General features: G+C 50.4%; 1 protein-coding gene across 5 annotated transcripts; it reads left to right on the top strand.

The window, feature by feature from the left end:
- Nucleotides 1–6,653: 6,653 nt before the first annotated feature.
- On the top strand, nt 6,654–53,971 carry WSCD1 (WSC domain sialate O sulfotransferase 1). 5 transcript variants are annotated; one of them, XM_019659868.1, is made up of 9 exons: nt 6,654–6,711; nt 17,127–17,828; nt 24,104–24,218; nt 25,868–26,052; nt 30,126–30,247; nt 43,615–43,774; nt 44,824–44,988; nt 47,725–47,925; nt 49,303–53,971. In XM_019659868.1, the coding sequence occupies exons 2-9, from the start codon at nt 17,402–17,404 to the stop codon at nt 49,653–49,655; spliced, it is 1,728 nt and encodes a 575-aa protein (XP_019515413.1). In that variant the 5' UTR covers nt 6,654–6,711; nt 17,127–17,401; the 3' UTR covers nt 49,656–53,971. The 5 variants fall into 5 exon arrangements, with proteins under 5 accessions (XP_019515413.1, XP_019515410.1, XP_019515411.1 ...); XM_019659865.1 differs by lacking the exon at nt 6,654–6,711 and adding an exon at nt 7,829–8,101; XM_019659866.1 differs by lacking the exon at nt 6,654–6,711 and adding an exon at nt 8,315–8,591.
- The last annotated feature ends 16,948 nt before the right edge of the window (nt 53,972–70,919 follow it).

Raw genomic sequence — 70,919 nt, forward strand, 5'->3', positions numbered from 1 at the left:
CATTCATTCAGCTGCAAGGCAATGACTTCTGCCAACAATCCTGATGAACTTGGAAGCAAACTCTTCCCCAGCTGAGCCTCCAGATGAGAACACAGCCCACCTGGTGATTGCAGCTTAATGAGACCCTGAGTTGTGCCCAGAATCCTGATGTACAGAAACTGTGAGGTAATAGATGGGTGTTGTTCTAAGTGGCTAAGATTGAGGTCATTTCTTATGCAGCAACAGAAAACTAATACAACACCCTTCCATTCACCCACAAATCCACCTACCCATGCCCTACACATTTGACTATTTACCCCCTAATCCACTCACCCATCCACACTTCCACCTTTTTAACTATAAACCCAACCACCATTAATTCAATCAACAAATATATGTATTGGTTCTCCACTGCCTGCCAGATTCCCTTCTCAGCTCTGGAATAACAGCAGTAACTGTGAAGACAGATGAGCTCCCTGCTGTCATGGAGCTTACAGTCTATGCGTTCAAGCCTTTCTACTTAGGACCCACCACCCATCTGTCCACAATTTCTTACGCCCATCCGCACAACCTCCAGCTCTTTCACTTACCTCCTACTCATCGAATTGCTTGTACACCCAACAAAAGATTCAAACTATAAAAGCATGACTTTTAAAGTGTTCCACTCAGTTGGTTAGCAGATATTTATTAGAACTTCACTGATTCTATCTGAGTATTGGAGACTCACAGTTTTGGGGAAAGAAACCAACAAAAAGCACATAAGTGAGCAGGATTCTTTTGTTTCTAGTCACATAGATCTTATTTTTCCATAGGGAAGGGGTCGTCCATTGATACAGCGGCTCAGGGGTGCCACCGAGAACCCAGGCTTCTTTCTTTGTGCCCTGTCCCTCTGACAGGGTTGGCTTGTCACCTCACGGTCTCAAATGGCCACTTCACTTCAGACACAAAGAAGAGCAGCCTAGCTGTGCTGAAGGTGCACTAATAGAAGCCCCTACAAAGGGGAGGGAGAGGCAAAGGATTGGCAAGAACTAAAAATGATTCTCTTAAAAATATTTCCAAACAAAGGATTAATTGCCCTTGACAAAGATGTGTATGGAGCATTTATTGTGCCCATTGCCATCACTGTCCTGTTTTCTCTCAGGCTGAGGGGCGGAGAGGTGGCCAGCTGTAAGTGGATGAGTCAGGGGTCCCACGCAGGGTGGGCGGCAGGGGCAGGGCTGGAGTGGAGGCTGGGGTTAGGGGGGCAGCTCTCCCTCTCCAGTGACCCTTCCTGTATGTCCAGGACACCTGGGATGCGCAGGGCACAGGGAATGAACAGGCCTGGCGTACCAGGTGTGCTCCTGGATATTGGCCAGTAGGACATTTGCAACTTGACATTGTGTTTTCTCCAGAATTTCATTTCAGCCACTAGCCATCTGCCAGCCCCTATGCTGTGGTATTTCGTCTATGGTGGCCTCTCCTTCTCCCCTTTCCTCAGGATGCTGACTCAGTCTCTCTTAATGGAGCTTTGCCAATAGTCCTCAGGCACAGAGATGGCGTCAATAGTCTCATAACGCCACCAGCTTCCAAAACTTCTCTAATCTGAGACATCTAGTTATTTTAAATGAGCCCACTGGACATTCTACAGGATACCTGGCCAGTACTTCTCAAAGCTGTCATGGTGACAAAAGGCAAAGAAAGAAGGACAAAGTGCCACAGAGCAGAAGAGACAGAGAAGTGACAACTAAATGCAATGTGGTACCCTGGATTGGGTCCTGGGACAGAAAGAGGACAGTCATAAAAAAACTGGAGAAATCCAAATAAAGTCTGGCATTTGGTTGATAGCAACATGCCAATGTGAGTTTCTCAGCTTTGACAAAGGTACCCTAGTAATATGAGATGCTCCCAATGGGGAAAACTGAGGGAGGGGTGCACGAGAACGCTCTGCTATCTTTGCAACTTGACTGTAAATGTAAAATTATTACAAAATAAGTTTGTTAAAATGCACCCACCTCCTGTTTTATCAATGCTATAAGCTTGAGGTGCTCCAGCAGTTTAACTTAGAAGACGACTTACATGTTCAAGGCCCTTTGATGACTGACTTCCAGGGAATTTCATAAAAATGAAACGAAGATGAGGTGCTTCCCCTGGTAAGCACATATGTGTGCCCACTGGTGCACATAGGCAGGCAGGAGGAACAGGGCAGGGGGTCCACCCTGCTACCCTCTTGCTCGATGGCCTACTTGCCACCCCAGCATCCTAACACCTTCCAGCTGATGACTGATCCCATAAGCTCTGAATCGAACCCAACTTTGGTGGGGGTCCTTCAGTGCTTTTTGTTCCTCAGCCCTACCCGGTTCCTGCCTCTGTGCCGGTAGGAGGGGTGGTGGGGTCAAGGCAGTTATAAACCCAATCCAACAAACCTTATTCTAGCGCCTGCCACATCAGAGCCCACCGCAGGGCCAGTTAGAGTTATCAGCACAACTACCGCCAGTGGGAAGCATCATCCTAGCCATTACTGATTGAATATAGACCCTATTCCAGAACTGCGCACTTCAACACGTTCTCCATTTTGCACATTAAAAAACTACATCGGGGAGACACGATTTAATTTGCCCAACTAGAGAAGCAGAACTGACCCTAAAACACTCTCACTTTATTCCCTTGTCTTACTTAAAGAAGGGCCCTTCAATATCAACGGAGAAACCTGCCCATTCTACAGGAAGGCAAACCAGGACGCAGGAAGGTAAGTTCTACATGAGGCCACACAGCCTATTCAGGTCTAGCCAGGAAAGGTCTTAGGCTCCCTCCTCTAAGCCCAGTGCTCTCTCTGCTGCCTCTGAATGCCTGAAACTTTCAGGGCATCTCTGACCTGGCATAGGGTAGGGAGTCCAGCTGCTCCCAGTCCAGACCAGTCCTCTGAGGGCTCCTCTCTTTCCAGGCAGGTACAGATTGCTGTCCTCCCTCCCCCGTCGGCCCCTCCCAGTGTCTGCAGGCACAGCTCAGCAGGGGGTACAATTACCATCTGTGTCCCTGGCATCTTTTCAGAGGCATATTTAAGTTGCTGCAGCACTCACAGGAGAGACAAGTAAATAGGCAGCCCAGCAAAGTGTTGAACCCAGCCTCAGGTCTGAGCACATGGAGAGGGCACCAAATAGTTCACAGCACTACTGAAGTGAAGGAAGAAAGAAGACCCGCATCCCTCCATCCCCCTTTTGAGATGTTGCCAAAAGTTCTTGGTCGCTGAACAATGCTTTTCCAATGATGCAGGGCTTCACAGGAGCGAAAGGCAACCTTTACAGGCTATTTTGGGATGGTCAAGCTCCGTCACACTGCAGGCCAGGGTGCTGATTGAGCAGCAGCTAAGAGCTATGTGGTCAAAGGAGGAGGGTGCCCAGGTGTTGGGGCACCTGCTTCCTCATCCCACCACAGGCCCCTGGCAACGGGACGGAGCACAGGGAGCCATCCACACTCCCCCTCGAGTCTCCCTGATGGCCAGTTGAACCTGATGGACAATTATTGTAAAATGGCTGGACACAAACAGGGATCAGCCTGTGACCTGAGCAGGAAGGCACAGTCTCTGAATTCTTGGGAAGAACCATGGCGACCACTGGGGACTTGCTTGGGTTCATTAAAATATGTCATGCTAGACACATTGCATTTTTAAAAACCAGTTAATTATTATTTAATAAATATTTAGTGAGCATGCCTACGTGTCAAGAATTAAGAATTCTTGCTACCCACTAAGGATATAGCTGTGAATGAGACAGAAAGTTTCCTGGCTTTGTGGGGGCTAAAATTCTAGCTGTGGGGGCTGTGAAGGTTGGGAGGAGAAGACAGGCAGTAAACATAAATGCACAAGGTAATGACGGGGTAGTGTGTTTTCTGCAGCCAGGTGGCTGCTTTAGTTGGGATGTCAGGGCAGGCCTTTCTTGGGAGGTGGCATTTGGAGGACAAGAAAGCACCACAGCCTGGTAGATCGAGACAGCATCACATTGCGGCATTTCTAAATTGTAGCAAAGCCTTGGGAGAAAGCTCTTTCTATAATATATACTAAAACGTGTTATGTGCTTATTCTGTGGCAGATGCCGTGCTACAAACTCAGGAGGCATTTTATTGGATCCTCACAAGAACCCAACAAAGAGTGCATTTTCTCTTATTTGCAGATGAAGATTTTGAGGCTCAGAGAGATTGTGACTTGCTCAAGGTGAGAAAGAGGTATGGAGTGGGGACTGGATATCCCGCCTGGGCTTGTCATTCTGATGCCTATGACTACTCAGGCCACCTTTGACAACATGATGCAGAAATGTGGGGTTGACAATTAGTAACTTGTTAAATGACTATTTTCAAAGACTGATGACTAAGCAAGCACCCTCGGGAGAGAGATCACTGTGGTGGAGGCACAGGTTTGATCTACAACCCTGCCATGTCCATTGGTGTCAATGATCTTAACGAGAGCTCAAGTGGCCACAGTCCAGCCTCCTCTCCAACTACCCCTGACCTTGCACCAGCTATGTCAAGTTACTGGCAATTCCCCAAATACACCATGTGTTTCAAGCTTTCCTGCCTTTACATAGGATACCTCCCTTGTCTGGAATGACCCCCGCTCCTTATGACTGAGATGATGCCTACTTCTCCTTTAAGAATCAGTTGAAATGTCACCTCCTCCATGAAGTCTTCCCTGAATTCCTCCAAACTGATGTTGCAGATCTTTTAGTTTCCAATACACCATGCACACATATGGCACACACAGCTGTTGCCTTCTCAACAGCCATCACACGCTTGTTCTTCGCTAATAGAGGAACAATTTGATCAAGTGGCCATGTGCTTGAAGCTGCAAGCATCCTGACTGATATAGCTGAGCTCCGCCTTCGTGGGACATTATCACTTTGGGTCTGTTTCCTTGTCCCGTTCTCCACTATGGAAACCCCTCGAGGGCACTCGCTCTTCTTTGCAAAGGGTCTCCAATGTTGAACACAAAATCTATGGGTGCCTTGCTCAGTGAATCAATGAAAGAATGGATGGAATGAAGGAAGAAAGGAAGGAAGGAAGGAAGGAAGGAAGGAAGGGAGGAAGGAAGGAAGGAAGGATGGAAGGAAGGAAGGAAGGAAGGAAGAAAGAATAAGCCAGTATGTGACATGAAGTTAGGAAGCAATGTAAATAATTGGGAGCCACAGAGAAAGGAGCAGTTGGGGTCAAAAGCCGAAAACAGAGATGGAATTGAAGTGGGGTCAGACTGTTCTGATCCCTACCTAGTTCCAGACTTGCAGGGGAGGTAGGAGGGAGTGCACACCTCAGCAGTAACTGGGCATGTGTCAGCACCATCATGGAATCACCATGAAAGACACCGTAATATTAGGCTATCTTCTCACAATGTCTTCTGGGATATAGACAGAGACAATATGCAAATGCCTATCAAACAGTCTCAGCTATGTAGAGAGAAGAGCTGTGAGGCAGAGTTGGACTGGGGTTGGGGGTGACTGTTATCAGGCCTAGTTCAGGGGGCCTTCTCATACCTTATTATCTGTCACCATTGCTACAGAGGAGGGCCTCGTCCCGACTCAAATACTCCTGGCCACTCGAACACTGCAGGCCCCAGCTGCCTGTCCCAAGTCCTTCTCAACTACTTCCTGGATTCCTTTATATGCCTTCTTTCTCAACATCTCTCCCCAGAGTCAGCACGTGCTCCTATCTGTCTCCACTCAGAAGCCGTGTGCTGTACCCCTGGAGGGCTTTGCAAAGCAGGTGCAGTGTGGCATCAGGCACAGAAATGGCACAGATGCCCTGCAGCCTTTTCTTCTCTTTCCTCAAGACAACTCTCCTCCCTGGTGGCAGCTACTTCAACTCCTCGATTGGAGTCCTCTGTACCAAGTGGCAGCTGCAGAGCAGTGCCAGTCCTCCCAGAGGAGCTGGTCTTGAGTCCCCCTGGGCGCTACTTGCTGTGAGCCTGAGGCATTCATCCACTTTTGGGCCTCAAGAGCTTCATCTGTAAAATGGGCCCATGAAGGCACCCACTACCTATTGTGAGTTTGAAGTGAGGCAGTGGGCATGAGAGCCAGGACCAGCTTCATTGGCATGAGACCTGTGCAAGGCACAGGGCCCTGTGTTCAGAAGGGCTCTACACTTGGTTTAATGTTCTGCTCTTGTCTCTTGCAATTCTTAATAATTCTTGAAGAAGGGGTCCACGTTTTCATTTTGCACTGGGCTCTGCAAGTTGTGTAGCTGGTCCTGAGGGCTTTGAAAATCCAAATGCGCTGTAAAAATTAGCAGTAAATTATTGTTGTTGATAATAATAATAGAATACATACATTCACATTCTGAGAAGGACGAGTAATGGGGGATTTTCTGCAAGCCAGGAATGCTGGGACAGCACAGGATGTGTTTCTGACTCCCTGTGCCCTCTAATTCCAGAGCTCCAAACCTTCATCCCAAGGGAGTTGACTGATCTCATTTTCGTGCTTGGCCTGACTAGCTGTGCGCACGAAAGCAAGTCCCTTTCCTCTCTGGGTGCCACTTGACTGACCTTCGTAAACCTGAACTCGGACTGGTCCCTAGGCTAATCCTCTCCTTGCCAACCCGCACCTGTTGAAAGACTCATCTGAGCTTTGCCAAGCAGCTCTGCCCCTAGTGGGAATCAGAGGCATGAAACTCCTTTTTCAGGAAGACAGGGTTAGAGCCACGCCACCACCACCTGTTTCTGCAGCCTCTCTGCTGGTCCTCAACCTCCAGAAGCGTCTTCGTAGCCAGCCTTGGGTGAGGACAGGTCCCACTGAAGCACCTGGCAGGACAGGGATGACACTGTGACTTGGGAATTTCTGAGGAGCAGGGCTGGGGCGTGGAGGGGGTGTCCTTAGGGCTGGATCCATCTTTAAAGAAAGGGATTGTGTATAGCGGTGTGGTTGTATGCCTGTGTGTCTTGTATCAGCACTTGTCTGCCTTAGTGTGTGTGTGTGTGTGTGTGTGTGTGTGCGCGTGCGCGCGCGCGCGTTTGTGCATGTGTGTTTGCAAGTGCACATGCACCCATGCCTGTGGGCCATGCCCAGTATGACTCTCTATATGAGTCTGTCTGTTAGTGGACTCTGATATGTGACACTGCTTCTGTGGGCGACTATATCGAGGCATGGGTCTGTCACTGTGTGTTGGTGCAGAGGAGTGTAGTAGCTGGTGGCAGAGCCCTGAGTGTGTAGGCGTGGGAGCCAGTGTCACCGTCTTTGTTTGTGGGGTAGTGATACCATGTGTGACTATCTCAGAAGTGTGTGTGTGTATAAGGACATAGGTGTCAGTGTCTAGCTCTGCACGGGACAGTAATCCAAGTGTGTTTGACTTTGCGTGTTGGTATCAGAGTGCTACAAACTGTGTGGCAGTGTGCATATGTGTGCCTGTCACAGTGTCCCAGGTTGTTTCTGAGTGAGGGGGACAGAGCCCAGTGTGTGCAAGAGTGTGGGCGTCGGTGTGTCTGTGAAGCAGCGACTCAGTGTGTTTGTATCAGACAGTGTGAGTCTGTCCCTGAGTGAGTGTGGTGGTGTGCTCCCCTGTGTGTCAATGCCCAGTGTTTGTGTCTACATGTGTCTGGGTGTGAGCACCCATGCATTCTCCTGGTGTGTATTACAGCTAGTGAGGCTGTGAGTGTGCGCGTATGAGTGTGTGTATGAGAGTGGATGTCAGCGTCCTTGCCCGGCGGCGAGTGACTGCACGCAGTGCGCTGGTCTGGAGGGCCAGGGCAGGGTGTGGGTCCCCGCTCCGCAAGCCGTGACCCCTCCCTCGGGCGGCGGCCGGGCGGCGGCGCGGGCGCCTTTAGGACCCGGCGGCGGCCGGCCGCTGTCCTCGGGCCGCGCGAGTGAGCATGTGCAGAGCCCGGCGCCCGCTCGCCCGCCCGCCCGCCCGCTGCCGGCCGCCCGCTCTGCACCCGCTCTGCGCCCGCTCGCTCTGCTGCCTCGGCTCAGCCCGGACGTCCGCAGCTCCGGGGAGCCCGGCGGCGGCGTTCTGTGCCCGGGCCGCGTCGGGCCGCTCTCCGCGGGCCGCCCAGGGGCGTGAGGGCGCCAGGGGCGCTCAGCTCCGGGCACTGCGGGGCTGCGGGCTTGGCGCCCGGGGGAGGCGGGCGCGTGGCCGCCGGAGCGGGCGCCCCAGCCGGCCGTCATCGCAGGTGAGTCCTGCCCCCCAGGTACCTCAACCGGGACCTGCGCGCGGGCTGCGGGCAGGGTTTTCCCCGGCCGGCCGCGGGCAAACAAGTTTGTGTAGACGCGGCCGGGAGTGCCGCGGGGCTGCACCTGCCCTGGCTTCCGGGCGGGCTGGCGGGGGGCGCCTTTTAGGGGTGCAAGGAGTGTGAGTGTGTGCGCGTGGCGGGGAGCGCTCTGGAATGGTTGGGCTGGGGCGCGGTGCGCAAGGCAGTTGCCGAAGCTGAATCCCACTCCAGGAATCCTGAGAGACCGTCCGTTTCCCCAGAGGGAGCCGCGGATCGGGTCCCGGGGATGGGGGCGAGAATACGATTTGGGGTGCGCACTGCCTCTCCTAGGAGGAGACGTTTACCCAGCAGCAGTGCCTTCTCGTTCCGCTACCAAGCCAGGCTTCCGGTCAGCGGAGGATTTCCCCCGGCTCTTGGTGAACTTGAACAGAGGCAGAGGCAAAACAGAAACGTATGTATTTTGTCTGGAAATCCACCCCGAGTAGAGCTTTGCATCTTCCCAGGTGTGGACGGAAGCTCAGGACTGGAGGCTGCTAATTGCGTTTTTCTTTTGTAGCGAGACGCCCCCGGGAGTCCCTGACTCTGGGTAACCTCGCGGTTGTCTTTTCCTGAGCATGTGTCCTCGGAAGATGCCTGCTCGGTTCTGGCTTGCTCCTGGGAAGGTGGGGACAGAAAGGGGACCTATGTTCCCTCGCTGAGCCTTGGGAAGGCTGGATGTAAGGGTTCCAGCCCCAGCAGCCCTGCCCTGGGATCCAGCTGCTGCCCACACGCACCCGGTCCCCAGCTGCTCCCAAGATGGACAAACTCGGAATTCCACTGCACTTTTCTAACATTAGATAGCATCGTCCCTCATGCGGTCCCTCTTGTCACTGGAAGCACTTGGGTCGTCCCAGGTTGGGACTCACTCCCGGGGCTGGGATCAGTAGATGGGGGCCTTTTCTTTTCTTCTCTGAATTGCCTAAGTTATCAAGCACAGGAAATAAGAGCTGGTGGCGAGTGGAACAGAAGTGATGGAAAGCTGGCTGGTCCTGCCCTGTCTGTGGCAGCCCCTGCCTGATGCTTGCAGGTGCTGGAGAGAGGACAAGGGGGAGACTCTCTCAAGTATGCCTCTCATGGACACTTAGCTTGGCCCTCAGAAGTCCTGGGGAGAAGATGCATCCATGGGCCACCAGAGCCCAAGGGTTCTATGAGGAGCAGCTGTGTTGGTCTCCAGGAGGGTGTGTTTGTCTCTCAAGCACACTCGCTCAAGGAAGCTTAGTGAGCAGGGTAGCTGGGCTGGTGTGCTGGTGCGCTGAACCTGGCAGCTTCATCTTCCCCAGAGGAACCCTCTGGTCCTTACCGGCGGCTGCATCCTCCTATCCTTAACAGGACCATTTCCACAGCTCCTCGGGAAGGAAGAATGACTTATTTGGGGTTTGCAGTGGGCGTTAGAGACCTGTGGGGTGCTGTTCTGTGACCTGCAGTGTGTCTGACTAGAAGTGAAAAGAAGCCTGGAGCAGGCAGGCCAGACCACCGTCCTTGGCCTCCTGTCTGCCTAACGAGGCAGAAGTGGATATTTTGGGCCACCAGTTGGTTGGCTGCTAAAGCCTGAGCCTCCAGCCGGGCCAGCTAAGGCCTAGCACTGGAGAGTGAGCTGCAGAGATGGTTCCCTGTAGAGTCGCCTGAGGAGGCTCCAGGCCAGATTAAATCATGTCTGAGCAGGGCATTTAGGGAAGGAGTGCTTCTCTGTAGGCACGCCCGGCTTGTACTCCCACCTGGCTCAGATTTGGTCAGCCTTGGTGAGACCAGCTCCCCTAACTCTCTGGAGCTACAGTGAGGTCAAGGCCAAGGACTTGGGGGCAACTCAGTGTTTAGGCCTTCAGGGTCTTTACGTATAAGATAATCAAACCCACCAGCAGGGGCAGAGCTGGTCTGGAGGCAGGCCCTGCTCCTCTGGGGCGGGAGTACATGAACATGGCCTTCGACTACCTTCTCCTTGGGTCTCAGTGTTGTTTTCACACTGTTTCTTCTAATCCCTCCTCATTGTGGCTTTAATAATCCATGTTGACATAGTGTCTGCAAACTCATCTGAAGTGTGCTGCTTTTGGAGAACGTCATTAGGGAGGAACTCTGCCTCCCGGTGTGGATGTGAGAAGTCTGGGGAAGAATGGGTTAGATTAATTTTGTGAGCTATAAAATGCAGTGCATCTATTGGAGGCGGTTAAGGCCTCTCCCCTCCACTTTGCTTCTCTTCTCTTGCTGCTGGAAACCGTTTGGGGATGTGAGCCCCCTTCTAGAGGGTGGCTGCCTTGGCATGAGGGGACCAAGAGGGTTCTGATGACAGGAATGCCAAAGGTGCCTTGGGTCACCTCCCGTAGCATGAGTCGCTCATCTCAGTGAATGCAGGCACAGCAGGCAGAGAGCCAGAGAAGGGCCGGGCTGACTTCTGCAGGGTAGTTCACTCTATTGCCCAGATTTATCCAAATCCTTCAGTGGGATCTGGACAGCCCTCAAGAATGCGCCACTGGCTGGTAGAAACATATGAACAAAATAGGGTTCTATAGAAGAGGTGGCCCAGAGATTGCCCAGAAGCGGTTGTGATCAGCTCTTTGAAAGGTGGGTTGGGCTCCATATCAACGGACCAAAAAGGGAAAACGCCAGCCCCCACAATGGGGTCCTGTCTTTCTTTGCAGGCCCCGCCCCTAGCACGGTACCTGGAAGAACCTACAGCTCTGGTGCTGAACAGATGAAGACCGTGTAACATGGTAGATGATACTACAGACTTGGAAACAGAAAACTTGACTTAAGTCTAGCAATAGCTGTTTGTCATTGGTCAAATTAATTGGCCCGCTTTTCAGTCTCAAATTTTGCACCTATAAAATGAGGATGATAGTGATTTTGACTTCACAAGTTTATGGGAAGATCACTCATTCCTTTGTCGATCTGTTCATTCATTCAACACACTTGATAGTGTGTGAAAGTACCTTGCAATCGCTAATGTTGCATAGGAAAATGTATTCTTATTTACATTAACTTCAGCAGTGGGTTTGATGGAGGAATCCCCCCCACCCACCCACCTTCCTTCGCATTGAATGGAGTTTTTACCTTGCTATCATGTTTTATACTTTTAGCAACATTTCTTACTTTGGACCTTTTCACTTAAGTTCTGAAGTTAGAAGAGCAAAGCTTTGCCTTTCAAAGTCAGGGACCCCCCCCACCCCATTCCTATTTTCCAGACCTTGTCCCACCCAAGGGCTCAGCAGATTTATATTTAGCGAGTCCTTTGCTCTCTTTCTAAGACCCAGAGGCCTGGAACCCCCAGAATGAGGGTGGCATGGCCCTGAGCACTGGAGGGTGGCCAGCAGGCACAGATTTTCTGGGTGCCTGTGGCTCACAAACCAGCAGGAGAAATAGGTAGCGTAGCAGGACCAGGACACAGTTCATCACCCAGGTGCAGTTCATAGAGCATCACACCGTCTAGCGCTGGGGAGCGACTGTGTTCCAGGGATCAGGAAGGCATCACGGAAGAAGTGGCATTAGAACTGATGCCACTCTGGTGATGGCCACAGAGCATTTCAGAGCCATGAGATGGGGCACAGGCATGAAAGAGCATGTGTGAGGGGACACAAAGCACCTCGTGGTGGCCAGGGGACACTGTGATTGGGAGACTGCATCCTGCAAGGAGGAGTGGAAGGAAGGGGCTGGGGGACTGAACCAAGAAGGGTTACCGAATGCCAGGCAGAGGAGTGTGAACTTGGCCGACTGAGAACCGGGGAGCCATTGCAGGCTGCAGCATTAGTTCTTAGTGTTGGAAAAATCACTTTCTTAGGCTACTGGGAGGGGCCAGCCTGTTTATTGGAGGCCGGAATCGCTCAGATGACAGGCACTGAGCCTGAGCAGGGCAGAGGCAGGCATTGCTGGGTGGGAAAAGATGGGGAGGGGTAACTCAGAGTGCCGAGCTCTGCTGGAGTTTCCCTCGTGTGGCCTTGCCGTGGTCACTACACGGAGACCCCCTTGGCTGCTAGTCCTGGAGGCTGGGGCTCTGAGTGCCCGTCACCCCGTCTAGGGAGTGACATGCTGGGCCCTGTTCCTTGGTCTTTATGGCTCCCACCCCAATAAGAGTTCCTGGCTGTAAATCTCCAGAGGGTCACAGACCCCACTGCAGTGGCCACAGTGGCTCAGATGCTTCTGGGGATGTCTGGAGTCATCCTCCCCTCACCTGCCACTGTTGATCCTCTCTGGCCAGGGGCTGCTGGGGAGGCAGAGTTATATGACTGAACACCAGTGGCCGCTGGTCAGGCCTCTGCGGGCTCTGAGCGCCTTTTCCAGCCCCCAGGATCCCCGGGACTGCCTTGTCTCCTCTCTTCTCCCTGCCGCTGCCACCCCTCACCTGCTCAGTCCCTTGTATCCCCCAGCCTAGCTGAGAGGCAAGTGCCATCTGCCCAGCTCCCCGCCCCTCCTTACTCATCATCTGCTGCTCTATGGGGCCCATATGACAACAAAGCAGCAGAAGAGGGCTCCTGTTGTCTGACCCCTCCCTTTGTCCCCCAGAAGCCCCTTTGTCCTATTATTCTCCTCATTCCTGAGAGGGACTGCAGGCTCTCCCTCCCTCAAGCCCTGCCATTCTCTGGGGTTACACTTGGGCCTCTAGAAGGCTGCTGGGCAGGACAGAGTTTGTCCCGCTTTGTCCAGCCTGAGACTCTGTATTCAGCCCTGACCATCCCCTCCCAACAAGGCCTGAGCCTCAGGCAGGGATGGAGCCCCGCCATGTTCCCCTGAAGCACTTTGCATGGCTTCCAGAAGCGAGGTGCCACATGGGACGCATGGCTTAGGGGGAAATGATCCGGGTTTCCAGAAGGGGAGGGCCCCTGGAGGCCGGAACACTTCCCCCATGCCAGTGTCTGGAAGGTTTGGCTCGGGGGTGCCCTTGTATAGCACCATCTCCGGGAGCTTTGGCCTGGCATGTTTTCAAAAAGATGCTGACGGAGGCACACTAAACTCCTTTCAAGAATAAATCTTGCCTTGTGTGAAGCCTGAGCTGGTGTGGGGTGGGAAGAGAGCCGGAAGGTGAGTGGGCATGGGGTGGGCTCTGGAGCAGGTGGCCTGGGTCTGAATGCAGGCCCTGGTGTGTGTGACCTTGGGCAATGCACTTCACCCAGCAGAGCTTTAGCGACCTCGACTCTCAAGTGGGGCTAGTCAGGGCACTTGCCTCTGTGGGATGCATGGAGTGAATGAGATGGTGCAGGTAAAGTACCCAACCCGGCCTAGCCTATCGATTAACACTGCAAGTGCTTCATACATGGAGGCATGGGAAAAGAAGGCAATTGCTAACAGCCATCTTAGCATGGGACCAGCTTCAAGTAGAGAATGGGATACTCGGCCCACCCCAGAGGGAGTGGGGGGCTAAGAGGAGGTGAGGGTAACTGGTTTCACCCATGGCACAGCCACTGCAGGCCTCTCCGCCAGTGTTTCCTTTTTTGCCTCTTTGCATTCATAATATATTTGCCAGTCTTTAGGTAACAGGAGTTTCATTCCCTGACTCGACCCCACAACGATGTCGATTTACCTTCATTTAGCAGATGAAGAGCCTGAGGCTGTACCCTGCGCAGCCATTTGCCCAAGGTGGATTTGGTTTAATGGAGGGCTCCAGGGGGCACAGCTGATGGGCTCCCAGGCCCAGTGCAGGCAGGCAGCGGCTAGATATCCCCCCCGGGTGTTGGCGAGTTCCCCGGTGCGACTGACCTCACGACTCGGCTGTGAGCCCTTGTGCAGACGCTCCCCATCACCCGGCCCACCCCCAGGCCTCTTTCAGGTTCTGTCACTCAACGAACAATTACCGTGACTGCCTCGCTGGCTGTGACTGGGACCTGGGGACATGGCAATAAATCGTATGTGATCTGTGCCCTGGAGGGGCTCCCAGCTGTGTGGAGAGGTGGGCATGACAGAGGCAGGGGGATGATTGGCAAACACAATATTGGTGGGGAAGTGTGTCAGTTCAGGGCAGCGGGGTGAGTTCCTAATGTTTGGGGCATGCAGCTCATGCAACTATTTTGGGCTGAGAATAGCTTTGTGATTTTAAAAGTTTGGGGTGACTGCCTGCTCTATAGGAGACCTGGATCATTGAACTCTGTCCTCTGCCTCCACGCCCAGTGCCCACCCCACCCAGACCAGGGGTGGCCCCTCTGGGAAGGCGGAGCTCCATAGAGGACTTTGGAAGGCCTTGGGGAACCTGGGCGTGATAGTAGAACCCTAATTCTAGCCCTGACAGTGCCCCGCTGACTGTGCCCCACCCTTACTTGTAGCACGTGTCCAAATCCTGTATATAAAATATGCGTGGGATCCAGACCTCATCTTGCCTTCAAAACTCAGAACTCTTAATCCATTGCCCACATTTCTGCTCTGTCTCATCAGAACCTTGTTTCTCCATAGCAGGAGTCCTTCCTTCTCCCCTTATATTTTAATTCGATAGGACCTTTTGCCGATCGAACCCCAGTCTTGTAACCAGAGCCCTTTGTGAGCAGACCTAGAAACCCCTCTTTGTGGAATTACCACAGAGACAGGATAACATATAAAGCCCAGGCACCTTGCTAACTTCCCTGTGCCTGAAAGCCCTCGGCTGAGTGTGTGTGAAGCTGCAGCCTTTCAGTGTGCTCATGCATTGCTGCCTGTCTTCCACGTTTCAGACTAAGCTCCCACAGCTCTGCTTAAGTGGAACTTGAGATTTCATTACCCTAAGGCCCCACAGGAACAGGATTCTGTTATAAGGCTATGCCTATCAATTTCTCTTCTCATTCGTTTAAAAAATGTATTCCGAAACAAAGACCTCTGAGCCCCTGCACGGCCATGCCTCATGCTGGGGGCAAGAGTCACCAAAATGAATAGGGTATGGCCGTTAGCCTTGAGTTGGTCATAGTCCTGTGATGATGATTGGCAGATAGATGGACAATTAAAATCATCCCAGGTCGTGAGTGCTGGGATAGGGGTCAGCACGGACTGAGGGCTGTGGGAAGACAGTGGAATCTATACCACTGTGTGGGGGGTGGTCAGGGAAAGCTACGAAAGAGGAAGTGACACCTGGGCTGAACCTTGGAGGAAGCACAGGAATTCACCAGGCAAAGAGGGATGAAAAGACATAAAAGGCAGTGCATGTAAAGGCACCAAGGCAGGTGTGCTGTGGTGGGTGTGCTGGACCATGGGGTGTGTGTGTGTGTGTGTGTGTGTGTGTGTGTGTGTGTGTGTGTGTACGTACACGTGTACGCACACATGCATCATGGGAAAGCCAAAGGAAAGGGCCTGGCAAGAGAGGAGCTGGATGGGCTGGATCATGAAAGGGCCTGTGTGTGATGTTAAGGAGCTTGGAGTTTATCCTGAAAGCCACCGGGAGCTACTGAAAGGGGTTTTAAGCAGGGGAGTGCTGTGATCAGATTTGTGTGCTAGGAGGATCACCCTGGCAGCCCTGTGGAGGATGGATTGGAGGGACCAAAGCTGAAGTCAGGGAGATCAGTCAGGATTTTTTGGGATTTTCTCTGTGGTTTTACAAACCTGACAAGGTTGGCTGGGGTGGGCCTGGCACCCACCAGCTTAGAGAGAAAAGAAAAGCTCTGGAGGCCCCTCTGAAATGGCTTCTGACTCAGAGTTTAATTCCCCCTCAATTTGCTGATTACTCAGCCTGCCACCCCCAACCCCCGCTGCACTCCGGCCTAAAGGACCAGCCGCCCCACACTCCCAGATGCCTGCCCTCTCCCAGAAGCCTCAGAACCTGGCAGCTCTCAGCATTGAATCAGAACGGGGCGTGCTGGCCTGGGCCCCTCTGGCTCTTCACCTCTGGAATGCCAGGGCACAAGAGCCCAAACATTGTCTTTCCTCTCACACCCCGCCGGTTGTCCCCAGCGCACAGAGCAGCCATTGAGGGGCTGTCCCGGGCCATGTTAGTTACGGGCCGCGGCTTAGTCACGCTCCTCACAGCCTTTCTTCTTGGGACAAGCCTGCCTTTGTGCTGAGGGCCTTCCTCATGCAGCAGCCCAGCTCGAGGCAGCTGCAGAGCCCTCTGCCAACCCCTAACTGCACACTTCAGAGGCACCGCCAGTGGAAACCAAAGCTCTGCATGAGAGCTGCGTCCTGTGGCGTGGAGGGCTGCTGGGAGAGCCCTCCTGCCCTCTCCACACAAGGTGCCCCAGCCTCCGTCTGCAGGTGCTGCAGGCGCAAGGCCCAGCGCTGCCCTGTTCCTTTGACCCGTAGGCTTCAGGAAGCCTGGAGAGGCTATGCAAGCCCTCTCCCTCCCCCACACCCTCTCCTGTGTGAAAGCCCACCAGCCTCTGCAGAAGCAATTTCCAAAACACAGCTTGCAGTCCCAGTGCACCCCTGGGAGTTAGCAGATCGCGTGCATGTATTGAGCACCTACTGTGTAAACCTGCCTTGGGCTCGGTGCACTTGTATGTATGTGGTGGGGTCTCATTGTAGGCTGGGCTGTGTAGTAGTTCAGAGTACAGCCTCTGAACACAGACTGCTCCAAACTGTGGCTTCTCTACTTACCAACTGTGTGACATTGGGAAAGTTGCTTGGCCTCCTTTTACCACACTTGCTGCATCTGTCAAATGGGGATATTACAGCATCTACCTCACTAGATTGGCGTGAGGATTAAATGAGATAATACATAAAGCGTTTAGCTGAGTGCCTAACACATAGTAGGGATTCAGTACATAGCTGCTGCTCCTCTTCCTCTCCTATGTTGCTGTTGTTATTGGATCTTTACTACTGCTCAGGGGACAGTGTTATTCCCATTGTATAGGTGAGGAAGCCGAGGCCCCGGAAAGTTAAATAACTTGCCTGATGTCACACAGCCAGCCAGTGCAGAGCTCAGATTTGAACCCAGCTCTGTCCAGTGTTGTTGTAACACAGCCGGCCCCTTTGGTAAATAGAGCCCAGCAGTGTGGGGCTCCTGACCCTGGAGCAGTGGGCATGGTGAACCCTCCTGTTGCATCTAAGCGCTCTTTTTCTGCTTTTCCAGATTTCTGAGCCTGGACATGAGGGTTGGTAGAGCTCAGGGATGGCAAAGGTTGTGACACTTGGGCAGAAGCTGCAGCTGCAGAGCTCGGTGGCTGGAAATAAGTGATGGTGCCATTTGAGCACCTGCCGGAAACGGGGCAGGAGGAACGGTAACTGCAGGGAGCACAGGCTGGTGCCAGGATGTGGAGATGACGCCTCCGGAGGCCCCGGCCTCCCTCCCGCCCAGGTGCTAGGAGCCGTCCCAGGCGCCAGCGAGGAGCCCTGCTGCTCAGGGGCATGGCCAAACCTTTCTTCCGACTCCAGAAGTTTCTCCGCCGAACACAGTTCCTGCTGCTCTTCCTCACGGCCGCCTACTTGATGACCGGCAGCCTGCTGCTGCTGCAGCGGGCCCGAGTGGCCCTGCCACAGGGTCCCCGGGCACCTGGCCCCCTGCAGGCCTTACCTGTGGCCGCCATGGCACTGGGCGTGGGCCTGCTGGACAGCAGAGCCCTGCAGGACCCCCATGTCAGCCCGGAGCTGCTGCTTGATGTGGACGTGCTGCGGAGCCCCCTGGCCCGGCCCCGGCCTGGACCCCACTGGCTCCGGAGCCGCAACTCGGAGCTGCGCCAGCTGCGGCGCCGCTGGTTCCACCACTTCATGGGGGACCCCCAGGGGCCACCTGTCCTGGGCCCCGAAGCCCCACGGCCAGCCGCCAGCAGCCGAGGTAGGTGCTCAGCCCTGGTTCCCCTGGCATGTGTGGGAGCTGCTCCCAGGAGCCCTGCTGGGGTCACAGGATCGGTGGCCCCTTTCTCTGGCCCTTGCGGCAGCCTGAGATGTAGGCACTGCAGGCCCATGGCCTTCCGATGGGTTCTTCCCTTCTGCTGTGCAGAACACAGAAAGGGCCTGCGATGGGAAGCCCTTCGGAGCTTTGCTCACTCACCAGCCAGACGTCCATATGACTCAAGGCCACAATGTGTGAGCAGGTCACTTAGAGCCTAGGCTTTGGGTTCAGACAGTCCTGGGCTTGACTCTTGGCTTAGCCACAAACTTGTTGGGTGACCTTGGACATGTCATTTAATTTCTCCGGGTCCCTCTGAAATGGAGGTAGGGATACCTACCCAAGGGTTACTGTGAGGATTAAATGTGATGATATAGAGCAGTGGTTCACAAAGCAGGGTCCTAGACCTGCGGCTTCAGCATTACCAGGGAGCTTGTTGTAAGTGCAGATTCCCAGGTCCTCTAAGACTGGTGATCCTGAGCTCTGGGGAAGGGGCCACAGTCTGTGCAAACACATTCTCCAGGTAAGTTTGATGCACACCTAAGCTGACACCTCCCGGGCTAGAGGACCGAGTGTATTACTTGGCATTCAGTAACTGGCAGCTATTATGATTTAATAAAAATAGCTAACTCATATAGCATTTACTAGGTAGCTGTAAATGTGCAATTTACAGGCACTATTATTATGTTCCAGTTTTCCAGATGAAGAAACTAAGGCATAGAGAAGTTAAGTAAATTCGCAGGATTATTCTCTTGGTTTGGGTTCCTAGAAGCAAACCCTGAAACCAGGATTCCTGTGCACGTGGTATATTGAGAATGCGATCCCAGGAGCACTGCTAGGGAGTGGGGAGTGAGACAGGGAAGAGAAGACAGCCCATGAAGGGTATGTGATAGAGCAGATGGGAACTTGGAGTGAGGGTACAGCACACATGTCAGGGTGTAGCCTGGAAGCAGGGCGGCCTGGGGGACATGGGCGGGGCACCAGCCAGACCCACCATAGTCACACTGCTGAGATCCCAACATCGGACAGCCTGGCTCCAGGGCGGGGCTCTTTGCATTGAGTGATACTGACTGTGCAGGGCCCAGTAACGGAGCCTGCTTGGGATGAGCACCCGGGAAGCTGTTGGGTAGTGCCTGAGCTCAGTAAGCATCTCAGCACACCTGTCACCACCCCTTTGGTCCTGTACCCTAAATCACAGGGGGACTTGCTCTCGTAACTACAAAAAGTGTGGTTGGAACATAGATAGAGCACTCAGTGGCAGGATATCAAAAGAGATGAGGCAAGAAGCTCATCTTAAAGCTTGGGCTTTGGGTTCAGACAGACCCTGGTTCGAATCTTAGCTCCGGCTTCGATCAGGGAAGGATATGAGGGCCGGGCCGAGGAATTTGGCTTTAGTCTGAGGATAATGAGGAGGTTCCAGAGAAAGGAGCCCAAGCTTCCCTCTCCCTAGGCAGGTGAGTCTAGTAGCCCAGTAAAATGTAAACCGAAGGACTGTGCATTCTTGGCTGCATAGAAGTTTCTTCTGAAATCATCTAGGTCAAAGCCCACGCTATGGGATTCCACAGCAAGGCTTTCATGTAAGAAATGAGGGAGCGAGGAGGAGCTGATTCTGCAGCCCTTTTTATGCAGGTGTGATTTCTGTAAACTCTCCTCAACACACTCAGAATCTGGGCCTCTATGTAGGTTGCAGCCATGCAACTCATTTAGACTAAAGTGTAAATGACTGAGATGGTCAACATGGATTTCTTAAGAAGAAGCCATAGAGAGAGAACAAGTTTTGAAAACAGACCTGCATTCTTCTCTTGGTATTGCCAGTTATTGCCTCTGTGAGCCTCAATTCTTTTCCTTATTGCTCGCAGTCCTTAATACTTACTGAGGATCCATGTCTGAGTCTCCATGTATGCTATTCACTGTGCACTTGAGGATGACAGTCTGGTGGCAGAAACAGACATGTACCCAAATGATTACCACACACCATGACTGAGGCATGATGGAGGTGCGTGCAAAGGACTTTGGGCTCGTTAGACAGACGTGACTAGTTCTTTATAACCTGACTTCAGGATGACTGGCCAGCAGAGAGGAGGGCTCAGGGTAACCTAATGATAGCCCTGTGCATGTAAAGTATGTATGTCCAGGAGAATCAGTGGGTACACCTTTATTTTAAGTCATCTCTGGTGACTTAAAAAAGTGATGCAAGGGGCTTCAGTGAAGGCTGAAGGACTGTGGTTAGATAAACAGGACTGAGGGCCAACCGTTATGCACCAGTATGATCTTATCATTTGTTAAAATACTGGAATAGTTACTGCTCTGAGACCTTGGGGTGCCCTCTACACTCTGGCTGCCCTCCTCGGTGACCCCCCCCAACCTCCCCATGACCCAGCAAGTGAATAGTTAACGCCCCCCTGTACAGCAGGCACATCAGGTTACAGGTCTAGTGATGAATGGTGGCAATTCTGAATGGTCAGTGCCCCCCATAGGCTATTAAATAGTTTAAATTTCAGGAAGAATTTGCACTCCGAGAGGCTACGGTGTCACATGGCTGGAGATCTTCAGAGAAAGAGAGGAGAGGTAGGGAACTGACCCGAAAATCCTCTCAGAGCCCCCTTTCCCTCTTGGGACTCGGCGGGCCCTGCACAGCCCGGCAGGCCTCCCCGGTGGAGAGTAGCTCACAGTCCAGCCCTCGGGACAGCTGCTGGGGCTGCAGACAAAGAGGGCGTCTCTTTGCGGCGCGGGCAGCCCGCCATCCCCCTGAAAGGGGGTTCTGCAAGCCGCGGGAGCTGCAGGAGGTTCCATCAATCACTGCGCATTTCATTATACCTTGGACAACATCCATAATGGAATAAAATGTCAGTAAGTTTACTAGGGGAAAAAATAGTAACTTCTCCATAGCCAGTTTGTTTTTTATTGATAGTAATTTCCAAAGACATTCCAATATCTCCAAAGCCATCATTAATAGTCTCACAGCATGTCCATTTTGATGTGCAAATGAACAGATGTGGAGTCACAGACAATAATGCATTGCCTCCATTTCAGCCGAAAGTGATAAATCCGCCTCGGAATGTGTCCCAGCCTATCCCGCGGAAGTCCTTTTCTTTCTGCACATTCTCGCCTCTGTCAGGGAGTTAGAAAAGCCATTCGTTAATTTTCCCAGAAGAAAGGGCTCACCTCCTCCTCACAGACAGAGAGGTGGGCCATCTGTGTCTCAGGCCCTTGCTGCAAACTGAGACGGGGCCAGCCAGGCGTGAGCTTCCCATCCAGACTGGTCACTGCAACAAATGGCCAGCTGCTAACTGGTTAGCCACTCATCGCTTTCTGAAGAACCCAAGCCTGACGGCTTAAAACCATTTCTTCCTCTCTCTCTCTCATTGTTAATTATTCAGCTGATATTTACTGATCCAGCCTCACACCAGATCCCAGGTTAGTAGAGTGTGGGGTCAGAATAACAATAGCTGTTACTTGTTTGAACATCCTGTTATGTGCCAAGCATTGTTCTGTGTAAATGTACATTTGCTATCTCATTTAATTTCAAATATTTGAGCCCCAGGGAAGTAAAGTAATTTTAAAATGTTTATTATTAATAATGATATATTAACAATAAAAACAATCACAACTGAGCATGTCCTATATGCCATGCCTTGCATTAGACACTTTCTGTGTGTTACGGAATTCTCACCACCACCCCATGAATTTCATGGGAGCTTAGCCCCATTTTACAGATGGGAGAGCTGAGACTTGGGGGGTGGAGGAAAGCTGCACATGCCAAGCCACACAGCCAGATAGTGGTGGAGCCTAGATTTGAATCTAAGTAAGCCCATTCCCAAAGGCTGTTCACCCCACGACCCCCAGAAACGTGCACATGCCAGTCTCAGTTTTCAGGGGTCTTGAGCCCAGGCACCTTTACAACCTTTATGTTAATTTCCCACCAACAGTGATAAATGTTTAACAACCCCTGAGCTTGTGTTTTAGATGTTTAATTGAAAGCTGTAATAGAATTTCTTCTTCGCTGAGCAACACATGAAAAATTTCTGAAATATTACTTTTCTTTTCCTAAGTAGGTAGGCTAAGGAGAGCAATTTATCTTCGCTGACCTGGCTGAAAGCATGCTGCAGTGGTCCAGTCTGCTCTTGGTAGTTCTGAGACTTTACATAAAGAGAGAGAGAAGCTTGCAGGGCTGGGAGGCCTGGGGGTCCCGAATGGAGGGGTGTATTGTGTGCCTATGGACAAGCACTTTGTGCTGATGGGCTCCCAAGAGGTTCATTGCCTGGAAGGGGCCAAGACCCTTTGTTAGACACTAAAGGTGACCGTTGCTCCCTCTGTGGCCCCAGTGCTTTCCAATCGGAGGTCTCCGGATCCTCCAGCCATTCCTGGCATGGTGGAGAGCCCAGTCATCGGCCTTCGTGGTCACCTTCCTCTGTTTTGCCTTTCCTAAACTAGGGCCCTGGGAATCGCATATTGATGTCGTCAGTAGGACCATCCCCGTCTTGCATCTGGCCTCTCGGACCCTATCCTTGCACCCTTAGAGGATATCAGTGTAATTTTTAGAGGCTGTAACTCGCTGTGGACAAGTAGGTGTAGATGTTGACGTTGCGCCTGACCAGTAAGGTGAAGGTGTGGCCACTGCCCCTTAACCAGCCTTAAGTCATGTTGCAGAGACAGGACCAACAGGTATCAAAGATTTTGACTAATAACAGTAAATGATAGGATTCGGGTGACAAGTGTTTCAGATACAAAATGTAAGAATCCAGAGAAAAGAGAGGCCGTAATGGGCTGGAGTGGTCAGGATTATAAGCCATCAAGGACAGGTAGGAAGCAGAGAGTGGACCTAAGAGAGGGAGCAGGGACACGTGCAAACGTGGGGCAGGAGAAATGCGCTGGGGCTGGGGGAGGCAAGTGGGGTAGCATTTATCTGTTTGGCAGCTGAGGAAACGGAGCACATAATGTTACAGTGATTTAGCCAAGGTCAGAGGTGGAATTAAGTGTGGCATTCGCAGACAGAATCCCTCCCCAGTTCGGGCCCTGGAAATGAAGCCTGGCAGACCCGCTCCTCCCAACCTGAGCTCCTGCTCTGGTCAAGTCCTTGTCAGGAATAAAAACAAGCCTCACCCACCGGCAGGGAGCCCCCAGACTGGTAGACCAGGAGGTCACTCTTCACCACAGAGCCATGTGGGAGCCGGCAGGCTTTGGGGAAGCCTTGGGTGTGTTACTTCCCAGAGACAGCCTATTTTCCAAGGGCTTCAGTGTGCTGTACAGGTGCCATTCCAGACATCCAGGAGCTGTGTGCAGACTGCTAGGGGAGCTGTGCAACGTCTTTATCTCGGGTCCCTGATCCAGATCTCGGCACAGCTATTGTGGGTGTGCATTCACAGCTAAGGACCATGTGACGGTGTGTTTGCAAACTCCCAATGCGCAGTTCACTCAAAACGCTGTGGTGCCCGGGACATTTACATGCCTAATGCACTTGCTTTGTGCTTGACTTGTCTGTGCATCTTTGGGAGACACCTCCCTCTCTCGGGGTGACAGCAGGGCCGTTACTCCCATTGGCATGTGCATGGTTGAATCAGCACCGCTACTGCTTCATGGAGTCATGTCCCCCAATGCCCACTTCCAGGGATGTGCCTGAGATGCCTGTACTGGTGAGGGCTCAGCACTCAGTCCTACTGAGTCCCACGCAGGATAGCTTTTTTACACACCAACAGACACTGCTTACACACCTCCAGCGATGGGGGCTTGCTCTCTCCTGGAATGGCAGGTTTTTGCTTTTTAAATAGCCCTTTCTGTTTGCAAGATCTTCATATTAGCTAAGATCAGCGTTTCCACAATTAATTTCTTCCCTCTGCATCACAAGATGACAGAACCTGCCTCTCCAAGCCTAGGAAGATGGGGAGGAGGAGGGGCCAGGGGAAGTAATTAAACCAGCCAGAGATGCTGAGTTGGGGTTGGTAGGAGAAAGTGGTACCCAGACTAACACCAGAATCCTGGCAGGTTGTCTAGGGGTACAGTGGGCCATTCACTAAGAAAAGGGACAGGGACAGAACAAGGTGCAAGTGTTCAGAGGCACTGTGGGTAGGTTGGACAGCAGCCTTGTCCCCTGGGCTTCTCTAAGAGGTACCCTTGGCCAGGAAGGGCTGGGTATTACTTTGGCATCTCCTAAGGGTGGGCAAACGATTAGAACCCGTTTCTCTCTGGGGCCTCTGAGTCTCTGCTGTGCTCCCTGCCTATAGGCACGTATGTTGGATGCTTCAGTGACGATGGCCAGGAGAGAACTCTGAAGGGGGCCGTGTTTTTTGACTTGAGAAAGATGACCATCTCCCACTGCCAGGATGCCTGTGCTGAGCGGTAAGTGCGGGGCCCTGGACCATGGACTCCACGGGAAATAAGGGCAAGAGACAGTCCCCAGAAGGAGGTGATACTTCGGCTGCCAGTCGGCTGTCAGAGTATAATTAATTAGAGCTCCATTGATCAGGTCCCAGATGTCCAAAAGAAGGAAAGTTTATTGATGAGATGGCAGGTGTATGGAAAAAGCTCTGGGCTCGGTGTCAGGAGACCAGGGTTCTAGTCCAGCTGTGCCAGGGACTCACCATGTGACTGAGGTGTAAGTCCTTTTCCTTCCCTGGGCCCCAGTTTACATATATGTTTAAAATAGAGTAAAGGGCTTTATCCCAGATTTCTCTAGGGACTTTTCTAGCTCTGTAGGAAAAGTTTATTTTTATCTTGTGTTTATAATAAGATTTGCTTTTTCTGATACTATCAGCTCACCCCATTAGTTGGCAGACACTAGTCAGATGCCAGGGAATGTTCCTACCATTAAAGCACTCACAATTCATTCTGTGTGCACGCGCGTATGTGAAAGTGTGCGCGCACACACATCCTCACACACGGCAGATGGGTAAAACAGAATCAGCAGATGGTACCCCGATTTATTTCTATCACATTAGATTCTTTCACATTTCTTGTGTCATGTAAATCTGCACCTTCAGCTAGGTCACAACTAATTATACCCATTTTATAGCTGGAGGAACTGAGGCCAGAGAAGAAAAGGACAGGGTCCCTGCTCAGGTGTGCTTTACCATCTAGGTAAAGCTAGAACTGAGACTGACACAATCTCATTTTATTCTCCTAACAGTTAAGGAAGCTGAGACTCAGAGTTGGTAAGTGCTGTTCAGGGTCACACAGCTAGCAAGAGGCCAGACGAGGACTAGGAGCTTGTGTCTGGGTTTTCCATCTGGGTTTTTATGCCTCGGTCCACTGAGATGGGAGTTTGAAAACGTTGGCCTCTTTCCATAGTTAAAATTCTATGCAATACGATGTAGGTTCCATTTTTACCTTGACCTACAGCATTACGGTTGGGTAAAGGTGGGTGAGGCACGGACTTTGAGGGAGGGAGGCTTGCAGCAGGGCCTGTCTGTAACATGCGGAGGGCAGTTGGGACCAGTGCTGTGCCGGATGGTGGCAGCTCGTGCTGGCTCACGAGGGGAAACAGTTACATGTTTAGAAATGTCATAATTCCATTACTAAACCATTGGTAGCTTGAAACCGTCTAGGGTGGGAGTATTTACACCACAAAAATTGGCAAGTGCCACCAATTAGAGCTCCTTGCCTCCCATACTAAGAACCAATTACCAGCACCCACTGTCTTAGAACCGTTGTAACCTGTTACCATGGATGGCACCTAAGGGGACAAAGCTCAGAGCTGACAAGAGGGACCAATGGGGCTGACTCAATTAATTTATCACAAAGGAATGACCCTTCCCTAGGCTTAGGCAGATGACCCTTACGTCTGGTTGAGACTGACCCGTAGGGCCAGCCACGGGCCGATGGCTGTGGCTCTGCCTCCTCCTCGACCTAAGCTCAGCTTCACACCCCCCAGCCCTCAGGCTGCCTCTCCTCTGCTGTCATTCTTTTATCCAGACCTCAGTGCGGTTAGGACCCTGGCCTTAGCCCTGGGCCCAGGGCGGGACTTACCCCAGGCCGCATTCTCCCTGCAGGTCCTACGTCTACGCCGGCTTGGAGGCCGGGGCTGAGTGCTACTGTGGGAACCGGCTCCCAGCGATGAGCGTCAGGCCGGAGGAGTGTAACCATGAATGCAAGGGGGAGAAAGGCTCCGTGTGCGGGGGTGTTGGCCGGCTGTCTGTGTACCGGGTGGAGGAGCTGCAGCCAGGCTCCAGGAAGTGTGAGTGTGCCAGCCTCTCCTAAGCTCTGTCTGCCCCCTGCCTGTGGCTCTAGTCCAAACCACTTGGGACCGAACCTGTGCCCTCCCTTCCTTACCACCTTCCATGGACAGGCTCGTTGTAGCGGGGAGTGGGGTTAGGGTCTGCCAAAGGTTGCACGAGTTCATAACTGAGGCACATCTTTCCTTGTCCCCTACAGGAGAGAAACCGATCAGGAGGCCTGGGGCCTAGGCCTAGGTATGTCTCAAACATGCTGTGTGGCCTCAGGCAGCTCACTTGCCCTCTCTGGGTTCCAGCCTATTTGGTAAAGTGCAGAGGCAGACGTAGATGTCTAGCAATGGGGTGGACCAGATAACCTGAAAGTTTCCTAGCTATAAAACACCTAGAAATGTTGGATAAAATGGAACAAACATTATTTTAAATGCATCACTGAACTGGCAAGAAAGTAAGGAAATCCCTGGCTCCAGAGACGCAGAGGGAGCTAAACATTACAGTGGTGAAATACGATTTGGAGAAGGGGCTATGCAGCTCTGGGCCCTGGTGGCCACAGGCTGAGGTTTTAGTGTCCACATGGGACAGAGAAGGAGGCTTGGGGCCAGTCAGGAGAGGGAATTAGATTGAAACCTGCATAAAGTGAGATTCAATTTCACCAAAGTATAAATCAATAAAATTTTAGATAAAAGAAAACACCACCTACCAGTTCAGGGAGAAGAAAACTTGTGTGTTTTGACCTGAGCTTCAGGTGGGAGAAAAAAAAAAATCTTCCTAAGAATTTGCAATTGCAGGCCTGCATTTGCATGAGTTTTGAGGTTCAAATTTATACAATCTGTGTGGTCCTGAAAGCATAAAAACTGGCTCTAGGCCACCTGGAGGTGCTGGCAGAGGCAAATACAAAACCTCTCTTGAGAGCTGTGCCACCCACTCAAGTATAGAGTTCCCATAAATACATTCTCACTGAAGATAAGCTTACAATTCAAATACACAACTCGGGAGGAAGTAATCAACCATAAGGGAGAGTCAGCTGAGGCTTCAGACAGCAAAATTGAACCCCTAAGAATTTTCAACAGAAAGTGCTATCAAACAGAGTTAACAGCTGAGGGGGCCCAGCTAGATAGTGTCTGAAACTCAGGTTTGTCCTCATCGTAAGATGAGAAGCCCCAGATCCGCTTAATCTAATTATAAAGGTTCCTTTATAAAGTAAATATGGTTGTGCACATTTGCACGACCATGTGGATGGCCAGGCCATCCTTTTCATGAGCAGGAGGGGCCAGGTTAGGAAGAAGTCAGAGCACGGAAGACCACCCCCCACCACTGGCAAGGGTGGGGCAGTGGGTGATGGAGGCACAGCCCAGCATCCATGGACACAACTGCCTCTGGCTGTGGACCTAGTAGCAAGGCTCCAGGAGAGCTGATGTAGATCAAGAACGGGGCAGGGCTCAAGGAGAAAGGTGTCAGATCAGAAGCTAAGACTGCAGAGGGGTGTCTGGTTTAGCTCTCCTAGCAAGGAATGAGTTCCCCAAGCCATACAGAAGCCCAGCTGTGAGAACTATGGTGAGCTTAAAAGATAACCCTGGCCACTGTCTATGAGGTCAGAGTGATGGGGAGAGTGGTTCAGTGCTCAGACCTGGCCAACAGGCTGCTTAGGTGCTTCTTGTATTCAGACAGGATGTGCTTGGGAACAAGGGCTACCGACTGGGGATGGAGACAGAGGTGTGACCCTGATAACACATTCTTTATGGATTCTCTAGTGAGACCATTAACGCAACAGATAGTCATTGAAACCTACTGTGTGCCAGGCCCTGTCCTGGACCTGTCGAGTCCTGCACTGTCATCTGGGCATCCACATGGGCTTCGTGAGGACCAAACTGCCCCACGCTGGCTTTTTGGATCTTGATTTCCCTGGGTTCAAACAACATTAGCCGCCCTGACCCCTTAACCCTGCCCCCAGCAGGACCAGATCTATATGCAGGCCCTGGGCTGCCCTGCCAGCCCCTCCTGCCTCCTCAGCCACTGACTCCTAGAGATAATTGTTTTGCTTCAGGTTGCCTTTGGTTAAGGGTCAGCTGGCCCAATCATTCGAGCCAGCCTCAGATCTTGGCTAGACCTGATGTGATGGTTAATGTTGAAAACAGTGTGATAGCTGCCCAATAGGACAGGCTGTGGAGCCCGTGCAGTGGACCTTTGCCTGCCTGCTCCCTTCTCAAGTGGATGAGCCAACAGGATCCCTGTCAAGAGGTGACCAGGTGACCGCTTAAATTTCAGCTTCTCACTAACAAGGAACATTCACAAGGAATAAGAGCCATGAATGTGCTTCCTGGGTTGGGATCAGAGGTAAGAACAGAACAGTCTATCAATGGCTTCATCTTGGAGGTGTCCTTTTGCCCTAAGTGGCCCTTGGGCTGTCACCTGGGAAGCAAGGGAGAAAGGTGTGGTTAGACTGTACGAGATGACAGCCTCGTCCCCGAAAGTCACTTGGTGACTTCTAGAGGCAGCCGATGCTGCTATCTCCAGCAGCTCTTGCATTGCTGACCTATTGGCAGGGTATGCTGTGCTCTCACGTGCCCTGTCATAGTCATTTCAGGGTCAGGGCTAGGTGTGGGGAGCACAGTGGTGACCCAGGTGCAGCCCCTCCAGGAGCCGTGTTTTGTACCTCCCTGCGGCCTGGGACTCGCTGAGACACTGATCACCTGGCTCACCTGGTGCCCTACCTGTGTTGCTTACCCTCCCTGCCACGTGCCCCCGTAGCCAGTCTCTCCAGTGTCTGTCCCACCCCAGTGCAGCTGCCTGAGGACCACGGCCCAGCTCCTCTAGCTATTTTGTTCTTTTGGGACTCAGTCATGCCACAGGAAGCAGTTCTGTGAGCCCAGCACAGACGAGCCATCACCCCCTCTTACACCAAAGCCAGGGCAGGAAGGTGGTTGTGGGAGATGCTAGGAGCTGGCACATGGGTTGCTCCTCAAAACAACTCTCGCTGCAGGGCATTACATAGGTGAGGAAATGGAAAGTCTCTTGAATTTGTGACACATCCAAGTTTCAGAAGAAGTTACCGGCAGTGCCAGGACTTGACCCCGGGCCGTTAAGACACGGCCTGGACTTTTTCCCAGCACCCGGCTGCATTCCTTCATCTGTGTCCTAATGGGTTCGTGCCCTGATGTCCAGACCACTGGTGCTGTGGTCAGTCGGATGGGCCTCCAGACCCAGGGTTTGGTACTGCATTGCAGTTTTGCATGGAGAGAGCTTCCTGACCACGGTGCTGGCTGGCGAGAGGGCTTTTGCCGCTGGCCAAGAGCTGTGACAGGCAGAGAGAGCAGGGAGAGATGCTGACCCCAGGAGCCCTGGTGTTCAGAGGAGCATGGGATGAGAACCAGGATGCCATTTAGAGAAACTCAGATCAGTCTGGAAGAAGGATGAGCAGTTTGTGCTGCAACATTCCAGGTCTGTGCAGCACCAAGGAAGCCAGCGAGGGAGCCGGACTTCCCCACCAGAAGGCTGGGAGAACAATGTGGCAAGCGGCTTCCTTTGGAACGCGGGATTGAGGAGGATTCCTGGAATTTGCTGGGAGTTCAGAATCAGCGAGAGAGCGGAACAGTGTGACCTGATGGCACAGGGAGAGAGAACGTGGCAGGATTTCAGATTTCCAAATCTTCTTTCCACACATAGGCGGAGAGGACATAGAACCTTCTAGAATATCATCTTCTTCAGGTCACCTAGTGCAGAATCTGGCACATAACGGATGCACAATCCAGATTTGTTGAAGGAAGGAAGGAAGGTTGGATAGGTGACTGGACCTGTCTCCCAAGAGCTGGTGGGAGAAGTGAGACCCAAATTCAACAGTTTCAGCCAAGTGGCCCCTTGTCAGTGACCCCGGGTGACCAGGGTTCTGGTGCCTGATTTCCCTCAGGATCTTGGCTTGACGACACCCCGTCCAGGGTGGTTCGCTTCCTCTGATTTGACATCTGCCCCCTCCTGAGAACAGTTCCACCCGTTTCAGGATCTAAAGCCACCATTTTCCTTTGTGACAGGCACCAACTACTGTGAGCACCATTTCTCACTGGAAACCCATTTTTCCCCCCAGGGAGGACCGTCACATACCGAGGGTGCTTCAGACTGCCGGAGAACATCACACACGCCTTCCCCGACTCCCTGATACAGGCCAATGTGACAGTGGAGACATGCTCTGGATTTTGTTCCCAGAAAGTAAGACCAATTATAATTCCACAGCCTCACCTTTTAACAATGTAACGTGTGGTGGTCTCAGAGAGGGGCCAGGTGCCCACGCTGGGCTGCAGATGTCTGTCCATCCACTCTCGGAGCCCGGGTGGGGGGGGGGGCAGCAGGCGATGCAGCAGACATGACCGAAGGTGCCCGCAGGGAGTCCGTTGCTAAGGCTGATGGTCCGAGGCTGGGTGGGGAATTGTCAGCAAAGATTGTCAAGTCTGAAAGGATCATGCCTTTCCTGATGTGAGCTCTTGGCACAAGTGTCACATGTTAAATTGACTTGGTTTGGAAGCAAGAAGATGCTGGCTCGAGACTTGGGGGGAGCTGATGGATTCTCTGTTATTTGTGCTGACAGTGTTGGGCCATGAACTTGACTTCTGGGGCCGTAGTCACATGTGTGTACCTTTGGCTCTTCCTGGGCTGAGGAGAGGAGTGTGACTCTGCAAAGGCTGGGCTAGATGCCAGAGGCCACTGTCTCTGTACCCCCATTAACTCTGGGCTTGCAAAAGGCCAGACCAGCGAGAGGGATATGAAGCGAGGCTGGTGAGACTAGCAGGCTGTCCACAGAGCATGGAGGTATGGGGCTGGACTCCAGCTTGCCAGATTGGTCTGGATGCTGCAGCCTAGAAATGGCCCTTGGTGGCAGTAGGCTGTGATTTGGGGTTGCTCCTATATGCTGGGGTTCAGTAGTCTTGATGGGACCATGATACCTGGCAGTGAAACAGAATGGAACAGGAGAGAGGAGGGCGTTGGTGATGATGACAATGGTAGTTAATCAACAGTAGATAACATGATCATTTATTTTGTGCCAGCTACCGTTCTGAGCCCTTTACATGTGTCAATCCATTTAATCCACCTAACAACCCTATGGAATAGGTGCTGTGATTATCTGCAGTTTGCAGGTGAGGAAACTGAGGCAGAGAACTTGGGCATTGTGCCTGAGGTCACACAGCCAGGAAGGAGGTGAGGGAGCCTGGATTTGGACTCAGTGTAGCTCCACAGCCTGCAGGTGGTTTGAAGGGCACAGGAAGCGGGCCTCAGTGAAGGCAGATGTGGTTGAACGTAAAGGAGCACACCCTCCGCGGTGCCCCCGCCCTCTCTGGGAGCTGCCCTCTGTGTGCTCCTGTGTTCTGAGCCCTTTAGAGATGCTTCCCTTGGAAGTGGGTGGAGACAACCTTTCATAAGCACTTCCCTCTTGCACACGTGCAGCCTTTGAAGTGGCTCTCTGGTCTATCCAGGATTTCCGAAGCCACTGCCAAAAACGCTTTGGGCATTGGAATCACGTGGCACAGTGCAGGGAGCCAAGAACAGTTTGTTGATTTCAGATATATGGTCTGGGGACCTCTTCTTCCCCTCTGCCCCTTGTGGAAGCTGAGCCCCCGGTAGAGACAACAGGGACACCTGCTTGTACATGCAAGGGAACAAGCCACTCTCCAGGGCTACCTTCACACCTGCAGCTCAGAGCAGGTCCCTGGAGAGCCCCCGCTGGAATCAGAGGAGCTCAGCTGGGCCAGACCAGGCTACAGGCAAGGCTCCTGTGGTCAGCAGCCAGGGAGGTACCCTCCTGTGTGCTGGGTGTGTGCCAGGCGCCTGACCACCTGTGATCTGCTTTAATCCTCCCAGCACTCCCTGCGGGAGAGTCTCTGATCCCTGCTTGCTGCAGGAGTCGATGTAGGTCCACACACTGGCCACTCTTGACATCACACCCCTGTGCTTTTATGCTGCTCCCTTCCCTCCATGTGACATTGGTGGGGAGGGGACAGGCGGACCCATGCGGCAAGGAGGAGACAGGAGAGAAGAAACAAGAGGACAAGGACAGGAAACAGGCAGCATTACCGCTGTGTGTCTTCAGTGTTTTAAATTATTTTTTAATAGGGAATATGCTCGCATGGAACACAATAAAAAGACATCAAAGGGTACAGAGGGAGAAGTCTTCCTCTCAGCCTGGTGTCTCACCCACCTAGTGTCTGTCCTTCCTTGGAGGCGGTCCATGGTCCTGACTTCCTGCGTCTACTGTCAGCGAGATTTCTACGAATATTCAAGCTGTTGTTCCTTTCCAAGTCATTATTCCGTTATAGACCTACAGGTGGTACTGAGCTACCCACACTACCCTGCACAAGACTCTTTTTTCTTGACACTCTGTCTTAGACATTGCTACATATCGGCCCGGAGAACGCTTTCTCAATCTTTCATTCCATTGCATGGATGTCCTCTCATTTATTTAACCCATCCCCTGCTGTTACACATTTAGCTTGTTTTCAGTCTTTTGCTTTAACACACTGCAGTGACTCTCCTTGTGCGTGAGTCATTTTGTTTCGGTGGATCTGGGAGATAAAATTCCTCGGAGATGTGGGGTCACAGGCTGTGTGTCCTTGTCGTGTTGGTGAACTTTGCCGATTGCCACAGCGATGTTAATTTTCCGCCCCCACCAGCGATGCCTGAGAGGAAAGCGAGGCACCCTGTGGCTCTTTGGGCTTCTTGTAGATAGCCCGGTATTCTGGGGGTGCTTCCTCTTGGGCAGCCCACAAGGGCCCAGAGAATTCTGCCTTGTGGTTACAGACACACAACTCAAAAGATTTAAAACTCTTCAGCTTCTGTTTTCAGCCTTTCTTCTTCATATTAACTGGCACAAATCCACGTGGCTGCAATTTTGCATCAGAGCAGGTGCCAAAGATACCTGCAGACGCCTGGTCTCTTATGCCCTTTAGTAACCTTGTATGTCTCCCATCGTCATGTGTTTCGAGGACAAGTTACATGCTCAGCTGTCCTTAGTGCTGCTGTGAAAGGTTCAGGTCAGAACAGAGAGGAAGGACATCCAGGGCTCTCAGACGTGACCTTTGCTGAGCCTCCCCTGTATTGTCGGTTGGGGCCGGAAGGGTGAGTATTTCCTCAGGTCCCGTTGTTCAGATGCCCAAAAGTTTGCAGCTGTGAGGAGCAGAGTCTTCATTTCCAGCTTCAAAGTTGAAAGCGGGGTCTTGGCAGGACACACATGCTGACACTTACGGAGCGGGAGGTGGGGGTTGCCAGCAGAGCCTAGAGGTCGGGGAGACCTCACCCCCACTCATGAGGTTGACCCCTGGGGAGGGGCTATGACAGAAACCCAGGTGATTCTGACACAGGGCAGGGTAAGGTCAGTGCCTGATGGGAATGCGGGAGGCTTGGAGGCGGGCTTAGGGAGGAGGACTGCAACTTGGAAAAGGCTGGAGCTAGAGGATGTGGGTCAGTGTCAACAGGTAGACAGGGGTGTGAGGAGGGTATCCCAAGACTAGGCAACTGCTGAGGGGGGAGGAAGGTGGTGGGGAGCAGCCCAGTTTGCCCAGAGTGGAGGGCTACAGGTGTGGGGTGGAAGGCGGGATAGGGACAAATTGCAATGGGCCTTGGATGCCTGCCTCAAAGTCCAAACGTTTTCAGTGGGTGAGAGGGAGCTACTGACAGCGTGGCTGGGAGGGGGCGGTATTCCCAGCACGGCACTTCACAGCTGCAGGTAGAATGCTATGCAGGCAGGTGGAGGTGTTCTCTGTGGACCCCTTTGGGAGGCAGCAGTCCTCAGTGCCACCCTCAGAGATGCCTTGGTAAAGCTGCAACAGACATTGGCCTGTGACCTGGCTCTGGAGTTAGGGACTCCAGGGAGGGCAAGGACGATGCCCCAGGTGTCACCCATTCAAGGAAAACCATTATCTACCCAATGGGGTGAGCCTTTGTCTCCCAAGCTGTCCATCCCCCTTCTCCCTGAGCTTGCCCTGTGGATATTGGTGTAACTTGGACTGAAGCCTTCTAGAGGGTCCGCCATCAGCTCTGAGCTCTGCAGCTTCTGGGGGTGGGGAGGAGGGGCTTTGCAGGGACTCTGACTTCACTCTAGAGCAGGGGTCTGCAAACTACAGCTCACGAGCCACATGCGGCTCTTTGGGTATATCCAGTCTCAAAAGTTTGCCGACCCCTGGAAGAGCCAATCCTGTCCCTCACGACAATTTAAAAATTATTCAAGAGCCATAAATATATTTTTACATAATCACCATTATGTGAATGATATCCTTTAAAAATTTTATGAATGAAACTATGATAGTTTTATTTTCATTTTCAATTTTACTTCAGAGCCACGTGTGTGTACCCAAAGAGCCGCATGTGGCTCGCGAGCCGCAGTTTGCTGACCCTTGGCGGCTCTTCCGTCTCAAAAGTTTACCGACCCCTGCTCTAGCGCAAGGTATCTCAACACTACTACTGTTGACATGTCAGGTCAGGTCGCTTTGTTTTAGTATCTCTCTGTGCATTGGAGGAGATTCAGCAGCATCCCTAGCCTCTACCTACAACACGCCAACAGCTTTTCCCCCTTTAGTGGTGACAACCCAGACTGTCCCCCAACAAGGCCAAATGTTCCCTGCAGGACGAAACTCCCCCATCCCTCGTGGAGAGCCACTGGCCTAGAGGGCCAGCTTGACTGTGTTGGCTCAGCAATGCCCACGCATGGCCCACATTCTCCTGGTGAAGTCGTCTTTTCCAACTATGTGTTGAGGATGGAGAAGCAAATTCTGCCCGTGGAGTTGAGGTCTGGTGGATGTGAGGTCAGCTGACCCAGGCCTGCATGACCAGGGACCTGTTTGCAGGAATGGTTTTCTCTCTCCTCTCCTGGATGTTGAGGGTGGGTGAGAGGGGTAAATCCAGGGATGTCTGGCTATACACTCTACTCCTGTGTGAAATGCCAGGCACTTCCTCCCCGGGAAAGCCAGTAGCCGCGAGGCTGCAGGGCCATCCCAGTGGCAGCTTCATCCTGTCCTAATTTGGCTGAAAGACTAGCTCAGATGTTCTATGATGTAGGAATGGTTACATTAAGCCGCGGCCGTACAGTGGATTATAATACAGCCATTGAAAATGTTTTCAAAGACTTTTATGATGGAAAATGCTCACAGCAGAATGTTAAATGGGGCAGAGCTAAATCTGGGGGAGGGGGCTAGGGGCTTCATTAGGGCTGGCTGGCCAGTGGGGCCAGGAGCAGCAGATGGGAGAGGTGGGGCTTGGACACAGGAAAAGAGGGGGAGCCCTCCTTGCAGTGCCCCAGTTTAGAGCACCATCTGGGGGTTTATTTGCAGCCCCAGATAAAAATCTCTATTGTTTTTTGCTAGTTAGTTGCAATGGATTTGGGGAGCTCCAAGAGTATAGTTTGACAGGAAAAGAACATTTGGGGGAATATCAGCATCTTAATGATCCGACTCTCTGCCAGCAAGAGGGACTTGACCAGCGTAATGTGTTTTTAAACACAGTAAAATGATCTCGTCTAGTTTTCTGTGATTGTGTTGGAGATGGAAGGAAACCTGCTCATTCTCAGCACTCCAGATCTTAGCGCCTCCTTCATTTGGACAGAGGTGAGAATAAGGAGCTGGCGGGGGGAGCTTAGATATTTGCATTGCTACCGATTCAGATCTGGGATAATGAATTTTGGAGCCCGACATTTGTGCGTAAGCAGATAGACCATTTGGGGGAGTGTGCATCTGTTCCCACAGTGGGGCTGATCAGTGAACTCTAACACCATCTGCAAATAGGCTGCTAACACGGGGAGCTTCACCAGCTATCGCGCCTTGTAACCCGAGGTTTGTTCTGCCAGCCACTGCTGGTGTTTCTACTGAGAAAGGAATCAGAGGGACATGACGAGGGAGAGAGATGTTATCTTTCTTGCCCCCTTTTATTCTTCATATAGACTATTAATCTCCTGGAGGTTTTCCCATTGACATTTCTTCTAGGGTTTTTCTCTTTGGCCACTTAACGGTGGCACTAACCCAGCTGCCTGTGAAATGGAAAGGCACGTGCTAATGTAGAGCTTGTTTATACTCTGCTGGGCAGCCGCCCTGGCTAGGTCCACCTGGATCCCAATAGACCCAGTCTATCCTGGTGGGCTCGTTGGCTCCATGGGGCATGTGATCGCACATCACTGCCCAGGATGGGTCCATAAGAGTCTGGGTTTTGTGAATTGCTACCTTGATATTAAGAATTTTTCCTTTTGCCCAAATGCTCTATAGCCATTCTAATAGGTGACTGACAGTGTGTGGCTTTGGGTCTCTTATAAAAATTCTGTAGTAAACCTGTCAGTGTTATACTGTGTGTGTCTTTAAAGAACTTTGATAGTTTTCTTTCAGGGGTGGGGGGCTTACACAGGATTTATTTTAGAAATTTTTGAAAATTTGGAAATGTAAAAGTAAAATGAAACCTCAATGGTAACTTTGCCACATGAGAAAAAGACAACTGATAACTGATAACATTTTGCACACTTGGGTCTTTTATTCGAGATATATATACATATATAAATATATATATATATATTTATATATGTATATATGGCATCTGTTTTTAATAAATTGAATCTTTCCTTCCATTGTTCCCTTTTGTCATTTAATATGTCAGGAACTTTTCTTCTGCACTGCCATGCCCTTCGTGGCTACAAGGCATTTGATCCTCTGCTATCGGACATTTAGGCTGGTTTTTGTTTTGTTTTGTTGCTCTTTTGAACAGGACTGCCACGCATGCACCAATATCCTTGTAGGTAAACCTTTGAGCACGTTCATGATTATTTCCTTGGGTTATATGATCAACTATGGAATTGCTGGGGCAAAGGCTATGTCCCTTTCCTATGTGCACTTGTAAAACTTCTGGTACATTTTGAGAAGTGAGTGGCACAGCCTCATCATTCTGAAGATGGTAGGAAGGCGGCTTTAGAGCCGCAGTGACCTGGGGGCACAGCCCTGCTTTGCTACTCTGTTGCTTTATGATCCTGGCCAAATCATGCAGCCCTGAGCCTCAGGGTCCTCATGTGCTAGGATGGGCGGAGATGCCTCACCAGATTGTGAGCAGGACTCGGTGACTCTGTGGGTGTGAAAGAGTTCTCTGATTGGGTGACTCTAGAGTAGCAAGTATTGCAGGTGAGGGTGATGATGATTGTTATTCAGCTTTTCCTGAAAGCTGGTGTTTGAGAAACTGCCTAAGGTGAGGGGCTGGTCCTTTTCCCAAGTCGGCAGAAATCCAGGCCACTGGGATCCCGAGGGTTTGGCGGTCCTGAACCACGCAGTGTTTACTGGACTCTTCTTCCCGATGTAGGTTTGGCTTTGACAGGGAGGATGTTACGTGGAGTGGAGTTAGTGGGTCTGCTGTTTCGGGGCTCAAAGTCTGCAGAGAGCCATTGCACAAGGGGACATCCCAGAGATGCCCCTGGAGACTAACATCTGCCCCACGCAATCTTGTGGCCGCACCTTTGAGGCTGCACACACGCAAGGGGGCTGTAGGTCAGCGCTTCCCAGGGAGAAGCCTCTGCCCCCGCCCCATGCATGCCTTGAGTCTCCCCTGGACTCGAACCAACCAAGTTGCTGAGTGTCTCCTCTCTGACAGGCACCTCACGAGTATTTCATTCCGTCCTCAAGCCTCCCTTACAGGTGCAGACATCAAGATTCCACCCATCTTAACTTCATCTCATACGCGCGGACTCCAAAGCCTAGAATCACTAAGCTATGCTCCTTGTACTGATGAGAAAGCCGAGGCTCTAAGATGCTCAGTAGCTTGTCGACACCGTGAAGCCTGTCAGGTTCCACCATGCCTTGTTCTGGTTCCACCTCCCCGTAGCTGCCTCCCCAAACCGCACAGCCCCCCCACTCTGCAGTCAGACCGCAGGGGCATCGGGTGGGAGGAAACAGGCTCCCAGCCACAGCGTCAGCAGATGGATTTTCATTCAACCTGACATTTGCCCAAAAGCCCCCATCCCCGCAGTCACCTTTGTGGGCGTTTCCATTCCTTTTTGTGTCTTGAATGTCAGACCTGCCTCTGGAGTGATGAGAATGACCCTGAAGGTAAAGACGAGTCAAAACTAACCTCCTTGCTAGTTTGCAGATTTCATCAGAAATCCATCACGTTCATGCGTTTGCCTCCAAGGAGTAGAGTGTGGGGTGTGGCAAAGCCCTGGCCTGGAGTCCAGGAGGCTGGCTTCTGTTCCCACTCCCCATGGAGGTCTGAGGTCTCGGGCTGCTCGCTGCCTGCCTCCGAGCCTCCGTTTTCCCTTTTGAAACCTGAAGTTCGGATCTCTGAAATTTCTACAATTCTGCGTAAGCCTGGAGATCCTGAGGAAGGTGCTCAAAGAGAATGAAGATGGAGGAAATGAGACCGGATGGGCCAGTTTGGTGAAGGGGTCCTTCTGGGGGCCTCACTCCTTGCCTGATGGAATGTCCACTCCTTCACCCGTTGGTCATGACCCAGCCTTTGCATGTGGATCCCCGCCACCTGGAGAGCCCAGCCCTGGCTGTGTCACAACCTGGCTCCAGGCTGGACGCCCACTCAAACTGTGGCCCCAGCCCTAGCCCAGCCCCAGCCCAGCCCGAGCCCCTCCTGGACTCAGACCGGAGATGCAGTGTCAGGATTAGGATGTGTATCCACCCTGCCCTCCGACACAGGCTGAGCCAGCTCCCTCTTTAACCCCTCATTTATTTGATTGAAACAATCCCACATCTGTGTTCTTGCTTCGTTTTCCTGCCTTGCTTTCTCTAATCATTTTCTCCTCTTTCTCTCTGCTCTCACCGAAGCTTCGGGTGGGGGAGGGGGAGCGGGGAAGTTGGCAGAGAGATAAGATTCATCAATATTTAATTTTTATGGAAATCATGTCCTAGAAATCCCCAAGGGGCTGAAAATTGTTCTGTGTTTTCAGAATCCAGTCATGTTGCTGAAGCGGTTATGTTGTAAATAAAACTACATTATTGTCTGCAGCTCTCCTGTCGCTCTGCAAACACCTGGAAACTTGATGGTTTAATCCACTCAGGGAAGCAAAAAGGTTTGGGTCACTGGTAGGGGCAGCCGGTCCCCAGCCCTGGCATGTAGGACCAACTGGCCACGAGGCATCACGTCAGCAGCGCTGCTACAGCTGGGAAGGGAGACAGAGCCAGCTTCCTTGAGCAGAGCTACCATGCTGGTGAAATCTCAGAACAAGAATCCCAGGACTGCAGAGCCCCCTGGGGTCCCTGACGTTGGGGAGGTTTTGCTTAAATGCAGCAGCTTTCTTTTCCTCCTTCATGCCCAGGGTGAAAATGACCAACAGAAGGCTCATGCCCGAGTCCATTACCCACAACTCTTGGGGGAGCTGGGATCTGAAAAGGACATTCATTCAGTCCTTTATTCATTTATTCATTGGTTTGTCCATCAAACATTCATTAAGTAGCCGCCATTTTCTAGAGAGTGCAACAAAGTTCATTGGACATACAGAAACCCCTGTTTACATTCTCGTGGATGGAGACAATAAACAGGTCAGTAGGTAAAATAGTTCGTATGCTGAATGGTGACAAGTTATTTGGAGGAAACTGAAGCAGGGCCTTAGGTATTTACCCATGAGAAATGAAAATGTTTATCAACTTGTACGAGAATGTTCCTAGCAGCTTTATTCGTAATTGGTAAAAACCGGAAACAGCCCAGGTGTCCATCAAGTGGGTGAATCAATAAACTGGTACATCCACACATGGAATAATACTCGGCGATAAAAAGGAACAGTCCAGTGACAGAAGAAACGTGGGTGGATTTAGCAAATATGTTTCTGAATGAAAGAAAGCAGACACAAAAATAGGCACTGGACGATTCTATTTACAGGACATTCTAGAATAGATGAACGAATCTGTGGTGATAGAAATCAGAACAGCAGTTGCTTTGAGGCAGGAAGGGCTGACTAGGAAGGGATGGAGGAAACTCTGGTGTGGGGAAATGCTGTGCATCTTAATGTGTGTTCATCAAGCCTGACTGAACGGCACACTTACAGCCAGAGCATTTCATCGCGGTAAGTTACACCTCAGTGAAGCAAAATTAGCACAGCTTGGGAATAGGGCATATCCGTGATGGCGGGAGGGGTGTTGTAACTTGAAATGGGATGGCCAAAGAAGGCCTCACGGAGAAGGTGCCTGGAAGAAAGTGAGGAGGAAAAGCCTTGCGGGTGTCTGGGGGAAGAACATTCCAGGCAGAGAGAACAGGAAGTGCAAAGGCCCTGAGGTGGGTATGTGACTACACACTGGCCAAGGACCAGTAAGAAAGCTACTGTATTAGTTTACTAGGGCTGCTGTCACAAAGTGCTACAGCGTGCTGGGGGGGCTTAAACAACAGAAATTTATTCTCTTACAGTTCTGGAGGCCAGAAGTCTGAGATCAAGGTGTTGACAGGGTTGATTTCTTCTGGGGCCTGTCACTTTGGCTTGAATAGGCTGCCTTCTCCCTCAGTCTTCACATGGTCATCCATTGGCCTGTGTGTGTTTGTGTTCTAATCCCTTCTTCTAATAATGTGAGATTAGATTGGGGTCCACCTATCTAATGGCCCATTTTAACTTAATTACCTTTTTAAAGACCCTAGCTCCAAATGCAGTCACGTTCTGAGGTTCAGCAGTTAGGACTTCAGCATATGAAATTTGGGGGACACAGTTCAGTCCATGACAGCCTGTGTGAACAGAAGTGCCTGGGACACAGACAGATGCCCGCGGACTCTCCCCATTGCCGCCGTGGGTGCCCAAATTGCTCGTTGCCAATGCTTGCTGTGATGAAGGCATTGATCTGGGATGAGGGCTTTGTGGGGAAGGATGGACGGTGACGGTAGAGGCCTGAGGTTGCACTTCCTGTGATGGCTTGTCACTAACTCACTTCAGCAGAACTTGCTTCCAGGAAGCCAGAGGTGTTCTAATTGAGGGTCAGGAATGGCCTGGGGGCCCCAAGTGGGTGGAGTCTAGCCAGACGTACTGATGGGGTTTGTCCGCCTTTGCTCACTCGCTGCCATGTCCAGTCGCCTCGGCTCTGCACTGTGATGGTGACCCTGGCCACTAGTGCTGGATGTCACTGCAGCTGACATTGAGGGCAGCAGTGGCTGGTTCCAGGATTAGGGCCCCATTGTGGCCACTGAGTCTTCAAAGCAATTATTTTCTTTAAGTGCCTGATCAAGACTGAGACCACAAGTGCTAACTGGGGGAGGGGCTTCTGACCTTTGTTTGATCCTGAGATTTTGGGGCCTTGGAGGGGGAGCCAAAGTGAGGAATTTTAGGAAACAAATTCTGGGTACCCTGAGCTTCAGGTGGGTGGTCTGCATCCCCCTCTGATATAATCAAAGAGATAAGAATAGGGGAGCACCTACTATGTGCTAGGCACTGGGCTGGGTCCGTGTCATGCGTTATCCTCCCTTGATTCTCCCAACACTCTGTGGGGTGGACATTATTACTCCCATGTTTCAGATGAGAAAATCGAGGCTCAGAGAGGGCAGTGACTTGCCCAAGGTCACACAGATATTGAACTATGACACTGCAACTTGTGCCCAGGTCTTTTGGTGCTTTATCTACTACATGGTGCTTCCTCCCTGGTCCCTCTGACACAAGGCCCATGGAAACTTACAGTGACTGCCCATGCCCATCATCTAGCCTCATCTCAAACCTCTCCCAGGAAAGGTCTGGGGATGGATGTCCTAGCGTCACTGCCATCAGGCTGGACCAGGGGAAACTAGTGAGAGGGCTGGAGAGAAATGAGATCCTCAGACTGTTCCAGGCAGGCTGGCTCATAGAATGTGCCCATTTTACAGATGGAAAAACGAAGGTTCCAAAAGGAGAAGTGACTTGCTTATGCCCCTGAGAATATTTAAGAGTTTTTCCAATGCAAAAGGGAGCTCTGAGCTCTAGAGGCAGAGTGCAGCAACATTGTGTGTGTGTGCGCCTGTGTGTGTGTAGGTGTGTGTATTGTGTGAGTAGTGCAAGCATCCTCCCTCCTGTCCCCCTGTGGCAGCTCAGCTCTGCAAGAGACATGTGGGCCTGAGCCCTGGTCAAGTCCTGGCAGAGGCGAAGCTGCCCCTCAGCCTTGAAGAAAGACGAGGAAGGCGGGGAGAGGCTTTCATGGCGGCTGCCAGGCATCTAGGAGAGAATCTAGCCTGTGCTTACAGGAGCAGCCCTACCTGGGGGAGCACCCAGCAGCCTCTCTTCCCCTCCCTCCTAAAGTCTCCCCCCTCCCCTGACTGTGACACCACCTCTATTGTCTTTCCAGAGATCCCCGGCTTTGCCAAGCCACGCTCAGAAAATGCCATTTATTTATTTATTTATTATTTATTTATGAGATTTTGCTGTGGGCAAAAAATAAAGAGGTTTGTGTGGCGATTCCCTTGGCAGTGAGACGTTTTCTCCGCCCACGGCCTCCCTCCTGCGCACACACTCCTCTACGCCTCTCCTCTCTCCATGCTCCAGGAGGCTCTATCTCCGGTGTGCAAGACGCAGGGAGGGGCAGAGAGGAAATGGGGCCAGGCATCCTATCTGGTGCCTGGTGCATAGTAGATGCTCAAAAAATATGTGGGCGAGAGGCGTGTGGAGGAATTTTTAAGCAAGCGCTGCTGATGCCCAGAGGGTGAGGAGGCCAAGGGTGGCCCTGTCCCCTGTGAGAGCTCCTACCGTCCGCCGGGCCCAGCGCGGGGCAGTTAGGATCCTTCTCATCTAGTTCTCACAACAAACATACAAGGTGGATCATATTACCTTTGTTCAATGGTGAAATTCAGAGAGGTTCAGCACCTTGCCCAAGGTTACCCAGTCTGTGAACCCAGATTCACATCCAGGCCTTCCACGCAACAGTGCCCCAGCTCTCTCCACCATATGGTGCAGCCTCCTCAGGGGAAAAACTGTAAGAGACTGCCAGGAGTGGTCGCTGGCAGGGTCCTTCCGTTCTCAGGAAGCACCCATTGGGCTGGGTGCCTTGGAAGATGGACGTCTGTTCTCGCCTACCTCCTGTCTCATAGGGATGATTGCGTGGGCATCTGTCCTTGGCACTAAACTCCACCCTGCAGTGGACTTCGAGCATAAGGCTTGGGTTGGGTCTCTTTCCAGGGAGGGCCAGTGAGCATTCCAGACGTCACTTGGGGCTCGCAGTCTGTTGGTTAGAGATGTGACACGTCGAGCCCCAAGCTGCCCTGTGTGGGCTATCTGACCCTTTCTGACCCATGCGCACGTTTGCTCATGCGGCTCCCACGGCCTGGAGTGCCCGTTCCGCCCCAGCACGCCTGACAACCTCCTAGACATCTGGAAAGTTCAGTTCCAGGCCCTGCTCCCTGCCTTCCATCCCTGGTTCACCCCTCTGTCATAGCACTGCGCACACTGTGCTGTGACTATTGACTTGTCACCGGCCGGCTGTGAGCTACTGGAGGGCAGCAGTCACATCTCATTGAACTTTGTCTTTCTGGGCTGGGCACAGAGCCCAACACTGGAAGGTTGGACGGTCATCCCTGTTGATCCCCTGCAGCTGGCAGCACATCCACGTGTTCACCCCGGCACCTGAGCTGCTGGAGGCATGGCCCTTGCATTCAACTGAGAGGCTTCTCTTCCTTTCCTTGCCTGGCAGGAGTTCCCCTTGGCCATCCTCAGGGGCTGGGAGTGCTACTGTGCTTACCCCACCCCCCAGTTCAACCTGCGGGATGCTGTGGACAGCTCGCTGTGTGGCCAGGACCCTGAGGTGCAGAGGCTGGCAGAGTACTGCAAGGTCTACCAGACACCCGTGCAAGGTGAGGCCCCGCCCCAGAGGTAGGCAAAGCACGCAGGCCCCTCCTCCCTGTGCCTGCCACTTGTGGCATTTGCTCGGGGGCTTTGGAGATACCGGCCATGGCTGAGCATGAAGTCCCAGGTGGGAAGGGCATCTGTGTAAAAACCCTGGCATCGTGGTGGGTGGTCCCACCTTGGGATAATGGGAAGGGGGAGGTCTCGGCCATCCCTGGAGGCTGACTGTAAGAAGCAGGGCTCAGTTTGAAGAGCACCTGACCTTTACCTGAGCCTCTCTGGGGATGAAGGTGGTTTGAGGAAGAAAGGAAGAGAAGAGAGGCAGGGCCCAGAGAGAGAGAGAGAGAGAGAGAGAGAGGGAGAGCAATTGCAAGGTGGTGGCATTGGGTGGCATGGGAGCTCAGTGGCCACAGGGGCCTCCAAGGCCTCAGAGGCCCCCGCAAGCCAGCCCAGGACCTGGGACCCGTAAGGATCCTGGGCTGTGCCCAGGCGCGGGCATCTTCCTTGTGTGAGCACCTTTACCAAGCACCTACTGTGATCCAGCATGGCCCAGGAACTTTGGGGTTTTCACTTGATGATGTCATGTGCTCCTTGCAGCCCTAGAGGGATGGAAGACGAGGCACAGAGGCTACTGGCCTGAAATTAGTCTAGCCCTGGTTCATTGTTGGCTGTACGTGGGTGTGTGGCATTGGCCGTCCCAGGCACAACCCCCCACCACCTTCCCTGCAGAATCTGGAGTTATCTGTGCTGTGCTGGGAGCTGGGGTTTGGCTGTGGCCATGCAGACAAAGAGGGGGCAGAGGGTTGGCAGGATGCTGATTTGCACCCCACTCCTGCACGGGTCTTTGGAGGCCTTGTCGTCACTGGGGCTTTCCCTGGCCAGCCGCAGAGCTGTGTGGCCATGGTGCAGGTAGTAAGCCCCTTCCTCTTGGAGGGCCTCAGTTTGCCCTTCTGTTAAGTGGGAGTCTTGGATCAACAATCCCTGTCTAAAGGAGTGCAGCGGTGAGTCTGAGTCCCAGTGGGGGTGAGTGACTCTGACACAACTTCTGGACTTTCAGACACGCGGTGCACGGACAGGAGGTTCCTGCCCACCAAATCCAAAGTGTTTGTGGCTTTGTCGAGCTTCCCGGGAGCCGGGAATACCTGGGCACGACACCTCATTGAGCACGCCACTGGTTTCTATACAGGGAGCTACTACTTTGACGGAACTCTGTACAACAAAGGTAAGTAAAGGCTGCGGGGGGCAGGGACAGGCACCTCCTGTGGCCAGATTTTTCCCTCAGAGCACTGGAGCAGTGCTTCTCACACTTGGGTGTGTATCAGAATCTCCCAGAGGGCTTGTTAAATTCAACACAGAATCCTGGGCTGAACCCCCTGAGAGTCAGATTCATTTGATCTGAGGGGGAGACCAGGAATTGCCATTTTTAACAAGCTCCCAGGTGATGCTGAGGCAGCCAACCCTAGGACCACACTTGGAGTGAGAATTGATGAGACCTGTGCTGGATTCAAAGGGAAAACCTAACAGCTTGGATTCCCTGTCTAGAAACCTTTCTTAAATTTTCCATAATTTTCAGAACCCTCGATAATTAGGTGAGACTGACTTCATCTACTCATTCCTCTTTTTTTTTTTTAAAGCAAGGGATAGCTGATCAAAGTGCTGTTTTTAAAAAATAGATCCAAAAATCTTCAAGAGTTTTGTGATTTCTAATCTTGCCCTGGTAGAAATAAGAAACGTCGTTATGCCAAGTAAATGAACTTAAATGGCTTGAGCCTGTGCACTGTTTAGGAACTAAGAACCTCAGATAAGTTAGGAGGGAACTAAATTTGGTGAAATATATTTCTCTATTGTCAAGTGCTACAACGCTTTCTCTGGGTTTCTTAACTAGAGTTTGATTTAGGAAAAGAGAATATTATCAGTAACATCCTAGAGAAAACAGTAATTCCAGAGCTTGATGGTGAGTTCTGGAATCACCCACAGCAATTCTGGTCTGGTTGGGAAAAAGCCAAGGTTGCCCATGTAACCCAGCCCCCTTGTCCTTGAGAGCCTTGAGCGTTACAGGCACCTACAGGTAAAGTGGCCAAAGGAGCCACATGGTCCTCCCACTCTGGCCTAGTCCCCTGGGAAACCACCCACTGTACTCAGGCTGCATTTACCTACCTTGTTCATCTGGAAGTCATTTACCGTATTCACACAGCTGGCTCTTTTGGTCTACAAATGGCTAAGTGGCCCAATGGCTCAAATAGCCATATATAAGGGTTGGATTGACACAGCTTCAAAATGCCTTTAGAGATTGCAGTGCATTTTTGAGCCTTACAGACTGGTTAGATGAAACCGCTGGCCTCAGTGCACTTACAGAGCAATGATACACACAGGTGCGAAATTTGCAATGCAGCCCCAATGCCAATATGCCAAACCTGTCATGGGTGAACGTGGCCAGAGTTGTAAGGAAAAGTGGCCACTGGTGAAATAGGCTGAAGATGTATGAAAGTCACCCTGAGTCTCAAGGTGTCAAAGATTGAATCTCACGTTTACTCAGCCCATGGTTTGACTCCTCTTTTCCTGGAAACTCCCAGCTACTTGACAATGCATCCAAGCAAAGAGTTTTGGTATCTGACCATGGTGGAGATGAGTTTGAAACGTGTTGAGTTTCACTAAGGAACCCAGATTACCAGATTCAAAGAAGACTTGCAAATTTCCAGGCATTTATAGATACAAATGCTTCCCAGCCATTCATGAAAGAGGGGTGGGGGAACTCGTTTATGTTTTGAAGAGCACAAGGTAAGCTCACGCACATTTATGGAGCTGGCTGGCATGAGCTACACTGAGATGTGGTCAGGAGACTAGGTTCAGGGGACATCTTTCCAAGAAGTCTTCTGTGACATTCCCCTACACCCTCTAACCAGTCCTCCCTACTGTTTCTTCCCGTAGCTGCTATGCTGTCCCGTATACTTGGGCTGTTTCCCTACCAGTGTATAAGCTTACAAACAGGGTCTGAGTGCTTGACCCCCGACATGAAAAGTCCAACCCAGAATGTTGATAAATACGTGACTGTGTATGGACTGGTAGCATCTGGCCTTCTCAGCCAGAAGTCATCCGGGCTGTAGTCCCCAGTAGTGACCCACGACGCCCAGGAAGAAGGCAGGCCCCCAGCCCAGAAAGGTTGGTCAATGAGAACAAGGCTCTGTTCGTAGAAACTGGTCCCTGGGTTCTGCAGGGCTGGCTCCAATATTGTGGATGAGACCTGGCCATACCCGTTCTAGGGCCCCAGGTGGAGCGTGCCCATGGATGCACGGCTGGGGCCCTGTTATAGGACCATGGCATGAAGTCAGAGGGAGGGGCAACAGCTGCTTACAGCCCTTGAGCATGATGATGGAAACTCTACCTCCACTGTGTGGCGGTGGGTGGAAGCTGGGGTCCTCACAGGGACACACACAGCCATGTGGAGAGAGCCCTGGCTCCATTGCCATGGCGCTGGGTGACCTTGGGCAAGTCACACACCCACGCTGAGCTTCAGTCTCTTCACGCAGCTATGCCTATGGCTATAGTTGACTCACAGGGGTATTTGTAATATTCTTGTGAAATTACCAAGAAAATGCCCAAACGTATGCATCTTTATTGTCTAGAGACAGGGTCTGGTCAGGCCGTCTGCCTCCTGGCTCCTGGGGTCTGCAGGAGGTGCCTGATTGCCTTTCTCTTGCCAATGCCATCTTTCCCTACTCTGAGACACCTCCAGCTCTCACTTTCTCTTGGGCAAGGTTAGTCCTTTAGAGGCTGCTCCTGTCAACCGTCGGTAGGTCCCCCAGGGCCCTCTGCTATGGCATCCACAGGCCTCTCTTGTGCCCCTGTTGTCGGCTTTCCCTCAGGGATGCAGGTTAGCATTCATATCCGTCTGCGGCCATAGCAGTGGGGGCTCCGCCATGCCTTCCTCCAAAGTGGCCCCTCCTTTCTTCCCGGGCAGGGTTTAAGGGTGAGAAGGACCACTGGCGGAGCCGGCGCACCATCTGCGTGAAGACCCATGAGAGTGGCAGGAGGGAGATTGAGATGTTCGACTCCGCCATTCTGCTGATCCGGAACCCATACAGGTCGCTGGTGGCTGAATTCAACAGGAAGTGCGCTGGGCACCTGGGCTATGCAGCTGACCGCAACTGGAAGAGCAAAGGTACAGGAGGGGCCAGCGGGCGGGGGGCTCGCCACAACCTGATTTGTGGACTCAGTCTGCTGACGCGTCCTTACTGAAGTCCTACTGTGTGCCAGGCACTGGGCAAGGCACCAGGGACCCAGGGAAGGGGGTCGTGATCTCTGCCCTCAAGGCACACAGTCTAGCCTTTGGGAAATGAATTACAGAGGTACAAGTCAGGGTGGTGAGCGATATAAAATGAAGCCATCAGAAATAAAGCCACATCCAGCAGGGCAGGTGGCGTGACGAGACGTGGGGCTCTAGGCCAGGCAGGCGGTGCTCCTGCCTCTGCATGTCCTCCCTTTTCCCCATCACCCTCCCCCTAGACCAGCCTCCCCACCCAGCCACTCCTGTCCCCCTTGCTGACTGCCCTTTTGGATGCAGGCCAACTGAGCTCTGATTCCTCCTCCGCCTCTTTCCAGCCCAGTAACCCCAGGCCAACTGCACGCCTTGCCCTCTGAGCCCCAGTTTTCTTCCCTATCTCATAGAGTCCTGGTGAAGATGAGAGAAAGCAAATGCTTCCCAAAGCATTAAGGTATATTAGTAGCCCAATTATGGAAACTGTTTTTGTTGGAGTGATTCTTGACATTTGCACGCTCCCTTCACCCCCCCCCCAAAAAAAACCCCGATTTCTTAATTTGCTGGAAAAGAAATCTCATGTAGTAGGTCATCTGCAGAAGTTTTCAGCTGCCCCGTCCATGCCGTCATTGGATGCCCTACTGCCCAGCTGTGCCACAAGTTTAACTGGCTTCAGTGAGCGTGGATCAGGCACCACACTCACTTAGCTTTACAGGAGGGGCCAGGACAGAAGTCGGGCCTGTGCAGCCCCTCCTCTCACCAGGAGACCCAGCGGCTGCCCCCCACACACTGCTCAGCCCCCGTCACCCACAGTAGATGTGCATAGTTGCCAGAGACAAGATCAAGGTGAATGAGGGTCACCCTGACAGATGCCCTGCCTCAGTTTCCCACCTGTCTTTAATACCGCTGTATCCTGCAGTGCGGTCCAGTCCCAGCTCCCCCTGGCCAGGTGCTATCTCTACCTAAGGTCATGGGATTCATAGCACATGAGAGAGAAGCAGTTCTCAGTCCACGCAGTCCCCGTTTGTCTTTACTGGGTGTGTTTGCACGGTAACGGCTGGGGGCAGGCAGACTCAAGGTCACATCTCTGGCAGGACTCTTCAGTGCCTGGCCTGATTGTCACACGAGGTCACCAAGAGGGTCTTCCTCCGTGGGAGACTCGGGCAGGTTGACCTTGGGCAGCGGGCGATGGGAGATCCTCCTGGCTGCTTCCCTGGCATGCAGGACCAGCAGCCCTGCCAGGTCGAACGCTGACATGGCGCGCCTTCTCGCCCCCCATAGAGTGGCCGGACTTCGTCAACAGCTACTCGTCGTGGTGGTCCTCGCACGTCCTGGACTGGCTCAAGTACGGCAAGCGGCTGCTGGTCGTACACTATGAGGAGCTGCGGCACAGCCTGGTGCCCACGCTGCGGGAGATGGTGGCCTTCCTCAACGTGTCTGTGAGCGAGGAGCGGCTGCTCTGCGTGGAGAACAACAAGGAAGGCAGCTTCCGGCGGCGTGGCGGGCACCCTCACGACCCCGAGCCCTTCACCCCGGAGATGAAGGACTTGATCAATGGCTACATCCGGACGGTGGACAAGGCCCTGCGTGACCACAACTGGGCCGGGCTGCCCAGGGAGTATGTGCCCAGATGATAGGCCCGGCCGTTCTGCCCGCCCCGCCGAGAGCCTGCCACCCCCTGGGGTAGCACCTGCTGGGACACAAGGTGGCAGCCTCCCTGGGACACAAGGTTGCCTGGGCTGCCAGCAGGGAGGGTCGCCCGGGTGCTGCCTCCTTCACATGCAGGGCGACCTGACACAAGCCCTTAGCCCACCCAGGCAGACGCTCAGACTTGCAAACGCAGTCACACTCAGATTTCAGGTTATGTGTTCCCAGAGGCTGCCTGTCTCTCTCTCACACAGACACACGTGTGCACCAGGGCTCTCCGAGGGCCCGGGTTCCCTGTTTCCAGCCCCAGGCATGGACTTACTGGCCAGGGCCCTTGACTGCAGGATGCTGGGCTGGGCGGGTATTCGTGCTCCGAGCAGCAAGGATCTGGGTATGGAGGTGGGTTCATGGACTCTCGTTGTGGCCATGCGGCCCCGACCGCCTATCTGACAGCCCATAAATATGTGTGGTATGACAATTGGGCACCATGAACTCTGCAGCCCTGTCTCCCCTTCTCTGCGGATGGGCTGGCCACGCTATGGGCAGAGTGGAGTGCGAGTGCCCCTAATACACACACCAACCTCAGGACCCACCGAAAGTTCTGTTCACCCCCTGGCACCCCTTCTAACATGAATGCTCCTTGGAGTGCAGCTGCTTGCCTGGCTACTTTCTCTAGTTGTCCCCGGAAAAGCTGGGCATTCATGCCATGCCTCAGAAACAGGGTGTGAGGGCAAGGGGACAGTGGGGCAGGGAGGCAGCTGGGCCTCAGGGAGTCCTAGACCCCAGGGCCCCACATGTCAGCAGAAGGCGGCTTGGCATGGGCGCGGGGAAACCCAGGAAGGATGGGTCTTGGGGATCACTGCAACTGGTAGCCCCACTCATCTTGACAAGTTCCTGATCTCCATGGTGTCCTGCCCTGGGGTCATGAGGAAGGGGCGCTACATGGCCCATCAACTCTACCCTTGGTGGAAAGGCCATGGCTGCAGCTTTTGCCTGACCCCACGTGGCCGTGGCTGAGCCCTCAGTCCCTCTGCTATTCACCCTACCACTTCCTGTCACTGGGCCTCTTTGTCATACCCTCTGTCTCTATTTCTGCCAGGCTGCCATCTTTCCCATTTGTTCATCCATTTCCTGAACGAAAGGGCAGGGCACTCACAGCTGCTGACTCCTGCTGTGTGCTGGCCTCCAGAAGAAGGAGACTTAGAGAAAGCCCTCTGTCCCCACCCCCAGCGCACAGCCTAGTGAGGTCAGGGGAGGGTTCATCACAAACGGGAGTGAGAAACCCAGAAATGAGCATGTGTGCTGGGCAGGCTCACAGTGGTCAGCTTATGTTCCTGAGGCCTTCAGGGAATGCACAGCGGCTTTGACCCGGTCTTGAGGAATCTGTAGGAATTATCCCAGCAAAGCAGAGGGGAAGGATAATTAAGCCAAAGAAGACAGCATGTGCAAAGGCTCAGAGGCTTGGAAAACCCTGGTGTGTTTCACAAAACAGGTGAAGGGGGTGTGGGGCACATGTGTGTCTCTCTCCCAGTCTATAGCAGAAGGAAGGGAGTGGGTGGGTGAGGACAGAGGTGGGGACACAGAAAAGGACTCTGTCCTTATATCTACTCAGTGCTCAGCCTGGGAGGGCAGAGGTGCTGAGGTTAATTACCTTCCTGGTTCACCCTTTGCTGCATGTCATGTGGAGACCCTGGGTCTCAGGTCTGGAAGTGAGAATGGACCAGGGAGCATGGCCCAGGGCTGCCGAGACGTAGCAGGGTTATAGAGAGCTCAGGTGCACATCAAGCTTTGTGAGGGGAAGGAAGGTGGGTGGGCCTGACCTCAGGCAGCCCCTGAGCTCCAGGCCTGGGTAATCTCAGCTGGGCCCCTTTGTTTGACCTCCTCTTAGCCTGAGCCAAGCTCCATTACAAGGAGAAAACAGGGCAAAGAGTTTGGGAAAGCTGGGTATAGGGATGCCCTGACCTCTGCCCCTTGGCCGGAGATGGGGAGCTGAGAGCCACTCCCAGTGAGGGCAGGCAGGGCTAGATGTCCCAGTGGAGCTGCCGTTCCTCAGAGGGAAGCCTCCGCAGCTTTCAGTTTTGCCAATGAGTGGGCTTGAGCATCTGTGCTCCTGGTGGCCTCCAAGTCCTTCCTGAGGTTCCCCCAAACCTATACTGATGCGGAGGCTGTTCTAGACCCTCCCCAAAACATCACCTGACTCAGCTCAGAGCTGGACACACCAAGGTTTTTATAAATGTTTATTGGCTCAGCATGGCTCCAAGGTCAAGCCTATAAGACCTCTAATGAGATCGTGTCTCCTGAGTTGTAGGAGTAGCTGACACCCACTAGGAGTTTCCACACTGCCTTGGAAGGGCCAGGGGACACCTGAATTCTATAGCAAACCGAGAGCCTCAAGGGAGACAGCAGCACCAACCCGTGGAGATGATGGAAGCTTGCCTCCACCAGAGGTTGGCTCCCTGACTGGCCCTCACTCCCTGGCCACCCGGATAATCTCCAGGTAGACGTCGTGGAGGATGAGAAGCACAGAGGTGTGGCTGGAAGAATGACCGGGACTACAGCCCCGGCATGGCCCTCTGAGCTTCCCCCACCCCCACCCCAAGAGTCGGGAGAGCAACAGCACAGGCCATTTCTCCTGGTAGATAGGTGGGTACATCCCCTGAGGCCAGATACCTAGAGACCTCCTCTTCCAGGTGGAGTGCCACCTGCACAAATAGCCTTTTCGTTTACTGTGCACCTTAGCCAGGCATGCAAATGAGAATGATGGGATCTGGGTATATCCAGTTTGCATTGAGTCGGTGCCCATGGGAAGGCACCTGATACTTGGCAGGTGCTCCCAGATGTTGGTTGAACAGGGAGCTGCAAAGGCCCTACCTGTTGCTGATGATGGTCAGCAGCTGTCACCCTGGGCCTGCCTCTGCAGGAGAGCAGCGCACAGGAAGGGGATCCCTCTGTCCTTTGGGGAAAGTCCATTTGTCTCTCTCCAAGTTAGGTCTTGTCTAGAGCTCACAGCTTTTCCATAAGGAGGATACTGCCCAACCAGCCAAGGAGGAAAAGTGGATCTACATTTAGGGGAGAAATGTGACAAATGCGTCAGAAACCCATGAGAACAGCGAAACTGGACAGATTCCAACTTCAAAAGCAAGTCTACAGAGATACACAAACCTGTGTGTTAAAACGTAATTTCCATGGATTTCGTCTCCTGTTGTGGATCAATTTGGAAAACCCAAAATATATAATTTTAAGAAGCCAAAACACATTCTGATAACCCCAGTGATGTGTAAATGAGAGAGAATAGACAGGCTTCCAAACCCTGGGAAGAAAGCTTAATTATGTGAGTATCTTATAATGAAGTCTCTTGCAGCTAAAATTAGGTTTTGAGTGCGTGAATATGCAATAATGTTTGCACACCAGAATGCATTTTCCCCCTTAAAAGTAGCAGGAGCTACTTGGCTCTTAGGGGGCCCCAAGAGAGGAGATGGAAGTGCTGAGGTTGAATCTTTGTGGCTGCAAGAATTCTTGGGGCATAGGTTTGTTTTCTTTTGACTGGAAATACATTGGATGTGTTTGAAATGTGATGCCTCCTGTTCATTCAGGTTTGGGGAGAAATTGGTTAGTCTGAACCCACATTAATCACCACTCAGTACTAGGCAAGTTGGCCTGAACTAGTAAAAGTGGAGTGGAAATAATACAGGGTCTGCAGATGAAAGGGCTGGGTTGTGGTCCTCACTCTGCTCTGCTGTGATTTTGGGAAGGCCTTTTCCCTCTCAAATTTTTCACCCATAAAATGAAGGATGTGGTGGATATTGTTGATTGCATCCCCAATGTTCATCCCCCCTCCCCATTTCCTTTCCTAGCAGCCCCTGCTTACTGTTTGGGGATTTTATGATCTGGCTGAGCTAACTATCACCACTTCCAGGAGCGAACCCAAGATCTGGACTAAGCCAACAGCACATCCCATCTCTGACTACAGTAATGAGTTCAGGTGTGGTCATGTGAGCTAGGGCAAAGCAGCCAGAGGAAATTTCAAAACTTTTCCTGGAAATGTTGGGTAGAGACTCTATCCACTCTGCTGGATATGAAAGGAGAAATAGATCATCTTGGGTCCTGATGGTGGCCATCTTGGGACCATGGAAGGGAACTACTCTCAGCCTGAAGCGGACACTACTGAAGGAAGAGGCAAGAGACAGAAAGAAGCCAGGTCTTTGGTGACATTGTTTAAGTACAGGATCAAGCTTTGCCTGCGATTGGCCCTACCTCTGGATGGTTTTGTTACATGAGCCAATAAAAACCCTTTATTGCTTAAGTTGGATTGAGTTGGGTTTTTTGTTACTTAGAGCCCACAGCAGGGTACAGAGGGCTTGGATCAGAAGGCCCTGAGGTCCTGATAGTCTCTGTCTCTGGCTGATGCACATGAAGACTGAAACTCAGACCCATATGATCCAGTAGAATTAGAAAGTTGCTTTTTTACAGGAATGGGGCTGGGTGTAAGATGCTCATTAGAAAGCTGTACTTAGTCAGCCGGGACAAGAAGCATTTTTAAGTCAGTACACGGTGCGGTCAGCTATATATCCTTAGAATATCATTCTTCTTTCTTGCCCAGCCAAACCATCAGTTGTCTCATTTAATCCTTAACCAATGCTTTGTTATTATCTCCACTTGACAGATGAGAGGACCAGGATATCAATCTTTAATGATTGTAAAAGCATGACCCTGTTGTATTTACCATACTCCTTCCATGAAGAATATTATGTAGTTTTGGAAAAAATGCTTTGATTTGATAAACTATTTGAATTGGGGATGGGACCTCCTTCAAGGCACATGTTTGAATAACAGCTGATGGGCAGTACACTGCCTTCGAAGGAGTCTAGGTATAGTTATACAGCTTTAATTTTGCTGAATGGAACATGCAAGCTTGGGGCAGAGCAGAACTTCTGCCATTGGCAGAGAGGCGGGGTGATGCCACTGAGAGTTTCCATCTACCATCCTCCCCTATTTAACCCTATGGGGTGCTAGAAACTAGAGGGACAGAGGGAGTTATATGTGGCCCCTATATTCAAACTCTCCTTGGAATGTCTGACTCTAATACAGCAAGACAGGATGGAGTTCATGCAGTATGTAGATGAAGCCAAGGATCCCAGGAAATTGATGTGAGTGCATTTGTCTTTAGTGCTCCCTTTTGTGACTGAAGATAGATTTTGAGTCCCTCCTGAGAACTCTTACGTGCAAAAACGTTGCAGACATCTGGGTTTGTGCCATGGGCCATATGAGCAGATCCACCTTAAGTAACAAGCACAATTGCTTATAGAAAATGAGGAAGCTTGATATCAAACAAAAATAAAAGCAATTCCAGTTGATGCTATAAGCATAAGCATGAGCTGAGTGAATTAACTTCCCAAGGTGTCTTCGGGACTTGAGACTTTTTTTCAGGTTCAGACCTCAGCAGTGACAGGTCCATGGCTCGATGGTGTGGCCAGTGATGATCCGCAACAGTCAACGGTGCTCTTACAGGTAATGAAGTTCCACAAACATCATCCCACATGTGCTCAGTGAGGTAGACATTATGATTTCCAGGTAGGACGAAGAGAAATTTAGTTTCTGAAAATATTTTCCCCAAATTCAAACTCTTTATTTTACAGATGAGAAAAATGAGACTCAAGTGGGGAAGGGTTTCCCATGAGGGCATGCTGTAAGAATGAGTGTGGCGCTGGGACTGGAATGAGAGCTCTTCCATGAAGCCACCGGATCAGCCCTGTACTGCATTCCTATAACTCTTTAAGAAATTGCTGGAAATGAGGCAAGTGGACCCAATCAGCTCATTTGGAAGTGACCCCTTTCATTTCACTGCTAATGCTTTACCAGAATACTTTTTGATGGGCACGTGCCTTCAATTTTAAGAGCCACTTTCCAGGCCCCATCAGTACTTGACTGCTTAGAGGGTGCAGGCCTTTCCACAGGAGTGAGGTTAGAGATGGACCATAACCTGCCATAAGATGGACACCCAGAGTTTTCATCAAGCCACAAACATCCCAGGCAGCAGAAATGCCCTGTGGCCCCAAGAGATTAATAGATAAGCATCTTTGGGGGGCCTGAGCCCATCCATGTGCATGCGTTTATGAGTATGTGTGCATGCAGGTGTGAGCCCCGCTGCTGACAAACTGCCCCTGTGAATTCCATGTGGGCCTACCTGAGCATTACAAGTGACAAGAGCCTTGTCACCTGACTTGGGCATCAACTACCTTGGATAACTCTTCCTCCCACAGTCAGAGCTACCACACCCAGATGACATAGTAATCTGTTCCTACTTTGGAAGGCAGGGCACACACTTAGTGTGTCTGTGGGAAGCCTGAGAGAGCAGAGCTGAGCAGAGCAGTAGTACTAGGCATAGATACTTCCCTTTTTACGCAGCCTTCAGCCATTCAAATTGTAACATGGGACATACCAAAGGTTGATCAAAATTCACCAGAATCACCAGGATTAGGTCAGGAGTTTGGGCACAGCTTAGATGGGTCCTCTGCTTCAGGACACCCCTGGGCTGCAATCAAGGTGTTAGCTAGGCTGCATTCTCATCTGGAGGTTTACCTGGGGAAGTGTCCATGTCCAAGCTCATTCAGACTGTTGGCAGAATTGTCCCTTGTGGTTACAGGACTGAGGCTCTCAGTCCCTCCATTCCACCCCCAGTTCTTGATGAATGAACCTCTCATAGGCAGTTCACAACATGGCTTCTTCGAGGCTGGCTGCTGAGCTAGAGAGTCTAACATACGTTACATCATCACAGGAAGGCCTCTCTTCACCTTTGCCATATTCTGGATAGAAGCAAATCACAGACCCCACCCATACTCAAGGGTGGGAGATTACACAAGAGCATGATCACCACGACATGGGGATCACTGGAGACCATCTTTGGGCCTGTCCATCACAACACCAATATGGAAGAAATTCAGAAATCAGTACATTCCTTCCGGTCTATACAGCACTGCTGACTGCTGGATTGCACTGAATGTAGTGGATATTTTGAAGAGTCATCCAGAAGGATCAGGTTATATCCATGTTATAATAATGAGTTTAGGTCTAATGTCCCTAGTCCACTGCCTTGACATTAACAGAATCATTAGGAACATCCCCAATTCATATTGGCCACCTCTATCTATACTCATTTTTTATTTATCCTGTTCAGGACATAGTGGGCCTTTCAATGCCTGGACTTCTTTCTTTAATTTTGGGACATTATTAACTATTACTGATTTGAATATTGCTTTTTCTTTCCTTCTCTAATCCTTCATTCTAGCATTTCTTTTCACTGACATTGAAACTCAAGAATCTAGTTTCCACATTTCAGCTCTTTTTCCATACTGTCTGCCCCTAAATCCCATTGTGCTGGGTTCTGAGAGAATGCTACACTTTCATAGTCAGAAGTTATAATTTGTTTTAAGATGTTTTTATTGGGGAATTGGGGGGATGGTAACAATGCTGGGGAATTGGGGGAAGGGGAACAGACAAGTTGTTGTCCTTTTGTTCTTCAGTCTAGTTGTGGAGGACGTTGCTTCTCTGGCCCAAGTTGGCACCATCATTGCGCTCTTCCCAGGTGAGGCACATCAGTCGCTGGCTTCTGGACGGCTGCTCACGGTGGCTGCTGGCCGCTCACGCTGGCTGCTGGCCACACACGGTAGCTTATGGCAACCCACTGCCACAGGGGACTGCAGGCTACGCCGTCACCGGCGACTCAAGGAAGCCCAGCTCCAGGTTGAGCTATTGTTCATCATCTTAGCTGTAGAGGGCAGTGTCACTGGCCCTCATATGTGGGATCCGAACCGGGGCCCTCTGGCGTCCCAAGCCAGTTCTTAACGATCGCACCACTCGGCCGGCCCCAGAAATTATAATTTGCTTTTCATGTGTACATTCTTCTTTTCAACCAACCTGTTGATTCCTATAATTATGTTTTTTATAACTGAGACCTCGAAGTGATTAGAACTTGTTTCACGGATAATGCCCCTTCATATCTCTCTGGGATATTAAATATACATATGCAAATGTTCTCTACTGATTACTGTATTAATTATATTTCCTTGGATGTGAGTTTTCCATTTGTTGATTTTGCTGTCTTTTTCATGGTTTGGGTTATCATCAAAATTTTGGCAATTGTGCATTTATTAAAAGGAGAGGAGAATTGTACAGGGGTGAACCATCCTGGCAGGTTTGACATCTCAACTAATGACCTGCTGATCACAGCAGACCACGTCCTGCCCTCCAATCCCAGCTCTTGGTGAGAAGCACCCGTCTTTCTGAGGCACAGCTCCACAATGTCCTGGGTGATGATTTCCTTCTTATCTTCCTATCTGTTTTCTGTCTTTCAGAATTTGTTCAATTTTTGGTTCGCTCTGGTTCTCTTTCTTTTTTTCAAGAATAGCAACATTAACATATACATTTGATTTAGGGAAGGAGAAAGAATAGAGCAAGTACTTGCTTCGCCTACCAAAGTCATGAAAACCAGATCTTTGATGCTTAACCTACCATCAGGAAAACCAGATCTTTGATGTTCTCAGGTGACCTAACAGCATCACAGAAAATGCTGCCTTGGAGTATGAAGACCTTGTTCTTCTTCTAGAAGCATTGTTTACTTGCTATGTGACTTTGGGCATGTATCGTCCCATCTGTGAATCTCAATTTCTTCAAAAATAAAAAATAAAAAGTTTGAAATAAGAATTGTCTAAGGCCTCATCCACCTTTGGATTCTAAATTCTGTTTATCTCTTCTATATAATCTGGTGGAAAGGAATGTTCTCTGCTCCTACTCAAAGCACAGGCCCCCACCAAAGATATCATAACAGACCAAACTTCACTTGAGAAGCCGATCTTTGTCAGGGCTCCCCCAAAGTGGATAGTGCCCTGGGAAAAATAAAATACCCTTAATGTAATTTTTGTTTATTCCCCCTATTCTTTGTTTTTAAATTTCATGAATAATTCACTTACATGTTTTATTCACTTAAAAAACTATATTTACATATTTCCTTTACTAGATTTTAAGCCAGTGGAGGCAGAGACCGTATCGTATTCTGTATCTTTGTAATCTCAGCCCCTACCACAGGACCTAGTATGCAGGAGGCACAGGAAGTATCAGTAGCCTGGAAGGAGGATTGCATGAAAATCTTGTCACCTGGCTTTTGAAGTTTTCCAGAAAAAGAACATCTTCCTCAAAAATAACACCTTGCTTTTCTTCTCTGTAAGTTAAGGGGATACTGCTGAAGACAAGTTGGTTGAATTTTTCCATCAGCTGCTTGTTAAGAAGCTTGGGGACAGAGTTGAGCCATAACAGTGCAATGCTACAGGTGGGAAAAAAAACAACAACAACATAGAACAAATATGGCAGCCACCAAATTCCCCTGGAGAGTTGTTTTGAGCTACTTTACAAGTTCTTGTTTAACCATCTGTTCCTGACTCTTGGACAATAACAAGGGACAAATCAGCAGAACTTTCATCCAAAGCCCTGTTCGTGGATGTTCAGGAAGATAGTCTGAGGGTGTAAGCCCCACCTGTGCTCCACGTGGGAGCCTCCACTGCAGATGGGCACCTTTCTTATTTACCTTGGGGCAGACGGGCTTCTCTACTTCCACCAGTTCTGCAGCTCCTTCCCTCAAGATCATTACTAGAGCAAAATGTTTTTTCTTCTAAGTAAAAACCTCTTTTCTATTTTAGGTCCTAAGGTCTCACACACAGACTACCGCCCCCTTTTGCTCCTGAGAACAGTAGAGGAGATATTGTGTTTGAGTAAATGGCAAGGAGAGGGAAGGTTGGAGAATATCATCCCCTGGACCCACTCCCACACTCTGGCTTAGGCAGAAAATAATGAAGGTTTCTTGCCCAACGCCACTCCTGAGGTTTAGGTGCAGGTGGACCTTTTCTCTCCTTGAGATGGAGCAAGGGTGAGAAATACAGAGATGGAGAAAGGAGGGTGTGTCTGCTAGGCAGCCTGGAACTTCCCACCCCAGCAGCATCACAGAATCTAAAGCTCAATGTGTTAGTTATCTATCACCATGTAAGAAATCACCCCAAAACTTATATATAACTTAAAGGCACAATTTAAACATTCACTAACTCAGAGTCTCTGTGGATCAGAAACTCAGACACAGCTTAACTGGATCCTCCGGCTCAAGGACTCTCATGAGGCTGCAATCAAGAAGTTGACTGGGCTGCAGTCTCATCTGAAGTTTCAACTGGGAGAGGACTCAACTTCCAAGCTCACTCACTTTGTCATTGGCAAGGTTCAGTTCCTCATGGACTGCTGGACTGCAGACCTCAGTTCTTTGCCATGTGGGCCTCTCCATAAGGCATCTCACAACATGGCAACTGGCTATATCAGAGTGAGAAAGTGAGATGAGCTAAAGAGAGTGCGAGCAAGATAGAAGTCCATTTTTTGTAACCTAACCTTAGAAGTCATATCTCATCACTTTACTGTACTATATTTATAAGAAGCGAGTTACTTGGTCCAGCCCACATCCAGAGGAGGGGATTATACCAGAAGGTGGGATCATTGGGAGCCAGTTTCGTAGCTGCCTACCATACTCCAGCTGAGGACCTACCACCTTTGAATCAGTCCCGCCCAGCCCACCCTGATGCTGCTTCCACTTGGCCTCTACCCTGCATGGAGCTGCATCACAGCCTTCAGCATCCTCAGCAATGTTTCTTCAGACCCGTGGGCTGGCTGGACTCCTGCCTACGTTCCTGCAGGTTCCTCCCTTACAACTATGGCCATCACTTCCTTCTACCTAGGAGAACTGTTCCAGTGCCCACATTCAGCCTGGTATGGAACCAGCAAGGCAGGAAAAGTCTGGCCAGACATCTTGGTGGGATGGCTCACCCCACGGGCTCATATAGAAACGTGCTCTTAGCATACTGCATTATTCTCTCTTATACCCAGGCGTCCCCTGTTCCATAGCCACATTAACCTCTATCAGATAATTAAAGGCTTGGCTTTCTGTGAGAGACCTTAAATGTCACCTTTCTGCCACCCAATATGTCTTTGAATGACAGAGACTCTAATGAGATGTTCAAATATAGAAAACTGAATGACTCCCTACTTTCGCCGTGACATTTATTCAGCCAGAGTGATCTGACTATACCGCTATATTACTTATAATTTCCACCTGACCTTGGGTGGTTGAGCGTAATCTTTAAGGAAACTATCCATTTAGTCTCCCTCGCCTTATTAGCATTTAATTACTATGACAAATTTCTAGCTGTTCAAAAGATGTTAGGGTTATAATTTAATTTTCCCCTCAAACAGCCCAGTAGCCAAGGGCAGTGTGACTGTTTCTGACACCATCGAGTTCTGATCAATGAAGTGTCCTGGACCTGGTTCGGTCTCCTGACTCTCAGAGCACCAAGCAGGGCTTACCCCAACCATAGCTCCACAGATCCCAGCAGGACCTTCTGCCAGGTCTCTCTCTCGCTCGCGCTCTCTCTCTCTCTCTCTCTCTCTCTCTCTCTCTCTCTCTCTCTCTCCCTCCCTCCCTCCCTCCCTCCTCAGTAGGCTTAGCTTTCTTACACTGCTCAGGGTCAGGCCAACTCATGGGGCCAGGAAGAGGATGTCCGAAGCACAGGATGCCAGCAAACCTTCAGATCTGGACAGTGGATTCCATAAGTGAACTGTTTTATGAATATTTTTGATTGCAGAAGAACAACAGATGGAAATAATCCAGAGACACCCTCATCTCTTCTCACTCCTTTAAAAAGCTACATTCTGCTCTGTGAGTTACTCTGCCATTTTCCCCACAGAAACACCCCATTTTGATACCTCTTGCCTGTCCTAATTCCATTAATCACTGAGCAAGTCTTACCTAGGGTCACCAGTCCATGGATGGAGAGAATGAGACAACTCTGAGGAGTGGAGAGATCACCAGACCTGGGATCCTGCAGGAAACTCAGGCTCTAGAACTAACTGCCACTAACCATCCATGCATCTGTGGAAGACAGTCCCCTTCTCTATCAGTCAAGCATGGCAGTGAAGCTGGATGTGGGTTTGACCTCATGACCTTGTCTTCCAGACCAGAGTTCCCTGGGGCCCCTTGACTTGAGCTGGGATAATCAGATTCTCTCCTTTTGTCCCCTGGTCTTGGGCCTGAGAGACACCAGCTTGTCTGCTTGGTGTATGAAATGAGGAGACGTGGAGTCCATGGAGCATGGACACTGGCACACAGAAGAGATCAAAGACAAGTCTCTGCAGAGATCAAAGGATGGCATCATTGTGCTGAGAAAAGAAGGACCTAGAAGTAACTACTTCAGAGGGAGACCAAGATGGTAGCTGTTAATATTAATGTGAGGATGACATCTCAAATCTCAAGACAAAAATTGTGCACCTAATCAACTGTAAACTTTCATTTGTCTGGGTTGTTTTCTAGTCCCTTTTCATATGTTAATTTACTTTCTACCTATGAGAACTAATGTAATATGTAGATTTAAAAAAAATTTAGGGGCCGGCCTAGTGGCAGGTTGGTTAAGAGCTGGCTTGGGACGCCAGCTCTGAGCAGCAGGGCCCCAGTTTGGATCCCACATGAGGGCCAGTGACACTGCACCCTCTATAGTTAAGATAGTGAACAACAGCTCAACCTGGAGCTGGGCTGCCATGAGTCGCTGGCAATGGCTTGGGCTACCATAAGCTACCCTGAGAGGCTGACAGCCAGCGTGAGTTGCCAAGAGACGCCGTGAGCGGCCGTACAGAGGCTGGTGACCGATGTGCCTCACCCGGGAAGAGCGCAATGATAATACCAACATGGGCCAGTGAAGCAACGTCCTCCACAACTAGACTGAAGAACAAAAGGACAGCAACTTGTCTGTTCCCCTTCCCCGATTCCCCAATAAAATCTTAAAAAAAAAATTAGCATTATATCATGAATAGTTTCCCATTTTGGTATTGTCTTATATCTTTTTTCCCCCCAATCTTCTCCTTTTTCCACTTTCCCATCCAGCTCCCTGGTATAGTACCAATAGAGAAAGCCTGGTATTATCCCATCACACCATTCTCTATACTCCTACAAATACATAAAGCATGTGTGTATGTTTATATCTACATTTATATATATTTTCATATCTACATCATCTATGTCTATAGATATAGACATAAGAATTTGAAGGGCCATCATTTGTTTTTGCAAAAATGTAATCAGACGAAGCACAGACCTTTCTGTCTTCCTGTTTTCCACTAAATCATGCACTATATTCATTCCTTTAGGAAGGTAGCATACTTTTCTCTAGTAGGGATCTCCAAAACAGGGTGCATACACCCCACTGGCACAAGGAAAATATAGTCAAAGTTTTATTTCCATTGATTTTTATCTAATCTTTTTGAATTTCCTATTTTGGATTTATTTATCCTATGCTTAAGATATTCATACATGAAAATAAATACCCATATTTTGGAGTACTATGATTAAATGAGCAATCAAAATTACTTAGCGACCACAAGTCTACAGAATCAGGGAACAATTTGGGCCTACATTTCCCTTTTGATGGCCATCCAGGCTCTATCTAATTAGGGGCACTAGAAACTATGCTACAACAAGTATCACTCTACACACACATTTATATATGAGAGGTTTTAGTTCTATGGGACAGCGTCCCCAAAGTAAAATTTCTGAGTTAAAGTATATGTGACATTTTAATTTGAATCGATATTGGTCTGTAGCAATACATGTAGCAATGCATATTCCCACCAGCAATGTATGAAATGCTTTTTGCTCTGCATCTTCATGGACCTTGGAGTTACCACTCTGCAACTTGTACCAATCCAGTGTGTAGGCTGAAAACTGGCATCCAATCTCTAACAGCAGCTTCATGTGTGAGGGCATTGGCCAAGGTGACCTCTAAGCTCCTTCTACCTTGTGTCCATGATCCTCTGATTATCTGTCTTTAGTCCACCTTCACTAGCTGTTGTGAATCTCAGAGACATCTATGGAACAGTTGCCAGAAACCAACAAATCAAGGACTGGAAGAAAGAAAGCTGAATGGAGTCCAGAAGATCATCTTGCCAACACTGTTCAGTTTGTAAAAATCACCTAGGCCAAATCCCTGCAATTTCATCCAGAACAAATAATAAAAAGCAGTGTGTAATATTTCTAGGATGAGCATATTCATAGTAAATATTTTAAGATCAATGGCTGCACAAAATGCATTTTCTGTGGAGTTTCACTTTTCAAATGGCTTTGTATTAAAAGTGCTACTTCAATAAATATTCATGGAGAAATTCATTGATGTGTTTTACTGTCTATAGCAAAAATTTCAAAGGTCCTGGAAAAAAAGATGTATGATGTGTATTCTATCCTCTTAGGAGAGAAGTGGTGAAAAATGCATGATATGGTTTGGATTTCTCTGACTATAAAGTCCCCCATGGCAGGGAGCTGCTCTTTTCATTTCTGCTCCTCTCTAGCCAGTCCTAGGGTGGATCAGAGCCTGGGCAGAGGAGGACTGAGAGAGGAAGGGCTGTTAGAAGGGAAAAGGGTCAGTGTGTGAAGCCTTTTCAAAGTCTCTGAAGACACCCCTAACTACCATTGGATGAGCACTTACTGCACGCCTGGAAATAGGCCCCAAATGTCCAAATATTCTCCCCTCGTCCTTACAACAACCCTGTGAAATAGCCACCGTTGTTCCCATTATACAGATGAACAAAACAGCCTCAGAAAAGCTATAAAATTTGTTCCCAACCAAGGTCACAGAACTAGTTAAATGGTGGAATGAGGATTCAGACTAAACTCCATCTGGCTCTAATTTGCCTTATTATTGATCCTGTTTTGCCTCAGTTTCCCATCTATAATTTCCTCGGATCTCTAGAAGCCCACTGAGACTATACGGGTTGGAGGGAGCTCGGCGTGGTTCTAAATACCTTCTTCTTCACCTCCCCTGCCTCATTGTCCCTGGTAAGTGCCAGTCGGCTGCCTACTCTGGATGTGAGGCATCCCACGGCCCCATGACATCATTATTCTTGGCCCCTTTGCCTGTGGCAGGAAGCAAACTCACACAGGCAAAGAATTGAAAACCTGGCTGTTTATTCCTGCCAATTTTGTCAGAGTCTCGGGTAAACATATTTATTTTTATGATGGCATGTTGTACCCTTGGAAATAATTAGATCCCGTTGCTCCCTTGCTTACGATGCTGGAGTCACTCCCCACAGCCAGTAGACTAAAACCCAAATGCCCCACTTGGCTTGACATTCAAGGCCCTCTGCAACCTGGCCATGTGACTGTCCTCTTCATGGCTGTCACCTTCAATTGATGCTCAGGCACTCTGTCCTTGCCCACGCTCAGGTTCTTCCATCTTCCTGGAATGTCTCTCTTCCCTCTGTCGGACTATCAAAGTTTTAAATAGCCTTCAAGGTCCAATTTGAATGGACCTGCTTCCTCCAAGGAGACTTCTCTATTCCTGAAGCAGAATGAATGGGTCCGTTCTCTGGAATTCCCACAGTTCCATTTCCATCATGCCACTTCTGACCATCACTGGTGCTTTTCATGTCGGCCATTGCAGTGGGACTGTGAGTGTCTATAGAACAGAGGCTGTGCTGTTTGTCTCTACTCCTCCAGCACCCCACTTGACACTTGCCTCAAAGTAATAGTAACAATGACAACATCAACAACAGCAGTAGTAGCTCATGTTTATGGGGGGTTTAAAATATGATTTTAGTGAATCCCTCAGAACAGTCTCAGAAGGCGGTTACTATATTTACTCTTATTTAACAGATAAGGAAATAGGGGTCAGAGAGATTGTGTAGAAATGGCAGAGCTGGGATTTGAACCCTAGGGTGTCCAGTCCCCAAGATAACCACGCTGAACCTTGGCTTCATTAGGTGCTCATTAAACGTTTGTTAAATGGATCATTAAACACATGATAGAGCAAATAAATAATAACGGAAAGTCACACAAATATAGAAAAATTATCCACTCCGTTGACTACAGCAAGGCATTTTTTAGAATCCAAGTAACGATAGTGAGCATTCTCTTCCATCATTCGATGGTTGCCCTCCTCCCACTCAGGAAAACCCCATCAACATGCTTATTACAGAAGCCACAGCAGTGAGTGTCATTCCGAACACACTCCCAGGGGATATAGAGAAGAACACCTCCTCCTTTTAGGTCTGGGACAATGCTCTGATGATCCCCAGGAGGACAGGGCTATAGAGCTGCATCCAGGCCAGCGGACGTGGGGCGTGGCTCTGGCTCATCCACACCCCATCACATGAACTTCCAGGGGCAGACACTGGTCTGAGGGCTGCTACATCATGGCAGAACAGTACGGGCAGGGAACATTTGGAGAGCAGAAGAAAGCCAAGTGGGATGCAGGAAGCGACAGCAAGGGCAGATGGAGAGCTGGCTATGCCAGGCTGCAGCTGTGGTTTTGCTTGTTAGGGAACCATGGTGCTGGCAGAACGGTGGTTATTGGTATGGGAATGTGGGAGGAATAACCTGTGTTTCAGTCCCAGAGAACCCTTGGGTGCTGGCGAGTGCCTGGCAGACAGGCTTAGATCAGGGAGAGGCCATATTCCCCTGGGGCTCAGTCAGGAGTGAACACAGGCTGTGGCCTGGCCCATCTGCCTGCTGACACTCAACCAGCCTTGCCTGATGCTCAGGAGGGGTGCAAGCCCTGGGGTGTTCGCTGTCCTCCTTTCTCACCATTTGCCCCATGTAGGGAGAATTCTAGAGACGTGGGAACACACAGACATTTGTCACACATGCACACATAGACACACAGACATACAAACACACACTCACACTCAGAAGGCTTGTCAGGCTCCCCGGCACTTCAAAACACAAGGCAATTGATGGGTCTTGTTTCTGGAGAGAAACCAGCATATCCTGAAGGCTGGCGAGCTGGGTTCCACCCTCTGGGAGGCCGCCAATTGGCACCTCAATATCCATTTTCATCCTTGATGATTTTATGGCCTTGCACACAATAGGAAAGTAGACCTTGGGGCCAGGGGTCAGTCATGGGCCAGAAAACAGAGTTGCATAGCCAAAAGGAGCAAGAAGGAAAAGAAAATACATTTCATATGGAGGATTTAATTTCCACTTAGGAAGATTGAAATAATTTCCTAAGGTGGTTTTGGAAACACATGAAAGCGTTTTCCTTTATGAACTTGAGAGGAGATTCTGAGGCTAATAAGCGTCTCCCTGGGAGCTTAAGAATCTGGCCCTCTTTCCATGAGAGCTAGGAACCAGTGGCAGTGAGATGCAGTCTCTGTCAGAACTGCAAGGGGTGGGATGTGGGAAATCCCACCCAATTCAACTGCATCCATCCATCCATTCATCCATCCATCCATCCATCCAACTAACATTCAGCCAGCCAGCCAAAGGTCCTTCTCTCAGATAATTAACATACATTTTTTACCTGCTATGTGTCTACCTTGACCTGGCCATGGGGGTTCAGATCCCCTGAAAGGACCTACAGCCTTCCCTTGATTAACTATGGAAAGAAAGGGATAGGCGTTACCAGGACTCAACCTGCTCTAATGCAAACGCAAAACAGGATAAATCCTCTCAGGTGTGCACATTCTCTTGGCTTGAGGACAGAGTAGTCATTAGGATGGGGCCAGGGTGGGTCAGGTTCTTAGGAAAGACCTGCTGATTCAGGATAACTTGTACCACCTGTTTACATGCCCTGGCTGAACTCCACACTTTCTTTGAAAGTCTTTCATTTAGGTTTTATGATGGATGTGAGGATGAATGATTATGTAAGAGTGCTTTTTGCAACGAGTTTATGGGTATATTTTGAAGGAAACAAACATATGTCTATTAAGCATGGGGAGAATTATCAGTGAATGTTTTTAAATGACCAATAAAAATGAAATTATCATTGCTCATTGTTTTTTATGGATCATAATGTGAGGTTTTTTTCTGATGGAAATATCAAACAAACTCCCCTCCTAGACATCGGCCACTAATTACATAGTTAGCACACAGTAATCCACACAAGTGGGTTCTCGCCTGTTGTAATTCATCTTCATTATCGTAATTGGCCCAATGAAAGAAACCACAAAATAATTCTGCAAAGAGGAGATGGATTCAATAAAAACGAATTTTACTCTTCTCTGTTCCAAAACTATAAGCTTGGAGTAGGAGTTTTTAAAGAACATATCAGATTTCTTCCAGCTTGTCACTCCCACCCCAATTTGTTTATTACTCAGCTATTTATTGAGGGCCTATTCTAGTAAAATCATTAGCTAAATACTGGGGAAAACAAATCTTGAAACAAACACCCTACTGCAAGGGACTGGCAATCAGGTGAGGAAGTATGTAGGTAGCAGACAGAAGGAAGGATGATAGAAGGTGGACAGTAATAAATGCTCTAGAAGAGTTGCAGAAAGAGAGCTGCAGGAGTTCAGGGGCAAAGTAGTTGCTTCCTTTTGGGGCATCAGCAAGGGCTTCATGGGAGAAGGGGCATTTGAGATGAACCCTGAGTAATGCAAGGGTGGGAACAGGGTGGGGAGGTAATTAGCCATTATGAGGAGCTAAGGCACAGAGGTAGGCGCGCGCATTCAGACTAACATGGGAGCAATTTTAGTAGAGTGCAGGCAGGTGAAGAGTGGTGAGAGATGCAGTGGAAAGGTAGGTTGAAGGTGGTTGTAGAGTGGAGAAGCCTGTTTTTAACCTTGTAACTCAAGGTTGTGCCCTCTGTATACTCAATGAACATTAACGTAATGCCATTAACAGAGCACTGCTACTCCTTGTCAGACCCTGTACTTTGGTTGTGTGGGAGACACAGATTATTTAGATACAAAGTCTACCCCAGAAACTTCCTTCAGAAGGAAGTAGCAATTATGATGTGGCCACTACAGGCTTGAGCTCGTTTCTGCATTTATTACTGGAGGCATGGTGGGTGGGTGGGTGGGGGGACACTGTTCAAATGAGGCATTGGCCTCTGATGAGCTCACCATCCACCCAATTCCATATCACAACAGGCACTGTTAGCACAGGCTCTAGTTGCTTCCAAGGCAAAAGATTTTTGGACCATTTACTGCCAAATACTTCTTTTCTCTAACTCCACTGCCAACATTTTCCTTCTTGAAAATTCGAATGAGCCAGGAAGAGACACTGAGAAGAACTGTTCAGGGAGATAGGAGGGAAACGCAAATGAGAATCACCAAGCAGAACCCACGGGGGTGGGGAATTTCAGGAAGGGCGTGGTCAACTGCTACAGCATATTAAAATAAGAGGGCTGGCACGTGGAGAAAATAATTGATAACCTGGTGAGAGCCATGTCTGAAAAGTGGAACCAAAGGGCAGAGGCCAGCCAGGTTGTAACCAGAGGCCAAACGAGTCCGGGGCTCGTGCTGCCTGCGCCACTCAGCCAATAGATGGACACAGGAGTTGGGTCATAGAATAAGAGTTTATTATCAGAGCACCGGTGGTCTGTGAAGGCAGCGGGTTAACACCTTCAAACGCTGCCTTCCCATTCTCAGGTGGGCTGGGGGTATTTAAGGGAAAATCTGGGCATTCTCCCAGGGGCTGCATGAGGTCCTGGAGGTCTGTTCTTTCATGATGCCCCCTCTGTCATCATATCTCTTGTGGTGCCAGAGGTCTGGGAACAGTGTGGGAGTAGTTTGGGAAAATGCTAAGCAATAGAGTTTGTGATTAGCAAGCATCTACAAGGTGATCTTCTAAGATAAGGAGCCGGAACAGGGACAGGGCATCCTGGAGGCAGTCTTAGCTCAGCCACAATGGGTGTGAAGCCCACTGGATGGGGCAGGGCACCCTGGAGGCATTCTGAGTACAGAGGGGCCCAGCTGGGCCCTGCTTTAAGGTGGCAATAGGGTGAGGGGAGAGCTGGCTTGGCATAGAGAAGGAGTCACACATCTGGTGCAGGTATGTGGTCAGCTGCCCACCATCCACACCTCCACTTTGCTCTTTTGGTCTCTATTCTCATCAACAGGCCTAATAATGCTCAGAAAATTCTATTTTACTGCTTTTTTACAAAGTTATGTGCCACTGTGACATTTCATATTGGAGGATTTTTGAGACGCCTTAGGATCTGTCCCCCAGTAATACCCAGAGCCTGCTGTGGGGCCCTTACCCTTTCATGGGACTGACATCCCAACTCAGTATCCTAGATGTGTCATAGATTCTTCCCCTTCTCTCTCTACTCACGTTCCATCTGCTCCCAGTTTCTGGGTATTCTCTCTGCTTATCTTGTTTATCTGTTCCCCCTCGTCACCCCATGGCTTCCTTTGTGGTAGACTGAATTTTCAGTTCCAATTCTTCACTGCTTTGTAATAAATTTCACTTGCATAGACTCTCCATGATCTCGTGATCCTCCTTATTCCTTGACTTTTGTGTTGACCATGTGACTTGTTTGGGCCCATGAGATGTTAGTAGATGTGATACAATTAGAGGCTTGAAATGTTCTTGTGCAATTGAGTTTGCTTTTTCTGTACTCCAGTGAGCCACCTGAGAAGATTATGTGTAATACCAGGTAGGTGCTGCCAATTCAGACTTGGTCTCAGAAGAAACACATGTGAAACAGACCTGAGTCTATAGTATGCCCCACCAACCTGTAGCCTGAAGCAGAGCCAGCCAGCTGAGCCCAGCCTACATCAGCCATGCTGCAATCACCCTGCAGACCCATGATTATGAGAATAAATACTTATTGTTTTAAGCCACTGAGTTTTGGAGTGGTTTGTTATGTAGCATTACTGCAGCACTAGCTGATTGATGCAACCTTGCTAGTTCAGGTTCATTACTCTCACACCTTAAGTTCATCTGCCAGTACAGACTGTTAAACAACCTCAGTCATCATTATAAACAAGAAGAACTTCCCCTTTGGGGTCTTCTACTTATTTCTTCCAGAAGGTTTATTCCGTTGTTCATTCATTTGTTCATATACTCAACAAATTAAGACTTGTACTAAGTCTTAACAGGGACAATGGGGGAAGGTAAGGGGTGACTATAAATTGAAATGAGACACATTTCATTTCTTTAAGTGAGACAGATATGTAAGCAAATAATTACATCCCACGGTGCCTGCCACATTTCTTATCCTAAAGTAAACCAAATAGGGTTAACATAATCATTTTTGCAAATTGTTTATACTTAAAAGCAATTATCTGTGGGCATTTAAAAAAATAAAATCTATAGTAATTACGAGTTTGCCTTTGCCTTTTTCACATATCACATGAGCCAGTTGAGGAAGTGGAATGCAAGACAGTCTTACCATATGTCAATATCAAATACATTTTTCTTTAAAGTGTGCTTTGTGCATCCTTCTGGAAGATGGGAATGA

This window comes from Hipposideros armiger, unplaced genomic scaffold, assembly GCF_001890085.2.
Source record: "Hipposideros armiger isolate ML-2016 unplaced genomic scaffold, ASM189008v1 scaffold_304, whole genome shotgun sequence".
Lineage (NCBI taxonomy): Eukaryota > Metazoa > Chordata > Mammalia > Chiroptera > Hipposideridae > Hipposideros > Hipposideros armiger.

Excerpts from the sequence above, each read along its gene's own strand:
- WSCD1 (XM_019659868.1), top strand. The coding sequence starts at position 17,402 with ATGGCCAAACCTTTCTTCCGACTCCAGAAGTTTCTCCGCCGAACACAG. Across the intron at positions 17,829-24,103 it reads GCCAGCCGCCAGCAGCCGAG|GCACGTATGTTGGATGCTTC; the intron begins GTAGGTGCTCAG and ends CCCTGCCTATAG. Across the intron at positions 44,989-47,724 it reads CGGAACTCTGTACAACAAAG|GGTTTAAGGGTGAGAAGGAC; the intron begins GTAAGTAAAGGC and ends CTTCCCGGGCAG.